Source organism: Pelodiscus sinensis, chromosome 2, assembly GCF_052426305.1.
Source record: "Pelodiscus sinensis isolate ZL-2025 chromosome 2, ASM5242630v1, whole genome shotgun sequence".
NCBI classification, from domain to species: Eukaryota; Metazoa; Chordata; order Testudines; family Trionychidae; genus Pelodiscus; species Pelodiscus sinensis.
The window spans coordinates 76,579,118-76,651,206 of NC_143053.1; the positions used below are offsets into that span (position 1 = coordinate 76,579,118).

General features: G+C 42.2%; 2 long non-coding RNA genes across 2 annotated transcripts; one reads left to right on the forward strand and one right to left on the reverse strand.

Annotated features, from left to right (window-relative positions):
- Positions 1-12,765: 12,765 nt before the first annotated feature.
- On the reverse strand, positions 12,766-49,954 carry LOC142827094 (uncharacterized). Its single transcript, XR_012901504.2, has 3 exons — positions 49,669-49,954; positions 36,923-37,152; positions 12,766-12,998 (listed from the first exon to the last, which is right to left on the reverse strand). It is a non-coding gene; the product is annotated as an uncharacterized LOC142827094 (long non-coding RNA).
- Positions 27,249-29,633, forward strand: LOC142829332 (uncharacterized). Its single transcript, XR_016348783.1, has 2 exons — positions 27,249-29,206; positions 29,397-29,633. It is a non-coding gene; the product is annotated as an uncharacterized LOC142829332 (long non-coding RNA).
- Positions 49,955-72,089: the final 22,135 nt, after the last annotated feature.

Below are 72,089 nucleotides of genomic sequence, written 5' to 3' on the forward strand. Positions count from 1 at the left end.
ATGATTAGGTGTAATGATGGTGTCAGCAGAGTAAATACGTGGACAAAGCTGGCACCAGGGTTTGTTGCAAAGAAAAGTTCCAGGGTTGGTATTAGTGTGGTATGTCCTGTGGTTGTTGGTAAGAATCATCCTGAGGTTAGGTGGTTGTCTATAGGAGACTATGGGTCTGTCTTCCAGAGCCTCTCGGAGTTTAGTATCCTGTTCCAATATAGGTTGTAGTTTATTGATAATGTGTTGGACGGGTTTAAGTTGGGGGCAATAGGTGATGACAAGTGGTGTTCTATTGTTGGTTTTCTTGGGTCTGTCTTGAAGTAGATGGTTTCTGGGTATTCATCTGGCCCTTTCAATTTGTTCTTTTATTTCTCTGGGTGGGTAATTGAGGTTTATAAATGCTTGATAGAGATCCTGAAGTTTCTGGTCTCTGTCAGTGAAATTAGAGCAGATGCAGTAGTATCGAAGGTCTTGGCTATAGACGATGGATCGTATGGTATGTTCAGGATGGGAGCTGGAGGCATGTAGGTAACTGTATGAGTCAGTGGTTTTTCTGTAGAGAGTGGTATCTAATTTACCATTGGTGATTTGTACGCTGGTGTCCAGGAAATGGATCTCTCATGTAAAATGGTCCAGGCTGCGATTGATGGTGGGGTATAGGTTGTTAAAGTCTCTGTGGAATGCATCCATTGTTTCTTGGCCATGGGTCCAGATCATAAAGGTGTCATCGCTGTAGCATAAGTAGAGAAGGGTAAAAGGGGACGGGATCTGAGGAAACATTCTAAGTCAGCCATAAAGATGTTAGCGTGATTCAGTGGATATAATATTCGAGTTACAATATGAACAGAGCCATTTAGAAAGAGACTATTACCTCCTTTCTTTATCATAAGACACCTATGGGGGGTGGGACAGGAGGTTCATGTCTGATCATCAGTACCTGGCCTGAGCCAGAAAAGCTAGTAAGTCTACCAGCAGATCAAATTTAGTGATGAATCCTGGTCCCATGCTACTTGAGATACATTGTGCATATGTTAAGAGGAAAAAGGGAGCAACCAAAGCTTACATTGGCTTTTTCAGTGCCATATCTCATTGCCAGATCAGCTATAATGTTCTGTCTAATGCATATCCCTCTTAAAACGCATTTGTGAATCTATTATTATATGTATGGATTAGGCTGTCTCTCCTACAAGTTTCTTAAGGGCTAATGCTTCTAAGTAGGTATATTGGATCAAATAGACCATATGCAAAAGAGTATTTGAGTTGGAAAAAATACTATTTTTCTTTTCTTTTTTCTTTTCTTTTTATTTTCTGAACCTCTTCATCTATCCCTAGTGCACATCCACCTGAAATTATTCAGCAGTCCCCGTTGCTGAGTTTCTCTCTTTGCCAGTGTAACAACTGCCAAGTTATCAAAAGCTGCTGCTATTGTGTCCCCATAGCAACAAGCTCCCTTGCTTAAGTGACAGTATTTCCATATTGTTGACTGGAAAATGTCCCAAATAACTGTAAAAGCACCTGGAGTTCTTTTTCAATGCAAACATCTTAAAAAAAAACCCTCACATATTAAATGGAGGTTATTTATACTCATTATAATGGATGATATGATGACAGCTGAATGTTTGCAATGTTCTACAAAATTCTGCAAATCTGGCTTTTTGGTGGATTTTATGTTTCATTTGAAACAGCTGTGAATTTTAATGTCATCTTTAAAATAAAATACTGGTAAGTAACACAGCTCTTGACAATTAACAGAGTAAATATGCAGTGTGTTATGTGACATATTTGTTATGCTATTGAAGTTAAAGAGAATGTTCAAAACGTGTAGAAGAACAAGTGAAAATAATTCAAATAGCCATCAGTACTCATGTCTAATAGGTCCAGAAAAAAATATTTTCATTTTAAACTATTTGAGAATCTGACCCTTAGTCACAGACATGAACCTTTCTAAGCTTTAACTATTTCTTTTGTTCAATTCTATTATCCAACTTTGTCCAGTTAACATAGTTAGAGATGAGACTACAACTATACCAAGTTGTGCTGTGCTCTTAGTTGGTCTCACAAGTTAAGCAGGGAATAACTGAATGTCATGAGATGCATCAGTGATTCAATTGTTGTAGGCGCATATCTAATGATCTTGACTGTCTATTAGTCAAATAATATAAATTGAAAATATTTTTTCTGGAAATATTAGACATGAGTATTGATGACCATTTGAATAATTTAATAATACACCAGAAATTCCATTGGGCTTTGGGCACCCCCAAACATACCTACACGTACCTGGGTTAAAACTGCAACAGCCATGTTAGCTCCACTCCCTCACCTCCACTGACTACCTGTGGATTCCTTGCATTCCCATCTCTCCTCCATTCTCAATTCTTTTCATCCATCTCTCCTGTCTCAAAGACCATTACTGAATCATTGAAGTTATAGACACAAAAGAATTTATACTTAATATTCCTTAAATTTAAAAACCATAAAGGTATCTTGTATTTCTTTATAACACACTTTGCTTTATTCCTCTTCTTGTTAGAAATGGGGTTCAAAATAGTATATTAGATTGCAGTTTATAAGGAGAAGTCTACACAAAATCGTATATTTCACTGCAGTGCTATTGTGGTAGGAAAAAAAAGAAAAGGACAAATTAACTTAAAGTAAACTCAATTTTCTCCATTCCTCTCTTTACCCTTGACTACACTAGTGGTTCAGAATTATCCAACCCAAACATCCAACATAAATCTGTCAGTCTGTCTGTCTGTCTACATATCTAAACTGTGAAGTGCCCAATTCATGTGCCAGCTAGATGCCAACAGCATAAATATAATCTGGCAACAAATTTGTTTTCGTGACTATGGTCTAGGTAGACAATGGTTTCTCATTACATAAAGGTGTTTTAACAAAAGGTTTAACGGTGCTGATATATTTAATAGTAGTCACTCATTCTCTGACCCATTAAAGTATCTTTACGTAGATTAGTACACTTGTCTTTGAAACACAAAGGGGGGGAGGTTCTTTTGGGGCATAGGTGGGGAGTCACGATTCCTTGCATCTGTAATTATCTCTTTCCTGTCATGCAGTATGTTCATTTAGAGGATATACTTGTTGGGATAGCTATTTAAGTAATCAAATGTTAAGTTGAGAAAAGTCTGTTCAGCTTCATTTCTTTATTCTCAGGTATGCTTATAAAGTTTCAGTAACTATGAGAAGGTGCTCTTGAGATAAGCCACACCATTTGCTGGAACTGATTATATTCATTATACATCTAGTCTGGCACAGAAACAGCTTGCGAAAGACATTTATAAAGATAACATGTCCAAGTTTAAACTCTCAAGTAAGAGCATTTTCTTCGGATGAAAACTCCTATTGCCTTGCCTAGTACTGACCGTTCTGCTGTGCTAGCTTTATTCCTGCTCTGATGGGGCAAGTTCTTGCCTGTAGGTGAGTGTGAACTTCCAGAATGATTGTGTTATTCTGTGGCTAGTGGAGGAAGTCAGGAGATTTCAAACTGAGGAGTCCAGAGTGCTGTAAAGACTTAATATCTGGAATTAATCATCCTCTTAGACTTTCTCTCTAGACCTAGTTGATCGTCCCTTTTCATATACTGTATTGTGTTTATATGTTAATAGTTTTTTAAAATATCTGTATTAAAGGACTGTATATTAGCTTTATGATGGGTGGTAATGCATGCTTGTTCTTATTGCTCCTGTAAACAAAATGAATGTCAGAGCCATTACCAGGGAATGGCAGCAAGACCAGAGAACTTCAACCACCACATAAGTAAGAGTGTTCTTAAGATGTTCTGATCTATGTTGGCTAGTGACAGCCTCCAAGAGGTTATTATGAGAGGGGATCACTAGAAAACAGCAGTGATCCCACCATGCCCCTTGCCCCTGAACATACCTCTGTGTCACAGTGGCCAGTAGGAGGTAGTGTAGAGCTCTCTACACCAGCACTTTGCCAGATGGTGATTCCCCTATGTTGGGTGAATCCTTTGCTTAGTTAGGTCAACTTTGTGACCTCTTTGCAAAATTGATTGTATGACCATACTCAAAGAGTATAGTTCACCATGGGTGCATCTATACTGCAGGCCTTAACTCGAAAAAAGCTACGCAAATTGAGCTACCTCAATTGCGTAGTTTATTTCAAAATAGCTTATTTTGAAATAGGAAGTGTATACACAGTACTTATTTTGAAATAGAGCACTTTTCCTCCAACTTCCCTTATTCCTCACACAATGAGGGTTACAGGTGTTGGAGTAAGAAGTCCTCCAGCTTGACAGTATTTTGACACTATTCTGAAATAACTGCCTGCTGTGCAGAACTGTTCAGAAATCAACAAGATGTAATTCAAGAAAGAGACGTGCAAAATCCTTTTAGGAAGGAAAAAAAGCAAATGCAAAATGGGGAATAACTGTTCAGACGATAGTACTGGTTCAAAGGAGCTAGGAGTTATAATAGATCATAAGTTGAAAATGAGTTAACTGTGGGATTCAATTGCAAAAAAGATTAATATCATTACAGTTTGCATTAGTAGAAGTGTCCAGTGTAAGACAAGGCGGGTAATTGTCCTGACTGTTCAGAACTAGTCAGGCCCCAGCTGGAGTTTTCTGTCCATTTCTGAAAGAAGTATGTGGGCAAACTGGAGAGAGTCCTGAGGAGAGCCAGAGAAATGATATCTTCTTTCGAAAATAGAACATAGTCTAGATATAGCCTGAAGGTGGGAAAAGAAGTAAAAGGTATCTGCACAAGGGATATTTTGTTTGGAAGTTTTTCCTAATTTCTAAACTAATTTCTAAGGATAATTAAGCATGGGAATAGGCTCCCAAGAGAGGTTGTAGAATCCCCATCACTGAATATTTCTAAGGGTGTATTGAAAAAATACTTGTTAGCAATTGTCTAAGTGTACCGTGTCCCACCTCAGCACAGAGCTGCTGTCTCTCCAAATGGTTCTAAACTAAGTGGCCTCTCAGCACTGTCTTTCTATGACGGTTTTTTGGCACTCCCACAGTGGTGCAAAAGGCCTGTACAAAGACTGAGGAAATGACCAACTGTCTTCAACTACTCCTGAAACATTAGTGCCACCACAAGTCCATTGTGTACACAATTATTCACCCAATTGTGTCACTTTTTAAATTGGTATTCTTACTTTCCCTGGCAACCTGAGATCTCTCTGAGCTTTTGGTTTTGTTTTATTGTTCCATTTTGTACTTGTGTGTTATGACAGGATGAAGGTAAAACAAACCAGTGAATAGGGATCTAATACCTGACTCCTAGTTCATACATCAGTAGATAGATGTGCATCCTTCCCCCTTTTTCTAGCCTCTTGTCTCTTCCTTTGAGGGTACCCATAAGACTTAATAATTTTTCAGACAGATAGCCAGAAAAAAAAACATTGCCTTGCACCAGCCCTGTGATGCAAAGCGGCTATAAATCCAGTTTAACCAGGATCTTAAATCAGCATCAGAGCTGATTTTTCTCACCAGAGCGGAGGAATACAGCTTGAGCATACTCATAAATCTATCCATATCTTTCCTTGCGTAAAGATTCTCTTCCAAAAAAGGAAGAGTTACTATTATAATTCTAGATCCATTGCTAAATAAAGAGTTTAGCTTCTAGGGGCACCAATCTTGTCTGTATCTGCAGCTTTGCCCTAAAACCCTGGATTTGATTTCCAGGCACCTGTATGGAAGGTACTTCTGGTGGTGTAGAACCAACCCAAGGTACACTTTCCCTTTTCCAGGGTCACGGGTTGGAATTTTGGGGAAGGGCTCAGGCCAAAGGGCTCCCCTTAATCCCAGTGATTTTCAGCTACTGTGAAAAAGAAAAACCATTCAGTCTTTGGCCAGTTGATGAAGGGTGCCTCCCTTTTTCTTCAGCTGCAGCAGTCACAGCCTTAGTGTGGCTAAGAATCTAGCCTATTTCCTTTTCTTTCCTTTCTCTCATTGAATTATTCAATGCTTCTATTTAAACAATCTGGCTTTTGGACCATTTGGAGAGGCAGCTTCAGCATGACACTTTGAGCAGATGCAGCAGAAGTAGAAGCACTTGAGTTAAATATGGTGGAGCCACTACTATCTCCAGAAATGGCCAGAGCTAAAATATCACATTCTGAACCAGATGGTGCTGTCAGACAATGTGGAATGACAGCTTTTAAATGATGCATAAAGGCTGATGTTCCTAAGCAAGCATTTTTTAACTTGAGTTACAGATGGTACAGCAAGGACCAGTTCTGGAGAAAAAGCAAGTATACTTCATGGCAGATTTTAACCTTTAAAGAATTGTAAAGTGTTTGTGGGGCTATCAATAAGGAAACTAACACATCAAGACCATTGTTCCTATTGTCTATTTGTAGGCACCATGCACAGCTGCTTGGGAATTTTTTCAGTAACTTTTTGTTTTTGATATTGACGTGAACATTTTTTGTCAGAAAATGTCAGCTTTGGCAAGTTTCTGATTTAAAAATAAAAGTTCTGAAATTTTCAAAACGTCCCATTTTAACATTTTGGAAGCCCAACATTTTAATTTTTGTTTTAAAAAGCATTTCTATTTCAAAATTAAAATTAATGTACAGGCTTTTTTTTTAAAAAAAAAAAAGAAGGTCAAATATTAAACTAAACTTTTTGAAATTATCAAAATGAAATATTTTCATCGGCCTCAACTGATTTTGATTTTCGGTTTAAGAAAATTTTTGAGGTTATAATTTATGTCCTATTTTGGATTGGGGACTTTAAAAATAAACTCACAATTTTTTTCCAGACAAATAAATTACCCATCAATCCTGCTTCATATACAAACCTGAGGCCAGAACAACCTAAAAGCAGAATCTGTTTGTATGCTATTTGTTATTGAATGCTCTTCTAGGATATGTCTACACTACGAGTTTTCTTGGCAAAAAATATGCTAATGAGGGTCTCATTTGCATGAGTCATGATCTCATTTGCATATTTTCTGCCAATCCATTTTTCCTCTAGGAGTTTTTACGCAAAAACAAGGAGTGTGAATGTTTTCTTTTTGTGCGAAACCCCTTTTTCCACAAAATTGGTATACCTTGAGGCATAAGGATCTTGCAGAAAAAGGGGGTTTTGCTCAAAAGAAAACTCATAGGCTATGTCTACGCTGGAAGCTTCTTGCGCAAAAACTCTTTTGTGGAAGAGTTCTTGTGCAAACACTCTTCCACAAGAGAGCATCTACACTACCATGTGCTTTTGCGCAAGAGATGTGCTTTTGCACAAGAGCATCCATGGCAGTGTAGACGCTCTCTTGCGCAAGAAAGCTCTGATGGCCATTTTAACCATAGGGGCTTCTTGCACAAAAAATTCATGTTGCCTGTATACACTGCCCTCTTCTGGAAGAGCTCTTGCTCAAGAGGGCTTATTCCTCGTGGGGAGAGGAATAACTCTTCCAGAAGAAGCCCTGTTTTACAATGCTGTACTGTAAATTTACTTCTGGAAGATGCTTGTGCAGTGTAGACAGCCGGCAAGTTTTTGAGGAAGAACGGCTGTTCTTCCACAAGAAGCTGCCAGTGTAGATGTAGCCTGTAGATGTAGCCCTAGATAGTTTACCTTCATGGCTATTGAGCAATAACCCATTTGATGCAGATAGGAAATTTAATGAATGATCAGATTTATAGCATCAGCAGCATGGCACCTCTATTTTGTCTTAAATTTCAAATCATAGAATCATAGAGTCACACAATCATAGGACTGGAAAGGGCCTCAAAAGGTCATCGAGTCCAGCCCCCCCGCCCTCAAGGCAGGACCAAGCTCCGTCTACACCATCCCTGACAGATGTCTATCTAACCTGTTCTTAAATATCTCCAGAGAGGGAGATTCCACCACCTCCCTTGGCAATTTATTCCAATATTTGACCACCCTAACAGTTAGGAATTTTTTCCTAATGTCCAATCTAAACCTCCCTTGCTGCACTTTAAGCCCATTACTCCTTGTCCTGTCCTCAGAAACCAAGTGGAACAAATTTTCTCCTTCCTCCTTGTGACACCCTTTTAGATATTTGAAAACCGCTATCATGTCCCCCCTTAATCTTCTTTTTTCCAAACTAAACAAGCCCAGTTCATGAAGCCTGGCTTCATAGGTCATGTTCTCTAGACCTTTAATCATTCTTGTCGCTCTTCTCTGTACCCTTTCCAATTTCTCCACATCTTTCTTGAAATGTGGCGCCCAGAACTGGACACAGTACTCCAGCTGAGGCCTAACTAGTGCAGAGTAGAGTGGCAGAATGACTTCACGAGTTTTGCTTACAACACACCTGTTGATACAACCTAGAATCATATTTGCTTTTTTTGCAACAGCATCACACTGTTGACTCATATTCAACTTGTGGTCCACTATGACCCCTAGATTCCTTTCCACCATGCTCCTTCCTAGACAGTCGCTTCCCATCTTGTATGTATGGAACTGATTGTTCCTTCCTAAGTGGAGCACTTTTCATTTCTCTTTATTAAACTTCATCCTGTTTACCTCTGACCATTTCTCTAACTTGCTAAGGTCATTTTGAATTATGTCCATATCCTCCAAAGAAGTTGCAACCCCACCCAGTTTGGTATCATCTGCAAACTTAATAAGCGTACTCTCTATCCCAATATCTACATCATTGATGAAGATATTGAACAGTACGGGTCCCAAAACAGACCCTTGCGGAACTCCACTTGTTATCCCTTTCCAGCAGGATTTAGCACTGTTAACAACAACTCTCTGACTACGGTTATCCAGCCAATTATGCACCCACCTTATCGTGGCCCTATCTAAGTTATATTTGCCTCATTTATCAATAAGAATATCATGCGAGACCGTATCAAATGCCTTACTAAAGTCTAGGTATATGACATCCACCGCTTCTCCCTTATCCACAAGGCTCATTATCCTATCAAAGAAAGCTATCAGATTAGTTTGGCATGACTTGTTCTTCACAAACCCATGCTGGCTATTCCCTATCACTTTATTACCTTCCAAGTGTTTGCATATGATTTCCTTAATTACCTGCTCCATTATCTTCCCTGGGACAGACGTTAAACTGACCGGTCTGTAGTTTCCTGGGATGTTCTTATTCTCCTTTTTATAGATGGGCACAATATTTGCCCTTTTCCAGTCTTCTGGAATCTCCCCTGTCCTCCATGATTTTTCAAAGATCATAGCTAAAGGCTCAGATACCTCCTCTATCAGCTCCTTGAGTATCCTGGGATGCATTTCATCAGGACCTGGTGACTTGCTGACATCTAACTTTCCTAAGTGATTTTTAACTTGTTCTTTGTGTATTCTATTTCTAAACTTACCCTCTCTCTGCTTGTATTCACTACGTTAGGCACACCTCCAGACTTCTCGGTGAAGACCGAAAGAAAGAAGTCATTGAGCATCTCCGCCATTTCCAGGTTTCCTGTTACTGCTTCTCCCTCCTCACTGAGCAGTGGGCCTACCCTGTCCTTGGTCTTCCTCTTGCTTTTAATGTATTTATAAAAGGTCTTCTTGTTTCCCTTTATTCCTGTAGCTAGTTTGATCTCATTTTGTGCCTTTGCCTTTCTAATCTTGCCCCTGCATTCCCGTGTTGCTTGCCTATATTCATCCTTTGTTATTTGTCCTAGTTTCCATTTTTTATATGATTCCTTTTTTATTTTGAGATCATGCAAGATCTCCTTGTTAAGCCAAGCTGGTCTTTTGCCATATTTTCTATTTTTCCTACACAGCGGAATTGTTTGCTTTTGGGCCCTTCACAACGTCCCTTTGAAATACTTCCAACTCTCCTCAGTTGTTTTTCCCTTCAGTCTTGCTTCCCATGGGACCTTACCTACAAGTTCTCTGAGCTTATCAAAATCTGCCTTCCTGAAATCCATTACCTCAATTGTGCTGGTCTCCCTTCTACCTTTCCTTAAGATCATGAACTCTATTATTTCATGATCACTGTCCCCCATACTGTCTTCCACTTTCAAGTTCTCAACTAGTTCCTCCCTATTTGTTAAAATCAAATCCAGAACAGCTTCTCCTCTGGTAGCTTTTTCAACCTTCTGAAACAGAAAGTTGTCTCCAATGCAGTCCAGAAACTTATTGGATAGCCTGTGCCCACTGTGTTAGTTTCCCAACATATGTCTGGATAGTTAAAGTCCCCCATCACCACCAAATCTTGGGCTTTGGATAGTTTTGTTAATTGTTTAAAAAAGGCCTCATCCACCTCTTCCACCTAGCCAGGTGGCCTGTAGTAGACTCCTAGCATGAAATCACCCTCATTTTTTACCTCTTTTAGCTTAACCCAGAGACTCTCTACACAGCTATCTCCTACGTTCATATCCACTTCAGTCCAAGTGTGTACATTTTTAATATACAAGGCAACCCCTCCTCCCTTTTTTCCCTGTCTGTCCTTCCTGAGCAAGCTGTACCCTTCCATACGAACATTCCAATCATGCGTCCTATCCCACCAGGTTTCTGTATTACCGATGATATCATAGTTGTATTTATTTGTTAGCAATTCCAGTTCTTCCTGCTTATTACCCATACTTCTCGCATTTGTATATAGGCATCTAAGGGTATGTCTACACTACCCCCCTAGTTCGAAATAGGAGGGTAATGTAGGCATACCGCACTTGCAAATGAAGCCCGGGATTTGAATTTCCCAGGCTTCATTTGCATAAGCGGGGAGCCACCATTTTTAAAACCCCGCTGGTTCAAACCCCGTGCAGCGCGGCTACACGGGGCACGAACTAGGTAGTTTGAACTAGGCTTCCTAGTTCGAACTACCGTTACTCCTCATTTCACTAGGAAGCCTAGTTCGAACTACCTAGTTCGTGCCCCGTGTAGCCGCGCTGCACGGGGTTTGAACCAGCGGGGTTTTAAAAATGGCGGCTCCCCACTTATGCAAATGAAGCCCGGGAAATTCAAATCCCGGGCTTCATTTGCAAGTACGGTATGCCTACATTACCCCGCTAGTTCGAACTAGCGGGGTAGTATAGACATACCTAAAGATACTGATTTGATCTTGCCTCCCTGTTGTGCCCTGACCCTCCTTTCTCCTTGCCATTATAGGCCGTAGTCCCCCCCCATTTCCAACCCATCTCCCAGTCCCACACATTCAGCACTTACCTGTGGGCTTTGCTCACCTGTCCCCGTCTAACCTAGTTTAAAGCCCTCCTCACAAGGTTAGCCAGTCTGTGTCCAAACAAGGCCTTCCTGCTCCTGGAAAGGTGAACTCCATCTCTGCCAAGCAGTCCTTCCTGGAAGACACCCCGTGGTCAAGGAAGCCGAAGCCCTCCTGGCGACACCATCTTCGCAGCCAGGCATTCACCTCCAGGATGCACCTCTCTCTGCCCGGGCCCCTACCTTTGACAGGAAGGATCGAAGAGAATACCACCTGCGCCCCAAACTCCCTCACCTGTACTCCCAAAGCCCTGTAGTCACGCTTGATCCGCTCAGTGTCACACCTGGCAGTATCATTTGTGCCCACATGGATGAGTAGCATGGGGTAGTAGTCAGAGGGCCGGATAATCCTCGACAATGCCTCCGTAACATCTCGGATACGGGCCCCTGGCAGACAGCATACCTCTCGAGATGAACTGTCAGGGTGACAGATGGGCGCCTCCATTCCCCTCAGAAGAGAGTCTCCAACCACCACTACCCTACGTTTCTTTCTCGCAGTGGTGGCAGGAGACTGCTCAACCTTAGTGGTGCAAGGCCTGGTCTCCTCCACTGTGGGGGGTGACTCCTTGTCTCCTGCAGAAAGTATAGTGTAACGGTTATTTAACAACACAGTGGGAGGGTTAGGAGCAGGGGTGGAACACTGCCTGCTGCCAGAAGTAACCAGCTGCCAGTGCTCTCCCTGCACCACCTCCTCCTCCATAAGTGGCGGGTCAGCAGTCCCACATCCTACGACAGTGACCTCAGTGGACTCCACAGGAATACTGTCCAGAAATTCCTTATGGCCTTGAATGCTCCTCAGCCTGGCCACCTCCTCCTGTAGCTCTCCCACTTACTGCCTGAGAGATTCCACCAGCAGGCACCTTTCACAATGGTTGCCTCCCCCAGCCTGGATATCAGTCAGTGGGAAGCAAGCCACAAATACTGCAACACCACACCAGGACCTGGGTAGAGGCATCCATGCTCAGGTTCTCTGTCTGGATACAGGCACAGGTGAAGGAGACAGGAGAAGTACTGGCACAAGCGCTTCGGGTCTTCATCACCATCAGTCACTCCCTCTGCTCAACTCTCCTGTCTGCTTTGCTCCCCTGTTCGCTCTGCTCTGGAAACTCTAACTATTGTTCTAACTATGACCAACTAAAGATGCACCATCTATTTAGTTTATCTAAGAAACTGTTAAGAGGTGATTTGATTACAGTCTACATCTACATAGGGAGATTTCTGATAGTGAAGGGCTTTTTTAATCTTGCAGAGAAAGGTGTAACTAATTCCACCACTGGAAGCAGAAACCAGACACATTCAGACAAGAAATGTGGAACAAATTGTTTAACAGTGAGGATAATTAACATTTGAAATAATGTACCTGAGGATGTGGCAGATTTCTCTGTCACTTAGTCTTTAAATCAAGATTCAATGTCTTTCTAAATGATTTGCTCTAGTTAAGCTAGTTAAGCTAGTAGTTACGAACGTGATGCAGAAATCAATTGATGACATGGTAGGCATGCAGGAGGATAGATAATCATAAAGTCTCTTCTGGCCTTAAAATCTATAATTCATGAAACTCGCAGAACCTCCTATGGTATTTAATATGGGGAGAGCTGCTTAATTCATGTCCAGTAATATGCAATAGAGCAGTGAATGGATTATTAAATCCAGCATCAGAGCTCATACAACTAAACCAATGAAATGCACCAGTGATATTGGCTTCAGATAAGAGCTATAGAAAACTGTAAATCTGTCAAAACAAATGGGGAGACAGCATGGAATGGAGGGAAAAGCACCTCATTGAGCGTCAGGAAATCAAAAGCTCCAATCCAAGTTCTGGCACCACACTCACGCAGAGTCTTGTGTTGTCATCTCACCACTCTTGAATCTATAAAGCAGAGATAATGACACTTGTGTTCCTAATAGAATGTTCATGGGGATTTATTTAACAACATTTGCACAGAACTTTGAACATATCACAACCTATAGATAATAACTAAATATTGTGTTTTCTCATGGTATTTTTAGGAATGAATATTCCAGATCCCAGAGGGAAAGTCGAGTGATGGATTTATTGGCTCTTGTTTATGACAAAGGAATGCAAACATTTGGTGTGATCTTCATTTAACTTATTTTATTCTATCTGCAAGGTACCTTTGAAACTTTTACCACACGGCTGAATTTGATGAATCATAATGATGTTACAGGGACAGCCATGCCTAATGTATCCTCATTTTAACATGTTATGAAATTCTATTTGGAAGTTCAATTATATTGTATGCAGCATAATGTTCTGTTTGTGTATAAGGGATATAGTGCACAGGTCACTGATAATATGTCATCGTCTCTCCCCCTCTTCTCCCTCCTCCCTGTTTTATTGTCCTTTAAGTCTCCGTTGTTGCTGTTGTTTTTCTTTATGCCCTGCAGATTTTTTCCCTGTGCCGCATTTATTTTTATCACAAACAACCTGCCAAATATTTTGCTACCCATTTGGATTGACTTGTAAAGATTGATTGCCAGAGAAAAACGTTTCATATTGAATAACTTGTTAGATCAAATTGACAGTCCTATCTACAGTATGTTATCATTATTGCCATCATTATTATTTCTTGATGAGCATTGTTTCATCTTTCAGCTACCCATGCTCTCCTCCAGTCAAGGGCACCCTGGAAAAAGACTCTAGTTACTTGGATAATTAATTCCACACTGGCCTGTACAAATCATATCACAATTGGCATGCAACTGTAGGCATTGTAAGAAAAAAGGAAGTTGTCAGTGGGGAACTACATTGTGGCTCAAGGGGCCACACAAACCTGAACTAGCCCAGGAAAACTGGAGACATCCTGGATCAGAGAGGCTGAATTTTCCTGAGCTAGCTTGTCATGCTCAGAAGTACAATATGTCACTCCCTTTACAGAGATCAAGGTACAATGGCCAATTCATCTCTTGGGTGGAACAAATGGCTCTCTGCCCATCCCATCCCTTTCAGGTGAATTGCTCCCAGAGAAGGACCATCTTAGTAACATTTCATGAGCCAAGGCTATAAATCTGGCCAATCCTGATGCTGGGTATGCTAGGAAGCTGGCTCCTCTCCACTACGTGATCATTGTAGGAGGGATCACAGTCTAGTTCTGATAATCTGCAGACAGCCTTTTTAGCTTTTTCTCCCTCTCACTAATTGTAGGCTGCTTTGTTGTCTCTTTATTTAGCATGGACAGGACCTAATTAACTCTCCTGTAAGTCCAGGGCTATTAGATTATGTGAGGTCCCTGTATACAAGTCTTTTTTTTTCTAATTTTCTAATTCAAAAGGATCAAAATTAGTGCATCGAGGCTATTAATGTTTTACTAAACTTGCCTTTTAATAAACATAAAACTGTTCTATTGTTACATTTCCTTCTTAAAATACATAAAATATAGCTAAGTCCATTCAGAATAGCCCATTTTTTACCTTAGAACAGCTGTTATATTAGTTTCTTTCAGGGGACGGGGTTTGGGTGCAGGAGGGGGCTCCTGGCTAGGGAAGAATGATGGGGTGCAGGAGAGGGTTAGGAGTGCAAGTTCTGAGGGGGAGTTTGTTGCAGGAAGGGATTCTGACTTGGGGCAAGAGGTTGGTGTGTAGGAGGTGCAGGCTCAGGCCAGGAGATGCTTACCACAGGCGGCTCCCACATGGCGGTACAGCAGGGCTTATCTAGGCTGCAGCGCCAAAAGCCCCTGCTTTAATCTGGCCCTGAGCATAGTCACAATAACTTACTGTCTATCTCATTCTGCCAATTCGAGCCAATGTAAAGGGGAAAGGATCAGCATCAAGAAATTTGACAGAATCTGGCCTATCAGTGAGTGGCCACCTCTGCACATTCCTTGGTGGCCTCAGGGTAGCAATACTAATGGCCATTCAACTCAGTTGCCCCTACTGCATTGCTTGAGGAACTCCATACACCATTGTGTGGCCACAAACATCCCTCCTTGGTTCTGGGTTTATTAAGATAAAAATTAACTCCAGGTCCAAGAAAAAGGCACAGAAAAGAAAAGTTCCTTTTCACACACACGGGCCTTCCTGTGGTGACCTTTCCTGTTTTGGAAGGCCAGTGTCAAGATTCTCAATCCCAACTCCCAGAGCTCATGGCTGGCACCTGCTCACTACTAGCAGTCGCTGATCCCTTAGCATCACCCAATCCCTTCCTCTCAAATGCTGCCATGAGTAACAGGGAAAGCACCTGATCTCTCTCTTCTTCTTAGGCCATGTCTATGCTTATGGGAATATCAATGCTCCTGAAGTCAATCTTCCGGGTTCGATTTAGCAGATCTAGTCAGAACCTGCTAGATTGACTGCTCGGGGTATCACCATTGACCCCGATATTCCTCAGAGTTGCAAGGAGTAAGGGAAGTTGACGGGAGAGTTCTTTCCATCAACCTCCCTCAGTGGGGCCACCCCACAAATTTGGTGCAAGGTACGTCAACTCCAGCTACACATTTCTCATAGCTGAAGTTGTGTATTTTAAGTCATATTTCTTGTGTAGTGTAGACCTGGCCATAGTAAGCCATCTTGGCTGACCACATGGCTCTGGTCTTTCAGGGACAAGGCAACTTGTTACATGGCCCTTATTATGCACAGCAGCGTTTACAGCACATTGAAGAGGCATCTAATGCATTGAAACTTGTTTTTCAAGTCTGCAGAGCTTAGCTATGAATGTAAAATATGTGACATTTTTCAAATCACAATTCATAGGATTTGCATCGTCCTTATTAAAGTGAAAATCCTTCCCGGTATATAACCGAGCAAGTAACAAATGGGAACGATTGAACGAATGTCTATATATAATGCATCTAAGACACATCTTTCTGTCATGCTGAGACTTGATTACAATGTAAGTGCTGTTAGAAGGGCCATATGTTCCAGTCACAATATGGCTCAGTTCTCTTCAGGAACAGCAGGAGTGGGTTGTGGCTTGGCAATTTGTCCAATGCACTTCATAAATTGACTTAGATAAAGAGATTATGGTCCTGATTCTTTGCTGTCTTTCACCTTGTGCATTCACGTGGGCTACGTCTACACTGGCCCCTTTTCCGGAAGGGGCATGTACATTTCACTAGTCGTCGTAGGGAAATGCGCGGGGGATTTAAATATCCCCCGCGGCATTTAAATAAAAATGTCCGCCGCTTTTTTCCGGCTTTTTTAAAAGCCGGAAAAGCGGCGGACATTTTTATTTAAATGCCGCGGGGGATATTTAAATCCCCCGCGCATTTCCCTACGACGACTAGTGAAATTTACATGCCCCTTCCGGAAAAGGGGCCAGTGTAGACGTAGCCTTAGGGTATGTCTACACTACAGCACTAATTCGAACTAACTTAGTTCGAATTAGTTAATTCGTACTAAGCTAATTCGAACAAACGCATCCAGACTAAAAAACTAGTTCGAATTAGCGTTTTGCTATTTCGAACTAGCATGTCCACACAGAGTGGACCCTGAACCAGGGTTAAGGGTGGCCGGAAGCAGTGCCGGCAGGGCATCAGATTAGGACTTGGAGTGTGGAGCTTCTGTCTCAGGCTAGCTGAGGGCTGTGCTTAAAGGGACCCAACCCCCACCCCGGACAGACAGTTCTCAGGGATTCCCCGCTTGAAAACCAGTCCTGGCTTGGATTGCCCTGAGTGCCCACACTGGGCACATCACAGCACTCGGCCATCAGACCGGCTGCACTTGCTGCAGGCTGCCATCTGAGGAGAGGGGGCAATTGGGGGGCTGCAGGAGAGCTTCCACCCCCAGAAGCCCATAGAGCCAGCCCAGTCCTCTCCATCGGGGGCTCGTACCCCATTCCTCCCTCACCTCCTTCCACTTACCCCTCCCTAGCCCCCCTTCCTGATGTACAAAATAAAGGAAAATTGTGTTCAAAAATAGAATCTCTCTTTATTGAACAAAACTGGGGGAGACTGGGAAAAGGAGGTGGGAGAGGGGAAGAGAGAGGGTGGGAGAGGGGAGGGCAACTACCATGATGAGGGGTTTGGAACAGGTCCCATATGAAGAGAGGCTAAAGAGACTGGGACTTTTCAGTTTAGAAAAGAGGAGACTGAGGGGGGATATGATAGAGGTCTATAAAAGCATGAGTGGGGTGGAGAGGGTGCATACCGAAAAGTTCTTCATTAGTTCCTATAATAGAAGGACTAGAGGACACCAAAGGGAAGGAATGGGTAGCAGGCTTCAAACTAGTAACAGAAAGTTGTTCTTCACAAAGCAAAGAGTCAACCTGTGGAACTCCTTGCTGCAGGAGGCTGTGAAGGCTAGAACTAGAACAGAGTTTAAAGTGAAGTGAGATAAAGTGATGGAGTGGTATTAGCCAGGGGGTAGGAGTGGTGTCCCTGCCCAAAGTTTGTGGAAGGCTGGAGAGGGATGGCATGAGACAATGCTTGGTCACTGTCTTCGGTCCATTCCCTCCAGGGTCCCTAGGGTTGGCCGCTGTCGGCAGACAGGCTACTGGGCTAGATGGACCTTTGGTCTGACCCAGTACGGCCATTGTAAGTTCAGGGCTCAGGGTCTGGGGTTTCAGTGGACCACCTTGATTTTCATGAACACCTGCTCCTTGGTGGCCAGGCTGGCAGCTCTCCTGCCCTAGACGGCTGCTTTCCTGTGCCTAGTGCAGAGGTCGTGGACGAGGTCCACGATGTCTGCACTAGCCCAGGCGGGTGACTGCCTCTTGCGGTCCCGGACAAGCTCCCGGGAGCCGCCAGCCTTGTTCCGGGAAGAGGGGGAGGGCTGGGGGGCATCGGGTGGCTGGTTCATGCTGTGCCAGGTGCAGGGTCTGCTAGCTGGGTGCTGGCAGGCTTGCACCTGGCACGGGCACCGTAGCCAGCCCGTGCCCCTTTAAGGGGTCCGGGGCCGGGAGGGGGGCAATAGAGTTTCCCTGTTGTTGGCCAGAGTGGCCACCATGGCAAGCTGGGGAGGGCTAGCCTCCCACTAGTTCGAATTAAGGGGCTACACACCCCTTAATTCGAACTAGTAAGTTCGAACTAGGCTTAGTCCTCGTGGAATGAGGTTTACCTAGTTCGAACTAAGCGCTCCGCTAGTTCGAATTAAGTTCGAACTAGCAAAGCGCTAGTGTAGCGCCTATCAAAGTTAATTCGAACTAACATCCGTTAGTTCGAATTAACTTTGTAGTGTAGACATACCCTTAGAGGAGTTGAGTGTGGGTGTAAAGTGTTACCTTCCTGACATGGTAGCAGTTTGCGCCCACTTTGTACAGGGGCAAATGACTATAGATGCAGCAGAAAATCACTATCCTTAACTCCTGCCCCATAGGACAGGTTCTTGTAAGTCTTTTATATCTTAACTCAGTTCCAACAGGTATCTGAGAAACAAAGAGCGAGGGAGGAGGACATGGAGTAGTTACCTATATTCAAAGCCCTTTTTCAGGTTTGGAATTTGGTGATCTTGAATAAAAGACCGGAAAGAATCACATTTATATTATATTCCCAATGCACTGCTGGTGAGTTGATGTGTGGAAATTTTACACTAGTGAGGCCCACTCTTTATTTCTTCTCATAATTCAAATCCCTCCTCAAGTCCTACTTGTGACAGAATGCCTGCAAGAAAGCAGCCAGTTTGGAATCACAAATTAAGGAGCTCACCTAGGTATGTCTACACTGCAACACTATTTCGAAATAACGAGCATTATTCTGAAATAACTTAGTCTGCATCTACACAGCAGGCAGTTATTTTGAAATAGTGTTAAAATACTGTCAAGCTGGAGGACTTCTTACTCCAACTCCTGTAACCCTAATTGTGCAAGGAATAAGGGAAGTTGGAGGACGAGTGCTCTATTTCAAAATAAGTGCTGTGTAGACGCTCCCTATTTCGAAATAAGCTATTTTGAAATAAGCTACGCAATTGAGGTAGCTCAATTTGCATATCTTATTTCGAGTTACGCTCTGTGGTGTAGACATATCCCCAGGGATAATTTATGCATAAAAAAATAATAAATAGAACAACCACACAGGAAATATAGCCCATGCAATACATGTGACTTTTCTCAGCCTGATTGCTCTGATTGTATGTGTAAGAACTTGCAGGGCTGGAACTATGGGAGTTCTGGGTTGCTAATACCTCTAAATTGCCTCTGCAGGCACATGCTGAGCTCCCATGGGAAGGGTCTGTGACCCAGCACCTCAGGAAGTACTACTCAGCAAGATCTGAGTGGCAGTCCCTCACAGACCGCTGATTGGCCAGTACTAGTACATAAATAAAAGCTGGGACAAGGAACTGCCTAAGTTACAATAGAGACTATCTGTCCATCTTTGCGCCAGACCCTACTCATAACAGACCCTATACTCTGGCTTCCAATCTTGATTTGTCCTTGATTTTGTTCTTTGATTGTTATCTGTAACCCGGGCCTGATCCTGGGCTCCTGGTGACCTAACACTGCCTGATTTCTGATGACTGATTCTTGGTTTGCCCTATGTCCTGTCTCAGACCCTAAGTAACCTGAACCTACCTGCCTCCCGATGTCTGAACCTGAGACTGACTTCTGTCCTGGCTCAAACCTCTTGTTAGCTGACTCAGTCCAACCCTTGCTCTGACAGCTATGAATGACTGCCCTGGTTCTCATTGTGACCATATGTTTTATGTTTTCTCATCCTCATTGTCTTTCTCCCCATTAGTCTGGGGAGAAACCATGAATATTTTCATGCAATTTCATAAATCTGTCCCAAACAGTCAGGACTGGAAAGTAGTAACAAAACCACAAACCAGAAAATTTTATTTGATTTGGAGTTTCGTTATGAATTTTTTCACACAGCTGGTCCTGTCAAGGTGGGAAAAACACTGTGGTTTGAAACATGTTTTTTTATTATTAACATGAAAAATAGTAAAGTATGAGGTATACTTATGTCTCAGTTTTTTTTAAAAAGTGAGGGGGGGGCAGTGTCAGTCTTTGCTTGATTTGCACTCCCAAAGAAAATGAACATAAACATGCTCTCCTGACTCACAGAGTATGAATCAGAGTCTCACAAGTTCTTGTAGGTAATTGGCACTATTCTTGCTTTTCCAGAAGTACTCAGAAATCAATACAGACAGGACAAAAGGATGAAATTGATATCGGGCTATTGCATTAAGCTCCATTTTAGATAAATGGGCCAGGTTCACTAAAAGTAGCTAACTTAAGTATAAATTATGTCTAGTACCAGGTGAGGGGAGATTGAGTCTGAGATCTTGTCTACACGACAAAGGCATTATGATTAAACTAGCAAAAGCTACAGGACTCTTTTGCCAGTGTAGCTTAGCCGCGCCCCCTCCCAGAGGGAATAAGGTCTTTCTGCAATGCTATGTCCCTTAAGAGGGACCATTGACACACATCCCTCACCAGCACAGCTATGCTTGCAATATTTCTAAGGGTATGTCTACACTAGAGAAAAGATTGAAGCTGCTGCCGTCCATCTTCCAGGGTTCAAATTTGCGGGTCTAATGAAGACATGCTAATTCAAACAGAAAGGGGAACTCTGGTTGATACAGGTAGTCCCACTTCCATGAGGAGTAAGAAAAGTCAAAGGGACTGTTTTCTCCCTTCAACAGCGCTAAAAGTCGAGTGAAGGTACTTAGACTCCAGCTATGCAACTAATGTAGCTGAAGTTTTGTATCTCGATTTGGCCTTATCCCATGATGTAGATATATCCTAAGGCTATGTCTACACTACAAGGTTTTTGTGCAAAACCCGCCATTTTTGCGCAAAAACCAGTGGAGCGTCCACACCTCAAGCGTGTTTTTGCGTAAGTAAATTGGCAGAACAGAGGGCTTTTGCCGGTAGAGTTATTCCTCTCTCATGAGGAATAATTCCTTTTTGCGCTACAGCTCTTGTGCAAAAAGGCAGGTATGGACACTCTGGACAGGGTTTTGAGCAAGAAACCCCTATCGGCAAAAGCACAGATGTTCTGATGGCCATTCTGTGAAGGGCAATCAGAGATTTCTTGTGCAAGAATGTCCATGCAGTGTGGTCGCTCTCTTGCACAAAAGCACATCGCTTTTGCAATGCGCTTTGAGGTTCTTGCGCAAAAGCTCTTCAGTGTAGACTAAGCCTAAGTGTAGTCCAGACCTGCGAGAGGGCAGGTCAAAATTAGTTAAACAATAAAAGTAGGTGTTGGATCACTGAGGTTCTTCAGGATCCCCTGAATGGATGATGCAGCCATGACATGCCTCACAAACTAAGACATGGCCCTGGGCTTTTGACTTTTATCCTATCAGAGCTTTTCATAGTCCTCTCACAGAAGAACTCACAGTTGTGTTCAGAGCCTTAAAAGACTCTGCAGTATTATTTTTTGGGGAAGGGGTAGATTGAGGACTATAGCACAGGAGAGGAAGACAAGCTGCTGTCTTATACTGCTCTTTCTTTCTTTCTTTCTTTCTTTCTTTCTTTCTTTCTTTCTTTCTTTCTTTCTTTCTTTCTTTCTTTCTTTCTTAGTATTTAAGACCTTTATCCTGAAAACACCATATGAGTGTGTTAAATTTACCTATCACTAGTTCGACTGAAATTAGTGTTTTCAGGATTGAAGCATAACTGTTTGAAAGAAATGAAGAGAGCATGGCCAGCACATATTAGCTATGTCTACGCATGCTAATTTTGAACTTGGGAATAGGGAAACCCTACCTGAAAGTAGGAATAAAAGATCCTCCGGAAAAGGGCTTTATTCCGGAGGATCATGCCACTCTAGATGCTTTTTTCCGGCTTTTCCCTAATCCGGAAAAAAAGCGGCGGACATGTTTATTTAAACCCCGTGGGGGATATTTAAATCTCCCGCGGATTTCCCTATTCCCAAGTTCAAAATTAGCATGCCCCTTCCAAAGAAGGGGCCAGTGTAGACGTAGCCATTAGGTTTGGGTTTATTTTGTTGCTTTAGTTTCATAACATCTCTTTAAAACAGACCTGAAATAGCAGAGGATTTTCTTCCCCATATAATTTGGGGTTTCTGTCCAAGTTTTCTACAGACATACTGATCCTGGAGCTAATGCACAAATAGATTCAGATGGTTTGCAATCGATTTTCTAATGTTTCACACAAGGAAGGGTAATTAAACAGAGATTTTTTTACTAGCTATTTGCTCAGTTCAAATATTAACCATAGAATTCTAACTCTTGTGTTGTCTATTTGGCTGTGCTGTGTGCCTGTGCACTCTCTAGCCACTCCCTTATGCTCCTAATTGTAGCTGTATGAGACAGAGTTGGAGTAGGCTCTTTGGGCTGGTAATTTCCTTCATTCCCTCCCCCTACAAGTATGCTTCAGTGATTTTCAAAGGTGTTCTGTGGAAGGATCTATTTTAGAGACCCATTTCTTTTTCTTTCTTTTTTTCTTGGTGGGCTTGTGTACAGAAATGACAAACAAGCTTTGGAAAGGAGCCATGTTCACAGAGCATGGAGCCTTTTCTAAAGCTCCATTGTAAGACTAGGTTTCAAACCTATTCTGTTCAAGTGAGTTAGAAATGTACCCAAATGCATTCTTTCCCTATCACTAATACAGTAGGGTAGAAGGTGAGACAGATCAGGTTAACTGGAAAGGTATTAGCAATCCATTTTCACACTAAAGTGAGACTAGTTTGGTCAGTTATTTATTGTGCTCCCATGAAGAAATGACTGTCCAGTAAATGGTGGGTTTTTCTTTTTAATTAAGTGTTTGAAGTGAAACTTCAGAAGTGCTGGAAGTATGGCTGAGAAATGCCAGTCTCCTTTTTAAAAAAAATGATTTTAAAAGATGGATGTCTTAAATGTAACTTACAAATGCAGAGAGGAAAATATTACCAGAATCCAGGACCTGTACATACATGCTTACCTAATCCTTGGTTACTCAACATTGACTCCTAAGGGCTACGTCTACACTGGCAGCTTCTTGCGCAAGAATTCTTTTGCGGAAGAGTTCTTGTGCAAAATCTCTTCCAGAAGAGAGCATCTACACTGGCATATGCTTTTGCGCAAGAGCATCCATGCCAGTGTAGACGCTCTCTTGCGCAAGAAAGCTCTGATGGACATTTTAACCATAGGGCTTTCTTGTGCAAGAAATTCATGTTGCCTGTCTACACTGGCCTCTTGCGCACGAACAGTTGCACAAGAGGGCTTATTCCTGAGCAGGAGCATCATAATTCTTGCGCAAGAAGCCCTGATTTTATACAGTAGAATATCAGTTTACTTGCACAAGAACACACGGCCAGGCTGTGTCTACACTGGCACCCTTTTACGTAAAAGGAATGCTAATGAGACACTTCGGAATTGCAAATACCACGGGGGATTTAAATATCCCCCGCGGCATTTGCATGAACATGGCTGCCGCTTTTTTCCGGCTCGGGGTTTTGCCAGAGAAAAGCGCCAGTCTAGATGGGATCTTGCGGAAAATAAGCCCTTTTCCGGAAGATCCCTTATTCCTACTTTCAAGGGATCTTGCGGAAAAGGGCTTATTTTCCGCAAGATCCCGTCTAGACTGGCGCTTTTCTCCGGCAAAACCCCAAGCCGGAAAAAAGCGGCAGCCATGTTCATGCAAATGCCACAGGGGATATTTAAATCCCCCACGGCATTTGCAATTCCGAAGTGTCTCATTAGCATCCCTTTTACGGAAAAGGGTGTCAATGTAGACATAGTCCCTGTGTAGACAGGCAGCAAGTTTTTGTGCAAGAGCAGCTGCTTTGGCGCAAGATCGCGCCAGTGTAGACACAGCCCTAGGGTTTAAGGGCTGCAAGGGGCCATAAAGTTTATCTAGTTTGACCTCTTGCACATCACCGACCACAGAACCTCATTTCCCCACCCCTGTAAGAGGCCCATAACCTGTGACTGAGTTATCTGAAGTCCTCAAAACTTTAATTGAAGACCAAGTTACAGAAAATCCATATAAATGGGTTGTAACTTAATATATTAATGGAGCCAATTTCATATTGATTTCTGCTGTTTCTGAGTCAATTGAATATTTCTAATAAAATATAACTTACATTTTTTTATACAACATTCACATTTTAGGAATTTTAGCATTATTCCCTACATTGTTGTCTTAAGTTTTTGGTTTATTCTAATTTTAAATGACTCAAACACTAGGATGTCCACCATCTTCCTCAGGAGAATATTTCATATTCTGATATCCTAATGGATGCAACTATTAAGAATATAGTGATAACCTGTATGCCCATGACCTTAGACTATCAAACCAATATCTTTAGTTCACACAATAATATTTTCTTTCCAGTATCAAACTCCACTTGAAAGTTCTTCACAAGTCTAGTCCTCCCTAGGTATTCACTCTTGTTTCAAATGAGATTGCAAGCAGTCCCCTGTGTGCTTGTGTCGCCATTTAGGACAGATTCAAATGCCAGCCAGCTGATTAGCAGAACACAGACAGCTAGGGATTTTTTGTTTGTTTCTACTATTGGTGCACATGTGCACATACCTCGGTGCACATACAAATTATTCCACACCCAATGGAAAAAAGTGCACATGGATGGAAAAGATTAGAAAGAATATTACCGTGTATGCTTACTTGTCAACTTTTCTTTTCTGTACCTTTTTCTGCACTGTCCCTTCAATTCTTTAAAGCTCTCTTGAAGACATACCTTTGTTGTGATGCCTATAAGAAACCAACTAGTTTGATGATGACTAAATTGAGGGACAGATGGGGCACTCTGGTACACATTATAAATAGAGTAACAAAGCAAAAAATAGCAAATGTTTATGGGTATGAATTAGCTATATCTTTCTCCCTTCACTTAGACTCTAAGCTTCAGTCCTGCTATTGACAGTACATGGGCCAATAGCAGCATCTGCACACAACCCAGCTGAAGTAAATTGTAGCTATTTGGGGCACATACATATGAGATTGTGTAATGCCTCGTTCAAAGGGCCTCAATCCTGGCTGAGGCTTCTAAGTGCCATCGTAATATAATTATTGAATAGTAATAAATAGTTAATGTGAGCAGTTTGAGCAGGCAACATGTGTTCCAAATATTTTAAAATGCACAGATTAAATAAACAAACAGACTCTGTTCATGGACAATCAACATGCATAGAAAGAAGAAAAAATCATGATTTTTTTGTTCGTTTGTTTTTGCTCTAAACAGTTCATCCAGTTCTACTGATTGCTCTAGGGTTCATTTGATAGGCATCGTATCTGCATAAAAGCTGTGGAATTGGGTCAACAAAGTTGAGGGTGAAAAGTATATTATTCCTCTCAATAGCTATGCCTGATGATAGTTCTGCATTAACCCAGTCACAGGATATAAATGGTGAATGGCCAAAATAGTTGTGCCCTTCTCTCTGTGACTTTAAAATTTCCACAGGAAGAAAAACCGAGCAAAGAGAATTCTATAAAAACTAAAGAGCCCCAGAAAAATTCTTTAGCATTCCTTTAAAAAAGAACCCTGAGCAAATTTTGAAAACCAAGCACTGGAACAAAAAAACCGACAACATATTTATATAAAAAAGCAATTTATTTGAGTAGCAATGTTCTTTATTCCCCCTGCTTTTATTAAAGATGGTAGTGCTTGTTTGAAGAGCTTTTTCCCTCACAATCCGGCTTATTTTTTATTTGTGTGTTTCTGTTTAGGGAATTTATATGTCTAAGATATATCATGCTGTTTCTACAGAAACAATTGTAACACAATTGGTACAGAAGAGGTGGGGAAAACAAAGAACTTTTAATATACTAAACATTCATACTAAATGTGAAGGTCATATTTTCAAATAGATGTATTCCATCTTCTAATTTTATACAATCAAAATCACGTGCCTACCTTTACAAGTGCATAATTTTGAACATGTTTGTTTCTGAACCTCAAATGTCTGTGGATGCAAACTGGATGGGGAGATCATGATAATAAACATGATTAACACGGGAACTAGGGGTCACCAGGGCTGTGTCTAGACTGCAAAGAAAAGTCAGAAAAAGATATGCAAATTGCATTTCCAAAATGTAATAGAAACATTAACAAATGTGTCCTTACAAACTCTGTGCAAGGTAAGTAAATGTTACATTATCCTTAGTTTATAGGCGAGGAAAATGAGACAGAGAGGATTTAAGGGTGAAATTTGTTCCTCCACAAGGTCAATGCACCACTTAAGTCCCATTTAAGCCTTATTTTGCAGATGTAAATATTACCATGAAGCAATGCAGATGTTATTAATTTAAGCAAAGTAGGGACCTTTTGCTGGCTATGCACAAGGCTGAAATTCACACTAAGGACTAAATTGGGCCTTTAGGCTCAGCATTTACTGTTGTATAGTGCATAGCTACAATGCCCCAAAAAGAGCTCTAAGAAGAAACTGTGTCTCTGTAAGACTTACTCATAGACTCATAGACTTTAAGGTCAGAAGGGACCATTATGATCATCTAGTCTGACCCCTGAACAATGCTGGCCACAGAATCTCACCCACTCACTACTCACCTATATCTCAGATATTGAAGTCCTCAAACAATGGTTGAAAGACCCCAAGATGCAGAGAATCCTCCCGCAAGTGACCCGTGCACCATGCTACAGAGGAAGGTGAAAAACCTCCAGGGCCTCTGCCAATCTACCCTGGAGGAAAATTCTTTTCCGACCCCAAATATGGCAATCAGCTGAACCCTGAGCATGTGAGCAAGACTCACCAACCAGACACCCAGAAAAAAGTTCTCTATAGTAACTCCTATCTTCCTACCATTGGCCTATTTACCACTAGTGATGGGGCGCCGATCCCAGCCGTGCCGGAACCGACGGCACCCCGCACTCCTGAGCCCGCAGGGGGCAAAGGGGAGGCTGGCGAGGCTGCGGGAGCACCACCTGCGGCGTCTGGTCGCCCCGGAAACTGCGAGCACGGACGCTCATGGATGGCACCCCGGCTCACGTGCCCCGTCTGTACGGGGATAGCCAGGGACGCAGTCGGCACCCGGAGGAGATTCCCCTCCCCGGGTGATGTCATCACTCCACGCCTAGACGAGGGGGGCGGAGCTAACGGAGGCGGGCATTTTAAAAGATGCCTGGGGAGAGGAAACATGGGGGGGAGGACGCTCCAGCCGGGAGAGAGGGAAACCAGATGCGGAGGGAGTGAGGAGCGGGTTCCGCTGGCCCAGGGGAGACCTTCACCAAGGCGGATCAGACAGCGAGAAGGAGGAAGTGACCCAGGACGGGGACGGCAAGCGGCGTCAGCGCCTGTGGCCAGACAGCCTGCCTCCATATTATCCATCTTATTTGCCTCTCTGAAGCACAGGGCAGAGAAGGAGCAATAATATCAGCATAGTCTATGCTGGCTCATCTGATCCTGAGAAGCTGAAACACAGATATGTGGATAGAGAGTAGCTAAGTCAATAAGCTGGCCTCGAGGCTGCGGCTGGCACCTATGTTGATTCGAACACACACAGTCCCAGGAAGAGGAATTTCCCACTGAGAAAACAATGTCCTGTACTTCAAAATTTAATCATCTCAAATCTCTCTTACAAGTGTAAATTAAGTTCACAACTCCCTTGTAAGAACTGGTCTCACAGCAGACAGACCAGCATCAATTGGCAATTAAGATAAGAAAGAGAAATACGTGACCCCATGATTATAAAAGTTGGGCCCAGCACACACTCACTTTGAGTGTCATTCTACCCTCTACCTGCTGGTCGGGTTAGGTGTTTGACCTCCCGAGGTTCTATGGGGACGCCCACCTCGTATTTTCGTCTTTCCTAGGAATTGAGGGACCGGCCCTGGCCTGACATGCTGGAGTCGAGAGGCACAGAAGGGGGTAAAAATGGTACCTGGATGTGGTCCTCTGTCTTAAGTGTACACATAGAAAGAGTAAGCTGTTACTTGGTACCATTATTTCTATTTTTCTATCTTTATCTTCTTTGTAACCATTTTTAAGATCTATATTTTGCTAATAGTTAAGAAATAGAGCAATAGCCATTGCAACCATATGATTTATAAGCTTCCTCAATAAACCTGTAACTGTTTAAGCTTTAACCTGACTCCTTCAGTTGCTGTAACAGAACCAAGCACAATTTAAAAGAACTTCAGCCGGTCTAAAGGGACAGTTATAGGAAGAGCTTGGGCGTTTGGATCTGTGTCACTCCCAGGTGACAGGACCCACTGGGGCATCTTTCAGTCTTTCCTCAAGGCTGCCCGCTGCGAAGGAATTATGAAATTCTAGCAGCTGAAATCTAAGATGTAATAAGCTCTTCCTATATAACGGGGCGTCTGTTGGCCTGCTGGCCACCCTCTGCGATGGGACCCCGGTCCTAGCAGTAAAGGCACGGACGTTAAACCTTTTCTCGGAAACATACACACACACACTGCCCTGACCGTCGGCTGACAGAATTGGCGTAGTCGGCAGGATTGTGCTACTGGTTCACATACAGCAACATGAAGCCTGTCATGATAGACATGGATTTTAGTGGTATAGAGAAAGGGTTTGCCCAGGAAGGTTGGGGCAACCCAAAATTGGATAGAGAAATGTTAGAAAAGGATTGGGGAAATCCTGAGGAGTTGTGGGTGCAGTTCTGTAAGTATAGAACTGCCTGCAAGCTAAAGAATGGGACAAAGCCTGAGTCTGTGGAAAGGAGCCACTTTCCATTTAGCAAGGAAAACAGGATCAGGCCCAGACAAGCAGGCAGAAAGGAAAACAGGATCAGGCCCAGGCAAGCAGGCAGAAAAGGAAAACAGGATCAGGCCCAGACAAGCAGGCAGGTAACAGATAAGATTGAAAGCCTTGTGGTAGAACTGAGAAAAAGGCAGTAACTACTGGGAATCTAAACCCTTAAAACATACTTACAAGAGTAATATCTGAAACAAAGCCAGTTTTATTTCAGAGATAAGAAAGTGTTTTAAGGAAAGAAGAAACACAGAGAATTTAAACTCTGCAGAGAATGGAGAGCAAATGCAGTTGTGCAAATGCTAAAATGGTGTAGATAGAAAACTGTGGTTTCTTTACAGTCATTCTGAAGGAAAAATGGGCCCTTTTTCCAAAGGAATGTCTGTAAATAATCCAGGCAAATTTGATTCAAATCTGTACATTTGATTAGAGAGACTGCTAAAAGAACTCTAAAGAGAGGGGGTTCTATTGGAACTGAACTACCCCAATGAATAAAAAGGGAATGTAATTGTTGTACAGCTATGTAGAAATAGTGTAAGAAAGGTTCAGAGAGAATGTATGTGTATCTGTGTGTAGATATATATATATATAGTGTAAGTAATAAATGAAGTTTTCAAGGTCCAGTAATCTTGTTTGTAGGTTTAAAACAGATTGGTTTGGTTTACTTTCAGTAAGACCATTTTAGTCCAAGTTGTTTAATGAAGGTACAGGAAAACTGTAAGCATAAAGAAAGAGTTACACTATATGCAAAGTTTAATGTGGCTAAGTAGTGTTGTAGACAAAGATTGCACATTTTCCTGTAAACTATAGAATGAGTAAAAACTGCAAACAGACTAAAATGCTGTGAAAGCTCCAGGAGCCACACCAGGTTGTGATTTTCCTTTGTGGTGCAAATGCCCTAGCTGGCAGCACAAAGAAGCTTTGCAGGTAATAGCTAAGTTTGATTAGCAAACTACCTGAGACCAGAAAGTTCAAATTGTAGCCCTCCAGAAAGAAAAAGGAGGTATTGGTATTGCTATTTTAATCCCAATAGGAGGTTGGGAATACTAGGAAAAGTCTAAATATAAGCAGTCTTTTAAGAAGGCAGAGAGAAGACTGAGACAATTGGCATTTGTAAAAGATGTTACCCCGTTTGAACAAAATCTTGCAAAGATTCGGGCATAGCCCTTGGTCTGATCAAGTGTTAATTGCTGTCCATACAATTTCAGACCTAGAAGACAAATTGACTAACTTACTTGTGTATATGTAAACCCTCAACTTCAAAGGAGAGGGAAACAGCTGCAGCTTTTGTCTTCTGTGGAAAACCTGTAAAGAGGTGTTCTTCAAAATTGGCTGATACCTCTGCTGCAGACATAGAGAGGTAGAAATGCATGTCCCTCAGTACCCAGACGAGCTAGATTCCCTTAAGGATGGGTGCTGAGAGTTAAAGAAACTCTCAGATTTATTTTTTTTTCTTCCCTCAGGAATATGTTTAAGAAAAGGACCAAGAGGTATGAGGTTTAGTAAACAAGCTCACCCTCCTTACCAAATTAATAGTAGACAAACCTGTCTCATTGGGAAAAGTCATTTAGCAGGAATAAGGAAAGTAGAGCAAACATTGGAAAGTTACTAGGAATAAGAAACATTTTCCTTTGAAAGGACAAAGCAAGTGATTTGAGGGAATGTGAAGATAAAAGGTGGACTCCATGGGAGAATGGAAGGAATTTAAGTGATGGTTGTAATATGTAAAGGGAAATCTTGTTTTAAAAATGACACCTTGTTTCTTTGCAGCCTCTTCCTTAAGCACTGTGCAAACGATCTATGCAAAGAAACAATCAAATGTAATTGTTTTGTCTATGAACACCTTTGTTAAATCTGCAAAGGAAAAATTAGGGATTCTACTGAAACTTAAGTGGTTAACTGCATAAAGAATGAGCTCTATATTATAACTCTATTTTGTAGGTTTCAAATGAACTAGTTTTATTTTGTTTTGGATAATGTCTGCTTGCTTAAAATTGCAAACAGACAAGGCACAAATTGGTTAGTGCTTGTGTTGGGCACTCAAAGGACATTTAACTTTCTAGAAACCAAATTATTAGTTTAGAAACTCAAGCTTTGAAACTTAACTGTCTCTTTCAAGGCTGAGTTGATAACACTTTTGGCTTGCTTTTAAATTCAACATTATATGTGAATAAAGGCTGCCTGGCTATTTCAAAGGAAAGTGGACAGGGAAGGCTGTTGCTGTCTCAGCAGACATATCCACCGCACCCCTGACCACAAACATAGAAGGAACAGCTCAACTTGCAGAGCTGGCAGCAATCAATTAGCTTGTGAGGCAAGGGCCAGTACCATAGATTGGAATATTGGAAATGGATATACCAGCATGCAACCCCACATGCCTTAAGCATAAGTCATGTGTCCAAAAGAATAATACTCTAGCTGCACAAGCTAAATAACCTAGCAGATGCAGCAGTACAAATTTTTGCTGCCCAGGTGGATTGGGAACACCTGTACATTTGGCTACATGAAACCTTGGGACACACAGAAAGCGATTGAGCTGGTGCGGCAGTCACATGCCAGGGGGTGGCCTATCACCCACAAACAAGCCAAAGATCTGGTACAAGCTTGCACCCTATGTGCTGAACTTAGGAAACATATAACAGAAGGGCAATGGTTTGCCAGACTAAGAGATGGAAAAGCACTATGGGCAACCTGGCAAGTAGATTATATTGGTACACTACCCACCAGTAAGCAAGGGTGGAAGTATGTTTTAACTGAAGTGGAAATTGTTTCAGGAATTGGTTTTACTTACTCAACCCCAGTGGCAACAGGGTTGTTTACAGTCATGGGACTAAACGGCTTAATAGCCCTGTCCCAACACCCCAGTTTGGGAACACAAACCCATTTACTGCACTCCTACAAGGGAAAAGGAGTCTGAACCACTGCAGACGCTGGGCTAACACCAATAACCATTACTGAGGCTTGGATTATATCCAAGACCGGCAAACCTTATGTTTTATCACAGGAAACTGAGGCAATATCCCTGAACAGCGCTCCAGTGGGATGGATCCCTCCCAATGCTGGTGTGGATCCGGGAAACCACCATGAACTTTTATATCTATATATCGCTTGCTGTTGTAGCGCTTGCAACCACTGTTGTTAGTTACAGACTATTGAAATGAGACATGGCACTCCAACTCGCCATGGTCTTCTTCCTCATCCCAACTGCTACTGCTGTACCAGAACACCTTACTTGACTCCTCCACTGGACTGGGAATCGAGTTTGTCCCTCTCAGCCCAAATGACTGGTGAAACAAGAGTGACATCTTCAGATGGGGACCGGTATGGTTCGATGACAGCAACTACCGCAGTCCTCAAAATAACTTTGGGGGGAGGCAAGGGAAGTGGCAATGAACGGAATGGGATAAGACATGCTGTAACTAAGAATGTAAATAACTCATGGCTAAATTGGTTAGCCCAACAGCTAGAACTTTCCTTAACTCCTTTCCTACACTCTATTATGACCACTGTTTTAATTGTTTTGATTGTTGTACTCCTTTTCTGCATAACCCTATGTATTGTGCAATGCCTAGTTAATGTAGCTATCTCTTGTGTGCACATTCAATACACATAACCAGGAAAGATCCCTAGTCAATTCCTAGATCCTAAACCCTCTAATCAGGCCATTGGGTACTTTTAAATTCCTCCAAGGTGGGCAAGAGGCACTGGCAAGCCACCATCTTGCATTCCTGGGATGTGGTGTGTCGTATCAGGGGGTGGAATGTGGCCAGACAGCCTGCCTCCATATTATCCATCTTATTTGCCTCTCTGAAGCACAGGGCAGAGAAGGAGCAATAATATCAGCATAGTCTATGCTGGCTCATCTGATCCTGAGAAGCTGAAACACAGATATGTGGATAGAGAGTAGCTAAGTCAATAAGCTGGCCTCGAGGCTGCGGCTGGCACCTATGTTGATTCGAACACACACAGTCCCAGGAAGAGGAATTTCCCACTGAGAAAACAATGTCCTGTACTTCAAAATTTAATCATCTCAAATCTCTCTTACAAGTGTAAATTAAGTTCACAACTCCCTTGTAAGAACTGGTCTCACAGCAGACAGACCAGCATCAATTGGCAATTAAGATAAGAAAGAGAAATACGTGACCCCATGATTATAAAAGTTGGGCCCAGCACACACTCACTTTGAGTGTCATTCTACCCTCTACCTGCTGGTCGGGTTAGGTGTTTGACCTCCCGAGGTTCTATGGGGACGCCCACCTCGTATTTTCGTCTTTCCTAGGAATTGAGGGACCGGCCCTGGCCTGACATGCTGGAGTCGAGAGGCACAGAAGGGGGTAAAAATGGTACCTGGATGTGGTCCTCTGTCTTAAGTGTACACATAGAAAGAGTAAGCTGTTACTTGGTACCATTATTTCTATTTTTCTATCTTTATCTTCTTTGTAACCATTTTTAAGATCTATATTTTGCTAATAGTTAAGAAATAGAGCAATAGCCATTGCAACCATATGATTTATAAGCTTCCTCAATAAACCTGTAACTGTTTAAGCTTTAACCTGACTCCTTCAGTTGCTGTAACAGAACCAAGCACAATTTAAAAGAACTTCAGCCGGTCTAAAGGGACAGTTATAGGAAGAGCTTGGGCGTTTGGATCTGTGTCACTCCCAGGTGACAGGACCCACTGGGGCATCTTTCAGTCTTTCCTCAAGGCTGCCCGCTGCGAAGGAATTATGAAATTCTAGCAGCTGAAATCTAAGATGTAATAAGCTCTTCCTATATAACGGGGCGTCTGTTGGCCTGCTGGCCACCCTCTGCGATGGGACCCCGGTCCTAGCAGTAAAGGCACGGACGTTAAACCTTTTCTCGGAAACATACACACACACACTGCCCTGACCGTCGGCTGACAGCGCCTCGACCCTACCTGGGCGGTTGGTGAGTTACGGGGGAGTCCCCACCAACCGGGCAGTGACCGAGCGCCGCTGCCTTTAGGGGCCTGGGTCGGGACCTGGAGTGAGGGTGGGCCCAGGTCCCCCTCCTTCCTTACGGGCGTTCCACAGCGTCCCGGGAGACCGAGACTATAGGAGCCCCTGAACAAGCTCTGGACCTTGTTTAGTGACACAGGACAGTGGGGATTTGGGGTAAAAGGACACGGGTGAAGGGAAGGGGCGGGCAGGCATGCCCCGATGATGACAGGGCTGTAAGCCTGAGGGGCGGCCTGACCCATGACACCACTGATAGTGAAAGGTCAATTAATTGTGAAGATCATGTTATCTCATCAAACCATCCCCTTCATAAACCCATCTAGCTTTATCTTGAAGCCAGATAGGTCTTTTGCCCCCACTACTTCCCTTGGAAAGCTATTTCCCCTTGTGGTGGAAAAGCGGGATAAATTTGTCTCACCCTAGTTGGAGGCCACACGCAAGTGAGAAGCAAAATAAAAGATATTCACCTCACTACCCTCAAGCTCCACCCCAACAGTTTAGGGGGACCACGCTAGTAGATTCTGCCAAAAAAGAGGGGTTCAGAGTATGGGAAGGTGGCTGCTGTGGAGTGGGCTGTGGATGTGGGGCTGGGCAGCAGGCAGGCTGCAGGAGCAGGTGAAGAGTGAGGATTTGAGGTCCGGGCAGGATGTAGGGTGCAGGAGAGGGGTCTAGAAGAGAGGGAGGGTGCAGGAGCTGGCTGGGTGCGGGCGACAACCTGGTGCAACTCAGGTGGGATCATGTGGCTTCACATGGCTCTGTGCACTGCAGGGCACTACACCAGTCGTTCCCTTTAGCTCAGTCACATCAGACGGGGGGGCTTCTGTGTAGCATGCATATCTACTTGCCCCCTGCCAGGCAGAGCCTGCAAGCAGAATCTGGCTTTGGCATGCCTGGAGTGGGCCTGTGAGGCTTGGGACCCTCCTCCTTTCCCCCCCCACACCCACTGGTGCTCCAGCCATGGTGCTCCCCATGAGGCTGGAGCACTAGTGCCAGTTCATGCACCTGCAGGGGAGGGGTGGAGCCCCAAGTCTTGCCAGCTGGATCAGAGCAAGCCACAAACTGGATCCAGCCCATGGGCTGTCAGTCGCCCCCCCCCCCCCCCCGCTATAGCACAACAATATCTGTACTACCTAAATGCTGGGTCTGGGGGTTATCCAAGTGATTGGTTAGTCGTATTTGCTACATAGTCCTCATTTGGACAGACAGTCTGATCCCCCTGCTCCCAATTTAACTGGAACTAGTATTTTTCCCCGTTTCAATAAACTCCCAGCATATCCAATCACCTGCAGTGCTGTCTGGTGGCTGTCAGCATCCTTAAAATAATGCTGTTCTGCTGCAAATACAGCAATGTCTCCTCTAATCACTGCCAGACAGCTGGTACTCCCAACACAACCGCCAACACTAAACTGATCAGCCATTTGGATACAGAAAGAGAATGGCATGCTGGGCCCTTTAATTTCCATGGCTAGTACTTCCACATTAAAAGGGGGATGTTCCACAATCTAGTCCATGTTAAACAAGCCTGAGGTGACCTTAGGTTTTAGACCTCATTTGAGCCAAGGCTGGGGTTGTGTGTTTTATTGCATTTCTGTTTTGATCACTCATGTTTTTTATTTTCTTCGCTACATTCTAAAGAAAAAAAGTAGATTTTATCTCTTATATCAGATTCCAAGATTTTTCTGGTTCATTATGATATCACTGGAACTGTTTTATGTATTTATTGCATGTTTATTTAACTGTTTATTTTACACTACATTTTACAGGCTCCTTTAGAGTCAAGCTTTTGTAGTTTAGTGTTTTAAATGAGCTGCTTAATCTTATCAATTAAAAGCCGTTAAGCCAATCAATTTCAAAATTCATTTTAAAAATAACAACTCCCACGCAGGCTGAAAACTTCTGTGGCACTATAATCCCAAAGCTAATTTGTACGGCTGAAACTAAATAAAGGGCTCAGAGTTAACTTCAGATATACTTTGTGCATTTAGAATTCAAATTATCCTCAATGAATTAAATGTACTGAGTACCTAAAATTTTCACAACAGTGAAAGCTACTTAGCAAACATAATGCACTGAGAAGACTACGCACAAAGCTTTATAGGCATCAATTATCTATAGACCTGAAAAAAAAACACATGGACTTTTAAAGAAATGTATACTGCCCTAAAGTCCCTTGTAGTTTATATCATAGGGGTCGTTCTACAGGGACTGGAGTGGAATAGCCCTTCAAGGGAAGTGGAGTCAGCCCCCACCTGTGACTGCTGTAATTAGCTCCATCAGATATAATGTGTCTGAGACCAGGAATTGGCTGATGGGATCTGGTTTATCTATTTTGATTTTGGTTAATTTTGGTTTTGACAAATAAGCCCATCCTTCAGAGATGGCACAGGTGAGGACTTACCCCATAAATTTGCCTTATCCCCTCTCTCTCAATGCCACATGGTAGCTGCCACCACTCTCTGGCTGCCCAGCTCTGAAGACAGGGTGAAGAATGTGGTGGCTGCTGGCCAGGTGCCCTATTCTGAAGGCAGTGGGCCACCACCAGCAGCACAGTCAGAAGCCTGGTGGAGAGACACAGAGTCTGGCAGAATTCCCTGGCCTATAGCCCTGCTTGTTGGGGCATGTCACCCAGATAGGGTTACCACCTTTTCAACATGCAAAAATGGGACATGTACAGAATCCCCACTCCCTTCCATGTCCCCAGACCCTCCTGCCCCTCTTCCCCCTGAAGTCCTGTCCCTGGGTCAAGCTGGAGAGCCAGGCAGTGGCAAAACTGTCTAGGGAGCCCAAGCCACTGGGGAGACCCCAACCATCCACCTCCCAAGACTAGGTGCCAGGATGCCCAAGAGTAGCCACTGGCCCCTCAGCGGGGGCCACACCATCCAGAGCAGGTGCAGTGTCCAGGAATCCTCACAGTAGCCTGAGCTCTTTGGCTGGCTCTTGTTATGGCCCAGCTGCAGCTTCTGGCTTGGTCTAGGAGCAGGGCCTTGGGAGGAAGAGGAGGATCAGTGGGCAAGGCCTCATGGTAAGGAGGTCTAAGGGCCACCTCAGCTCCCTCCATTGTGAAAAAAACTGTTAAAACCTCTGAGCCTCAGGCAGAGGCAGAACAGGGTGTCATTCCACTTGTGACCAGGACTCGAAATGTACAGTCCAATTAGGGATGCATGGTCACCCAACACCCAGGGAAGTGAAGGATCCGGGGCTCCCAGCAGAGGCCCAGACTGATCCAGTCCAGACCAGGCTCCCCAAGGGATCTACCAGCTCCTTGGCTGGATTCACTCACCCAGGCAGTTGTTAGTGATTGTGAGCAGTCAAAGAACACCAGGGAGCTGAGGAGCAGCTGCAGCCTGGGACCCAGGGCACCAGCAGCAGCAGGAGTGGGAGACTGGAGAGCACTCCAGCCACATGCACCATGGCATCAGCCACTTCAGTGTCCAGATCTGTCTTCCGGCATCTGACCTGGCCAGGATTGAACCCTCACGGGAGAGACGAGGAGGCAGAACTGCCATTAACCTGAGGAGAAGAAAGAGGTGGGACTTTATGGTGAGGGGGAAATAGGTCCCCCAATTTTCTGTCTAGTCCTCCTCAGCCCCCTGCCACCAGCAAGAGACTGGTACTGCCCCTGCCATCCTTTGAGAAAGGGATCACAATTCCGCTGCAGCTGGGCGCTTTATCTGACGTACTGACGTACTGAAGGTTACCGTCACCTTTTTAGTTCAGATGAAACCAAACACTCATTTTTCTGGATGCAAACCATTGTGAATGTAAAACCGTGAGAGCGAAAATTGAAGGTCAGTTTAGAAAATCCAGTTTCAATGTGAACAGAATAGTAGATGACATACAACGCTATCCTAGCTAGTGGGAATGATCCAATAGGCCTGGGGAAATAGTAAAATGGCTTTCTCATGACACAAGACCATCTGAAGCAATTTTGTGTGTGTTATATGTATTTCGTCAGACCCAGGATTTATTTTCTCTCTCAGCAAGATCAAGATTTGGAGTCAGTAAAAAGCCAAAATTCCGATTTTTCTTAATCCTACCTGTAGGGCACAAAAACAACATTTACAAAGTAAAGATCCAACCAACCTCTTGAGATATAGTTACTGCTGTCTTATGTTTGTGGACAATTGTTATGGTTAATCCACCTTTAAAATCTTTGAGCAACTCAGAGGCTCTCTTTGCTATCAATTAGGAAGCTGTTTTGCTTTTTGCTCTTTCCCCAAGGCACCCAGCAAAACTGAGTAGTATAAATTCCTGGAAGATAGGTCCATCAATGGCTAGTAGCCAGGTTTGTCAGGGATGGTGTCCTAACCCTCGGCTTGTCAGATGCTGGGAATGGGGGATGGCCTGTAAAAATTAAAGATCCTTTCTTAACATTTATTATGCTGTTATTCTTATTCATCATTAATAATTCATTAAATTGGCCAGAAAACTTAAATACAGTAAAAAAGTTTAAATGCTAACTGAAGCTTCTTTAAGAAAATGAATAAATTTCCAAACTTTAACAATGCTAAAGTGACCAAAACCTCTCAGTGAAACGATCTAATGGGGAAAAATTAAATTGTCAGGAAAGTTCTTCAACTGTTAACATTAGTATTTCAAATGTCTTTGTTAAGAAAAAAATGAAAGTATGTTAAAATGTAGGTAGATAAAAGCACAGAATTTTCCACGCTTCATTTGCATAATTGCATCCGGCCACTATTTCGAAATACCCTATTTCGAGATAAAATACGCCATGTAGATGCAGTTATTTTGAAAGAAACCCCTTCTTTCGAAATAACCATTCAACCTCATTTTTTAAGGAGTAAGGGTTATTTCAAAAGAAGGGGTTTCTTTCAAAAGAACTGCATCTACACGGCGTTTTTTATCTCAAAATAAGGTATTTCGAAATAGCAGCCAGATGCGATTATGCAAATGAAGCACGGAAAATTCATATCCGCTCTTCATTTGCAATTTTGCTCGTCTGAATCTGCATTCCTCTCTCGAAAGAGGAATGCAGTGTAGACATACCAGGAATGTCTGGGGTCTCTGTTCAATTCCCCCACTGCCTTGCTGAATGATTTTTCAGTAAGACATTTCACTGTTCATTGCCTTATTTTTTTGATTTGTAATATGTGGATAGTAAGAACATAAGAACTTAAAAGTGGCCATACTGGGTTAGGCCAAAGGTCTATCTACCACAGTTTTGTGTCTTCCAACAGTGACCAATACCAGGTACCCCAGAAGGAATGAACAGAACAGTCAATCCACCCTCTTTTGTCCATTCCCAGCTTCTGACAGAGGCTAGGGACACTATCCCTGGCCATCCTGGCTAATAGTCGTTGAGGGACCTATCCTCCATGAATTTATCTAGCTCTTTTTTTAACCCTGTTAAAGTCCTGGTCTTCATGATATACTCTAGCAAGGAGTTCCACAGGTTGTCTATGTGCTATGTGAAGAAATACTTTCTTTTGTTTGTTTTAAACCTGATAACTATTAATTTCATCTGGTGACCCCGAGTTCTTGTGTTATGGGAACAAGTACATGATTTTTCTCTACACCAGTCATGATTTTATAGACCTCTACCATAACCCCCTTAATCTTTTCTTTTTTAAACTGAAAAGTGCCAGTCTTCTTAATCTCTCCTCATATGGCAACCATTCCACATCCTTAAGATTTTTTTTTTTTTTTTTTGCCCTTACATTACATGCTTACATACATCCAAAGTTGAGTGTGGCTTGTAAATCCATTCATTTGTTATTCACAGATAGTACCTGGAATACTAATGTAAAGTAGTGGTAGTAATAGTTTTAGCGTAATGGAAATATTTATAGGATTGAACTCTGCCTCTCTTTTGGAATATAGTGATTTTCGTTGATGTTTATTCTTATATCCTCTTCCTTCTGCATTTGAAATCCTTTCCCCTCTTCACAAATGCTGGAATGATGATCTAGAAACTAGGGCTGGGCTTTTTAGAATAACTCATTTTTCAATTAACTCTGTTCCTATCAAAGTCAAAGTCTTATAAGTGACTAAAATGTCCGAATTTTTGAAAATTCCATCCCAAACTCTATGTTTATTCACAGAAGAAGAAATTACACTAAGTTAGTGCACCATTTAAGATCAGCTCTGAAGGCTAAATTGAGACTGATAGTTCTTTGGATTTGTGCTGGGCCTTCTGTATAGAGGTAACTCACTTAGTCCAGGAAGATGGAAGAAATATTATTTTTTTTACAGGAATCCTCACTGATGTTCCTCAACTCTGATCTGGAGTGACCATCACTAGTCGTGAAAAATTGATTCACTCTTCTCGCTCCTTTAGCCCAGGAACTGTACTGAGACAGTCATAAAGAATGCCATTTAGTGCCAGCTATTGTGAAAAAATGTGCGTGAGAGCTAGGGGGGAGAACAACCCAAACCCCATATTTGCATCTAACAAATTGTTTATGGTTGTATAGTAGCAGGGATTTCTTATTGATCCCTACAGAAAAATCACATGATGCCCTGCAACATGATGTTTGATCACCTATAATTTGTTATGTCTGCATATTTACAGATGTGAATTTATCTAACCCACTTACATCAGTTACTTCCAGCTGCATTGAATAGAGAATATTTCAGCTAAAATGTTTGTCAGAAAATGCAGATTTGTGAGGAAGGCTTTTTACAAAGACCAAGAAAGGCTCAAAACTAGAGAAAGCAACAACAAGCTATAGCTAATAGTTTGTGGTTAGGGCCCTCACCTGGAATACAGGTTCCAGTCTGTGGCAGTTCTTTGTGTGTGTCTCTCTGACTTTTCTGCAAGGCCTCACTGTCATCCACATGGAAAACTAGAACAGAAAAGATTCACTAACGGCGGGTGGCCTAGTTTAGAGCAGTCCTACAGTGGTTCTAAGCATTGACAGGGTCATGGCAGGCCCTCAGACTCCGGGAGCTATAATGGATCCTTACTGCCCATCCCATCCCTCTCCTTCTCCTGCATTGATTAGAGCTGCATTGATCAAGCCCATTGTGTGTGGAGCGGAGGGGCAGTGTTTTGAATATGCCTTTCTGATGGGACATTTCATCAGGAGTTCAATGAGTTCAATGGGGATGGTTTGATGAAATAACATGATGTTGGTAACTAATTGACCATTCATTATCAGTGGGAAATAGGTCAATGGAGGGATGATAGGAATTACTAGAGAACTTTCTGGGTGCCTGGCTGGTGAGTCTTGCCCACATGCTCAGGGTTTAGCTGATCGCCATATTTGGGGTCGGGAAGGAATTTTCCTCCAAGGTAGATTGGCAGAGGCCCTGGAGGTTTTTCGCCTTCCTCTGTAGCATGGGGTACAGATCACAGCTGGAGGATTCTCTGCATCTTGTGGTCTTAAAAGTATTTGAAGGCTTCAATATCTGAGATATAGGTGAGAGGATTATTCTAGGAGGGGTGGGTGAGATTCTGTTGCCTGTACTGTGCAGGGGGTCAGACTAGATGATCATAATGGTCCCTTCTGACCTTAAAGTCTATGAGTCTATGAGTTTTCAGCAAAAAGAGTCTTGTTTAATATGTTTTAATTTTTAACCCTAAAGCATTTAACTGATCCCTGTCCAATGAAATTGCTTTAAGTGTCAGTGTGGAGATGACATCGGTAGCTGTCTTTAAAGCTGGTCTTGAAAGTCTCAAAATGGGAGTAAAATCAGTACCTCCTCCAGTCTCCAGTGCACATTGATTTTCAGGACACTTTTATTAATCATAAATACAAATGTTTTATATTGATTACAAGGTTTCTCTGTGCCTGGCTCAGCCCGAGCAGCATTATCTGTCTCAGAGCTGTGTACCAGAAATGGCCCACGAGTGCTTTGGGAAAGCAAGTCTCACAGAAACTACTGGCTATATGATTGAGTTCTACCACTTAAAAGCTGAAACCCCAGATTTCATAAGAGGAGGAGGGTTATTACTTCAGTACATCAAAACATCAAAAGGAAAGAAAAAGAAAAAAGGAAATGCCAAGTCATAAAGGTAAAGGTTGGAAAAATTATAGTTTCTAGATGCATTTCCATTTACTTGTCCCCGCTCATACTTTTGCAGCATGGAGTGTAGGTCATTTTCTGGAATTATCTGGGTATGTCTCAATTAATTCCCTGTCACTGTGGGAATCTCAAGCACCACAGTCTATCCTGTCCTTTGCTTGTGGCACATACTAGTTTAGTCTCCTATGGGCTGTAATGCTTTGGTCTAATTTTGTTTGTTGGGTTTAGTGTGTGGCAGTGGCATAGTCAGAAGGGGACACTTGAGTGGGCCCCAGCTTCAGATGGGTGAATAATGATGGGAGGCAGGAGTAGGAGAGAGAAGAGACTGGAGGGCCTCCCACCAACTAGCTTTGGAGACGGTGGGATGGAAGGGAGTCCCTGGAGTGGTGTTCGGGTGTTTGCCCCACTGTGCCAGCCTAGTGCCACTGCTGCGGAGCATGGGGTTGGTCCGTGGTGGCTTGTCCCACTCTACCTGCCCAGTGTTGCTGCTGAGGAGCACAGAATTGGGGGTTTACAAGTCCCATGCACCAATGCCACCCTCTAGCAAGCATGCTGTACAAGGGGAGCAAGACACGTCCCCGACTTGACTCCATGGTTGGAACACCGGAAGGGAAGAGTGGGGAAGGCCCCATGCCCTGACCTCAGACTTTAGCAAGGGTGCCAGGTAGACAGAGCGGAGCAAGGGCAAAGCTGAGATGGGGGTGGGTGGGCCTGGATAATAAGTGGATGGGGCACAGCCCACTCAGGCTTACCTGTGACTACACTATGGATGTGGGTGCATGCTGGTGATATGCAGGAGGTGAGAAAAGATTACCAGAGGGTGCCTTCGGGCCTTAGACTCAGACTCTTGAAGCTTTGTATTTATGTTTGTCTGGACAGTCAGATGAATTGATAGGCAGTAGCCCCAAAAGAGGTTTAGAATAAGTACTACCTCTCTCTATCACAATATCTGTATTTCAGTACAAATGTCTGAATTCAGTTGGAAAAGGTGCAAAATGAGGTAGGAAAACCTGATTTCCTGCTTACCCAGAAGCATACTTAGAAGGAGCATCCCAAAGGAATGAATCCAGGTTGCAGATACAAAATGCCATGATGACATCATCTGCCCATTCATACATGTTCCTTGTCTCCTCTTTTGCAGAGCATAAGTAGAGATTCTATTACGAACACAGGAAGGGGGTCACGCTTAAAGACGGTCATTCTTCTCCTTCCCCAGGGCAGATTTTAACTCACAGGCGCCCTACGCACATATGCAAAAGTCCCACTGAGGTTAATAGAATTTTTGTACACACAAAAGAGCAAATATGGAAGAAAGCCCCTGCACAAGGACATGAAAGAAATGTTTTTTGCCATAAGGGACTAAAATTCTTCCTGGATTTTATGCTGGCTGTGCAAAGGAAAGTAGAAGATTCTGACCGTCTGCCCACTGCTGCACACATCTCAGTAGAGCAAGCAAAATCTGAAACACATTCACTTTTTACATAGTAATGGTATGTACTGTAAATAAAACAGGACAATAAATGAAAATGCTGTGTGACAGAGCCTGAGCTGTTGTGAAATACCCACAGTTCCAGGACTGGATCATATCATGGTCCCTTCAGGCCTTAAAACCCCAAACTCTTTAACTGTATGACTGCAGTGTAGTGATGCTGATTTACACAAGCTGTGGATCTATCCCGTCATTTTATCCCACAGACTGGATGTTTTAATAATGAATGAATGTATAGTTAGGTCTTATTGCCCTTGCACTGTAGCAGAATCAAAATGACTGAAATACTTAGTTGTCAATGGGTTTGTTTAGTTTGGAAAAGAGAAGACTGAGAGAAGACACGGTAGCAGTATTCAAGTATCTAAAAGGGTGTTATAAGGAGGAGGGAGAAAAATTATTCTCCTTGGCCTCTGAGGATAAAACAAGAAGCAATGGGCTTAAACTGCAGCAAGGGACATGTAGGTTGGACATTAGGAAAAAGTTTCTAACTGTCAGGGTGGTTGAACTCTGGAATAAATTGCCCAGGGAGGTTGTGGAATGTCCATAACTAGAGACATTTAAGAGCAGGTTAGCCTCTGTCAGGGATGATTTAGACAGTGCTTGGTCCAGCCTTGAGGGAAGGGGACTGGACTCGATGACCTCTAGAGCTCCCTTCCAGTTCTAGAATTCTGTGATTCTATGAACAACCTGAAGAACAAATTGTAATCCCATCACTTGACATTTCTGATGGTGAGAAATACAGAGTAAAGTAAAAATCTTTCCTATTTCTTCTTTCTCAACAAACAAATCACTCCCATTCTTTTCTGTGACTCTTTTAGCATCATCCAGCAGGGTATTTAATTGGGAAATAGCTGAATGATTTTACCAGGAGCTGGGAAATCTAAATAGTTTAGTTTTGCATTGAGTTGTTAATGTAAATTCAACCAGTGAACAGTGCTTTCAGAAATGCTCACATAAGAAAACCCTCTCCCTTTACTCCTTGCTCAAAGCAAAAGGTAAAAAGCAAAAGCCTGGGGAATCCTCTGTGAGAACTAACTAAAAGAAAAATGGAAACGAGTCCATTGATTCGGAATCAAAGAAGCTTGGATGTATTTGACTCACAAACAACATTCATTGTATCTTTGGATCACATTCCATCCCAAGAAATATACAATCTATACTAATAACTATTTTAGACAAAGTATAGACACCTGGAAAATCCTACTGCTATCAACTCATATTTGTCAAGTAACTACACAGGTTGCACTTCCCAAAACCAGAATTCTCTAGTCCAGCAACATCTGTGGCCTGGCAGGTCCCCGGATGTTCCTGGATCAAAGAGCCCTGGTAGCCTCCAATCCAGGAGAGGCCAGGCTGAAGCAGTGGGAGAGGGCACAGGGGCTGGAGCCAACATCAGCCCCTACCAGTCCCCAACTGCCTACGGCACTGGGACCAGGTCAGGGCAGCCCCTAGTAGCACAGGATCGAGCCAGCGATAGCCCATGGCAGCACTAGCTGAGGCCAGAGCCTTGGGCAGCCCACAGAAGTGAGGCCAGAGCCTCTAGGCTGCCATGGAGCAGGAGCCCAAGCCCTTGGCAGCCCAGAGCAACATGTGGCCAGCGCACCGGACAGCCCAAAGAAGCAAGGCCAGAGCCCGCAGGTGACCATTGGGCTAGGACCGGAGCCCAGGACTTCGGCAGCCCCTGGCAACCCTATAGGGCCAGAGCCAGGCCCAGCAGCCCAGGCCAGTGTGGGGCAGGGCCTCTGACAGACAGCCTATGGCAGTGCGGGCTACTAGGGCACAGCAGGCAATCTGGCCAGGTCAGAGGCAGTAGGGCCAGCAATCCATCAGGAAGCCCAGCAGGAGCTGGAGGTAATCCTCCCACTTCTCCTCTCCCCCACCTGGAGCTGGCAGAGTCAGCAACTGGAGGCTGTGGCAGGGAACCTTCTCTAGTCCAGCAAATTCCCTGGTTCAGGGCCAGTCATGTCCCGAGTGTGTCGGGTAAGAGATGTCCAACCTGTATTATATATTAAATATTGATCAGACAATATTGTCTTTAGATTTGTGTTTTTTAAATCCTAACATTTGCTAAGTGGGTCCCACATTTTTCATTTATTTATATGCTGGGATGGTTTCAGTTTGCTTATAGATTTCAGCTTTTGCAGACTTCTATGGCTTAGAGATGGGTGAACTCAGTTTTCCCTATTTCTGAATACATTCACACATTATAGACTTAAACTTGAACATTATTGGGTTTGTGATGGGGTTAGGAGAGAGCGAAGAAGGAAGCAGAGAGTAAACAGAGAAAACCTGAAGCTCTTTGGGTTATGGTCTGGCATGTGGCTATATGCTTGTTTAACTCCTAGCACAATGGAGCCCTGTTCCATGACTGAGGCCTCCGTCTAGATGCTACCGCAATACAAATAAATCAACATAATCATCTTCCTCATGAGCAGAGGCAGTAAAATTTTCAAAACCACCTAAGTGACTTAAAAGGCTAAATCTCAGTCTCTTGATTGTTTAGGAGCATCAACCCCATTTGCTTGTGATGATCTTAAGTTCCTGAGTGACTTAGATACTTTTGATATTTTTATCTAAACAAAAAAAAAGATCAGAGAGTGAGCAGAGTGAAAAACAAATGCTGAGACCTGTGAATAACTGTGAGAGAGAGATAAGAAACAGAGGAGGGCAGAGAAAATACCAATTAAAAATAGTTAATAAATATATAGCCTGCCTTCACATAGCACAAAATTCCCATTAGCTAGAAATACTTTTGATTTAGTTGAATCATGACCCTGAAGGAGAAATTGACTTAAATTACAAGAAAAAATGTTTGTGGGCTAAGACTGATGTTGTGACCCCATACAAAGCAGTTTGTGAAGTCTGCCAAACTTCAATCCACAGAAGGTTCTCCAGTCCCTACAGTATGTCTCAGGGAAAAAACTCATACAATCCAGAATGCCTGTTTACAAGACTTCCCACTTCCCCTTGCTGTGTTGCCTCAGGATTTGTATTCCCTGATGATAACATATGATACACAACACATCTACTGCTGGGACCAACAGAGCAAGTTCAGGAATGTTACAGGGTGAAGTGGGAAAGTCATAGAAGCTGTCTGAAACAGTCGCAGAGAGTCATAGAAGACTTATTAAAATTTTCACTTTGAAATGTAATGCAATGATTTGGAAATGACAAAGTAGGAAATGGATGACTCAGGAGCCTGATGTTAAGCTATTCAACCTCTCACTTTTGGATCACCAGCAGGAAACATCTTTTCCATCCAATGTCTTGTTTTAGGACTGTGTGAAACAACACAATTTCATTTTGCAGAGAGCAAAGTGAACAGATTTCATTTTGAGTATGTGTATGAGTGTCCACAATTTGGACTTCCTTTGTGAACCCACCCTGAAAAAATACAGCTCAGTCAAAACCACTAAGATTCATTTCTTCCTTGTCAAAACTATTGTTAGCCAACATATACATTGTGGCTACGTCTAGACTGGCATGATTTTCCAGAAATGCTTTTAATGGGAAAGTTTTTCCGTTAGAAGCATTTGCGGAAAAGCGTCCATGCCAATCTAGATGCGGTTTTGTGCAAGAAAGCTTCGATCGCCATTTTCGCGATCGGGGCTTTTTTGTGCAAAACAATACCGCGTTGTCTACACTGGCCCTCTTGCACAAAGTCATTTGCACAAGAGGGCTTTTGCCCGAACGGGAGCAGCATAGTATTTCCGCAAGAACACTGACAATCTTACATAAGATCGTCAGTGTTCTTGCGGAAATTCAAGCGGCCGTGTAGACAGTTGGCAAGTTTTTCCGCAAAAGCAGGTGCTTTTGCAGAAAAACTTGCCAGTCTAGACGCAGACTGTATGTATTAGATGCTATATGACTATATATGTTACATTGTTATAGACATTATATAATATATGAATGTTAGCACAAATCTATGCTAAATAGTGTTAATTTCACTCTTTAGGAAATAGATATTCCACAATACCTTATTTGGCTATCATAATATCCTACAAGGCTAAATGCAGCACTTGGCACTAGCAAATATAAATCCTGTCAAAATCAAGACATATGTGAGTTTTACCCTGGTACAAGGTAGGGTCTTCATGGCCCAACTGTTTTGGAATGCTATGCTCAAAAACAAGAGATAAGGAATATATCCTGTTACCAGAAAAACAAGGTAAAAATAATTGATCAGTGAATCACAATCTTGGGTGAGTGTTTTAAACTTATAAACAGGCAGGGGAGTGTTTGGTGGGAGCACAACTTCTGAGTAAGGTGAATAGAACAGCACTGTGACAAACTGTTTCCCCAAGAGATTGGTTCATATTAACACTTTCTTTACTATACTATACCAATATTGATTTTTAATCAATAACTTGCCAAGTTACTTGGTCTCTTAAATACTCTTCATAATGAACCACAAGTCCTAAATGTCTACCTCAATTTGATACCATTCCACACTGGGAATTATTAGTTAAATTGGGGAAGATGGAGGTTAATATGAAAATTGGAAGGTAGGTAACGAACCGGGGAAAGGGGAGACTACAGTGAGTGATGCTGAAAAGTGAACTTCTAGCTGGAGGTAGGTTACTAGTAAAGTTCCTCAGGGATTGGTCTTGGGCCCAATTTATTTAACATTCTCATTAATGAACTTGGCAAAAAAAATGAAAGTGTAATAATTAAATATGCAGATGATTTAAAGCTGGAATATTTTGGCAGTCGTAGAAGATGTGTATTCCTTTAAAAACTAAAGTTCTCAGTAGAAACGGGAAGAAGTTTAATAGTACTAAATGTAAGTTCGTGCACTTTGGGACTTTTCTTCTATCAAATACCAATTTGAAGCAACAGAGGGGGAGAAAGACTTAGGTTATGATGGTCAATCACAGGATGACTATTAACAGTCAATGTAATGAAGCGATGAATAAGGCAAATGCAATCCTACGCTGCATCAGGTGAGATATTTCTAATAGAGACAGAAAGTTGTTATTACCATTATAGAAGGCACTGATAAGACCTCATCTCAAATATTACAGGGACACAACCAGATCCTTGGTTACATTTGGATTTGAAAGTGACTCTGGTGGCCAGAAGTGCCTTTTTCATCTGTGATCAGTATTAAAGCTGCATTGAGTTTCCTCAGATATGGGCCTTGCCACAGTTATCTATTACATTAACCTATAGGATGGACCATTATAATCTGTTCTGCTTAAATTGACCATTGACAAAGAAGTCTTGCCTTGTGCAGAATGTGATCACAGACACCACTGTCTGTGATCACATTCTGCACTAGGCAAGTCTTCTGTCTACAGAAGACTGTCCACAGGCACGAACTAGGCTGTTGCCTAGGGCCGTTGAGGGGTTTGGAGGTGGGGGCGCCGATAGTGCGCCGATCGCGCATTTCGCCTAGGGCGCCAGTTGCTGGCAGCTCGTCTAGGGCCGCTCCTGATCACAGATCACAGATGAAAAAGGCACTTCTGGCCACCAGAGTCATTTTCAACTCCAAGAGAAAACAAGGAACTAGTCAACTTGATCAGCAGAATAAGCCACCAGGAATTTGTTATACCAGTGATCCAAAACAGGATCCTGTTTACACGTTTGATTCATGTGACTGATCTTTAAAGCCCTTAGTGAACTGGATCCCGTGTATCCAAGAAGCCAAATCTCCCTCCCCTCCTCCCCATTCAGTAATATGATAGCTAGGTTCTTGCTAACTGTTGGGATGTGTCTACATTGGCAAGATTTTGCACAAAAGCAGCCACTTTTGCGCAAAATCTTGCCACCTGTCTACACTGGCCGTGAGTACTTGCGCAAGAATGCTGACGTTCTAATATAGGAAATCAGTGCTTCTTGCACAAATACTCTGATACTCCCTTTCAGGATAAGCCCTCTTGCGCAACTAGTCTTGCGCAAGAGGCCAGTGTAGACAGGCAACATTAATTTCTTGGGCAAGAAAGCCCGATGGCTAAAATGGCCATTGGAGCTTTCTTGCGCAAGAGAGCGTCTACACTGGCACGGATGCTTTTGCACAAAAGCACATCTCTTGCGCAAAGGCACATGCCAGTGTAGATGCTCTCTTATGCAAATACTTTAATGCAAAAACTCTTGCGTTAAAAGTATTTGTTCAAAATCATGCCAGTGTAGACGTAGCCTTGTAGTTGAAACATCTAGGGACTGAGACCAGATCTTTTTCAGTGGCGGGCCTTCAACTCTTTCCAATTTTCTCTGGTAGAGCCTGAATGCATTAACCCTGAAGGATGGACTAGTTTATCTATTTACCTAGGCTTTGGCTGAAGGAAGGTGTATTTATGATAACCAGAGCCTTTTTTAGCTGCCAGTTGCTTCCTTATTCCATATTACATCGAGACCACAAAGACAATTGTGATAAGAGTATTTTAAAAATTAGCAAATAAATAAAATAAAACAACAAACTCCTCACAACTCTTCTGTTTGGGGGTATATACAACTTCCCATGATTGAGACATCTAAACCCATAACCTACTGGATAAGTGTCCCATTCACAAACAAACAAACAAACAAACAAACAAACAACATATTACCATTATCTCAGGCCACAACTGCAATCTATTTTGGCTTCCTCAGCAAACAGGACAAGGTCAACCTATTACTCCTCCAGTTTGATACTCCTTGAGGTAATGATACAGGTTAGATCATTGGCTGGCAGTTACCCTGGTCATGTGTGCTCTGGAAAGGAGTGGGCTTCATTTCTTGAAACTCTCAGCAAAATCACAAGATATATTTTAAAGTAATGAAAATAAAACAGAGAGGCTGAATGTGAGAGGCTGTCTTCTGGTAAAATTACATTACAAATAAAATAGTTTTCTGGGTTTTGTCAGTTGTGTTTAGTTCCAGCTGAGTCCTGATTCACAGGTACAAAGGTTAATCCCAGCTGTGTGAATAAATTAAACAAGATGGGCAGATGCCAATCCACTCTTCCGAATCAAAAGGAAGTTTCACTATTAACCCCTTGGGTGCCATAATCCTTCTGGGTCTATGACCTTGTCCACTATCTCTATAACTCGGGCTTTAATTTACACTGTGATTTCACTTCTTCCTCCTTTTTTACACAGCCAAAAACACTCCCACACACCCCGGTTGCTGTTGTTAATTTTCATTATGGTAGAGCCAGAGAACCTGATAAATGATCCATTATACTGGGCACTGTATAGACATGTAACAAACAAAACAGTCCCTGCCCCCCAGGAGTCACAGTCTTGTGTGACAAACAGCATACAAGCACTGAAAAAAACTGATGAACAATATGGAGGTGAGTTGTGAAGGCGAAGGAACAATGTAAAAAACCAGAATCTCCCGTAAAAGCAGACGTCACAGTTAACAACATGCCTAAGTTAGTATTTATGTTTCTCCTGCATATGCTTTCACTTGCCTAGATGCCGAACTTCGCGCTTGATCTTTTCATTGTTGTGTTTGTAAGTCATGCCTTGCCTTGTTACATGGTTGCAAGATGCTGTGCCTACCTAACATACTAAGTAAATACTAATACATATGCAATAAACATTTCAAATATTAATTAAATCCATATATTGATTCAACACAATATTCATTAACTAATAAGAAAGATTGTTACTGAATCATAATATTTTGTGTTTGTATGTCATGTTCAGATTTTGTACCTGCATCTCAGGTAGTGGACGTGTGCATCTGCTAAGGTATTTCAAATCAGGACTTAATTAATAAAGCCATTGTGTATTAAACATCATCATCAAATTTTACGTAGAGTGACTGGGGCATGGAATAGCTAAATGGGTTCTCTAGGTTTACACAAAGAGGTGAAAATAGAATAGAATGAAATTAACGAGTGTTTAGGCTCCTAAATATTTTTAATCTCTGTCCCTTAACCATAATGCCTCCAAAGAGAAACAAGTCTAAGCTGGAAAGTCGGTGGATCTTGGGCTCCAAAGCCATTTAGTTTTTTGGAGAATTTTAATTTATAAACAAACAAAAGGGGATTTCTAAGAGGTCCTCTGGTTGATGTGATGGGGTGAAATACATCATGATCTGGAAATAGGTTCATAGTTATGACATAGGTGCAGTAGAAGTGCCTAATTAATTGCTTTGCAACCATAGGGGTGACATTGTGTGATAATTGAATGAACACCTAGGGCCTATAAAAGTTCAGTCTCAACGAAGAATCCACAGGGAATAACAAGGAAGGCTAGTCCTGTAAAGGGTGGACGTGCCAGAGTCTCTTAGACTCTAGAAGCCCCAGGAAGACTTCAGCGGAGCCAGGAGTGCTTGATACCAGAGTTGGGGAGCAGAAGTGGAACCCCAAGAAAGGGACTGAGCACCAGATCCAGAAGAGTCGTTGATTCTTTGTAACTTTCCACCCTACCTGGGAGGAATTTGGACTATCTGCTTCTCAGCTGGAGGACTGACTGGTGCACCGAGACAGCCTGCAGGGAGTGCTGAAAATGAAAATCCCTGTACCATCGTACACTGACAAGGGGGCCCATTGCCAAAGAGTACGGTACATGAGTCAGATCTATACAGATGTTCTGGTGGGAAATCGTGACTGACAGTTTCCGTTTCTAGAGATTTTAAACTTTTTCATCAAAACTTTTCAAACTGAAAATTGAAATGCAAGTAAGGTCTATGGTCACGTGTTATAATTCACATTAGCATCATGAGAGTCTATATTACTGATTTATTCTTGATTATAACACCATGATAAGCCAACTCATTCATATTATCTACTTATCTATGTCAGTCTATCTTATTTATGCCTATTTGCCAGAAACTGGGAATAGGCTACAGGAATGGATCACTTAATGATTGCCTGTTCTATTCATTCCCTCTAGGACACCTGGCATTGGCCACTGTTGGAAGATATGATACTGGGCTAGATGGATCTTCAGTCGGACCAGTAAAATCATTTTTATGTTCTTATGGTCTCCAGAGGAAAGTGATAGCTAATCAAACTTGAAAATGCTTTCTGAGAAGAAAATGAGCATATTGTGTTGGATAATTGGAAGAGTAGATGTCTGCCTAATTTTAATGCAGTTATTCCCTAAGAAATTAGATTATTCAAAAATGTTGTAAATACTGATCCCTCCTTGTTAGTTTATTTTATGTATTTTCAGATCGTTTTTTTGAGAGCTTCTGTTTTTGTTTCCAGAAATGAAACTAAATACTTATTATGGGCATTTAGGTATACTTTTTGATCTGAACCTTAGAGATTCTTAAAGAACTTAATCCAAAAACTTTTTTCAGGATTGAAAATGCAAGCGGGGAGAGGAGGAAGCAAAGTACTGATAGTAAATTACTCTTTCTTGTTTAGCAAAAGAGTTATCGCTATCTTCAGCTACATTCAAATATCACTGATCAAACAGAACCTTCCTACATTTTCTGTCATGCTTGCTAATTGTGAATAACGGCACACGATTTGGAATTTATGACCAGCAACACTTTGGGCAATGTTTTTGCTTTATAAGAACTGGGGAGAAGGGAGCTAAATGGGAGAGTAGAGAATGTGGCCATCACAAATTCTAGTCACAGGTTTCATAACATGCCAACTTTTTTCCCCATGACTACTACATTGGCTGGTTTTTTTTTCTAAAGAATTATAGATATTCTTTGCTAGTTCTTCTAGACACCCAAGGCACTTCTTTGTCTGCCATTCCCAGGGAAGAGCTCTTTTGCACTGTATTCATCTCCAAGTGGGGACTGCCAATTATAGCTCCACCTGGGCTCAGGAATAAAAGATGTCAAGCTGTAGCCTTTGTCCTTTTTTGACTGCTTTATACCGCTATTACATTGATTGCTGTTTGTCTCCCTGTAAATGGAGCCCTACCATTTCAATCCACCTCCTTCCTTCCCTCCAACCAAAATCCTTACTCACTGCTTTTTTTCCCAACTATTCATTATCAAAAGATGCAGAATTTCAATGAGACTGGTTAACTCAGCTCTCAACCAGATCTTTATTAGATTTCAAACCACAGTTACAGGCAACCAAAGGTAATTCAGCAATGAGATCGTTGCTGGCAGCTTCTTTATCAGGGAGTAGTTACACCTTTGTTGTAATTTACACTCCTGTCTTTACAAATACATTCAATATCATTTTCTGTGCAGCTGAGAGACCTATTCTGCTGAATTAGAACTGAATCCCTGCCCCTTTGTGGCCTGTTCCCAACTGCCCTGAAAGCAGAGAAGGAAAGCCGCAGCCAACAATGTCAATAGAACCCTATAAAGATTAATGGGGTACCTGAAAAGCAACAAGGACTTTGAGTGATTTCAAGGATTCCAAAGGCTCAAGAAATCGATTTCACTGAAAATATCCTTGCTAATTTAGTACCTGATGGTATTTGACATCCCTCTGCTCTAGTGTGCACAGCAAACATGCGGATGAGGAGGAGAGAGATTGTGTATTTTTCACATACACACAATGCAAATGAAAATGAAGACTATCTAAATCAGACAGGACAACCACTTCTAATATGCCAACATTCCAAAAAATATTAAAGTTTCCTCTATCATTATCCTATTGATAAAATTAAATCAGCGCTAATGGAAATAAAATTATTGAGCATGTCTGTCTAAGCATGGAATATTGCTTTACATGAGTTTATTGTATATTGCATCAGATCTGCCCCTAAACTTCCTTAATGCTGAAGAACTCTCTGAAAAAGGCTGATATAAAACAACTTTTGACGCCAAGACGTGATTGTGTCATTGCTTCATTTTACATTAACAAAGCTACCAACTCATGCTTGAGGCTCAAAATAGGATAAAAGCAATCCATAAAATAAAATCTCTCTTATGATGATGTCTGTGATATTAAAATTCTGTTTATAGTGAAGATTTTTACATGTCCTAATTACATATTGGAAATAACTATTGTCACTTCTGCCACACTGAAAGACCCTTAATGATGACATTATTGTTTGAATAGAATTTTTAAGCAGATCTAATGTAAAAAGAGAAGCAATTAAGAGAATTTTAAGTGTAATTGATCCAAGCACATAGGTTTAATATTCCTTTCCCCAATATTTATGGAAATTTTGCAATGTGAACAAAATCTGTAGTTATCAACTTTTAAAAACAAAACAGCAAAATGAATTATTGTAGTATATTACAATAGCACCCAGAGATTTTGTCTGGGTCACAGATCCACTATCCTAACCATTGTTGAGACAGAAAGTAAATGACAGTCTGTACACCAAAGAGCTTACAGTCTAAAACTCAAGATATAACAGCAGTTGAAGCAAACAATTAGGTGAAGGAGGAAAGTAGGATGGGGTAACCTAATGAGATGCTTTATTAGAGAGTAAATTTGTGCAGAATACTTCATCAGTGGTAGCAACCATGCTTTTCATGGCACAAAGAAAGAAATATACCATATTTATCTTTTCTTCCCTCTTCCTTAATAAAAAAAATGTGATGTGCAAGCCCCTTGTATTTCAGTGCAATTTGTTACAGAAGAACAGTCTAGATAGACCATCTTCACAAGCCAAATACATAGGGAAGGACTGGAATCTCACTTCATCCACAAATTCAATTCAATTCAGATGCTAATGGACTCAATCGAGATATGGGCTGGCTGAATACTACCTACTTCATAACCACTGAAGGTGCTAACAGCTCCGTGAGTGTTATCCTTCCTGTCTTAGCATCTATCTATTTACATTGATTTGTTTAGGTTTAAGTACCTAATCTCCAGATACTTAATGATGCCCTGTTTTATAGCCCCCTTCCTTTTTCCTTTTTTTCTCCCTCCCCTCCCCTCTCCCCCACCCCGCTTCTCCTCTCATATTTATTTCAAGTTTTCATATCCCCTACTCATAACTCGGGTCATATGAAGAAGTGGGCTGTGCCCACAAAGCTCATGATACCATCTACATGTTTTGTTAGTCTATAAAGTGCTACCAGACTTTTTTTTTTTTTGTAACAGGCTAACTCAGCTGTCCCCTGAAGCTCCTAGATAGTATGGATATTTGTGTATACATATTGTATAGGAGCATATTTATGTACACTTACATGCACAATACACATCTATATACACACACATATGGCTAAACCAACATGCTTTCTTATTATTTAAATTACATAAGAAAATTACACAGTGAAAAGCAGATTGTCAATTTATGAACATCAAAGTATTGAGCTCAGGTGAAGTCCTAACTAAATGTTCCCTGTTTTAATGTTAGCTATGTATAGCACAAGTTAACATGATGGGGCTTAAATGTTTCAGTCTCATCCCTTGTGTAAGTAATGCAGTTAAACAGCATATGCATGTGTGTAGATAGTACAGATAGAACCTGACAAACCCCCAGTCTCTCTCTCTTCCTTGGTAGCGATGTTGCTCCCTTGCACTGAATTTCCTGGCTTCACATCAGAGCATTTGCACCCTATTTAGGTAAAACATGCCTAATGAGCAAGCCCCACACATTTCTTTTAAACTTGCCAGGTTCACAGGCCTTGGCTGTGCTGATGAAAGCCAATGAAAAAAAATTGTTAAAGGAAAAAGAAAACAGAAAAACAGGGCAGCCAGAATTAACAGCTGCTGTGCTGCTGAGAAGGATACCAGCAGCTGTACTTAAAATAAAATTTAAAACTAAAGCACACTGAAAAATGTCTCAAATAAATATAACAGAAGCAAGGGGAAATCAAGTGGCTCCCACACCTGCATCTGTGCTGTTAAAATAATCTCAATATTAAAATGTTGTTATTGTCAGAGAAGAGGCAGTTTAGGCAAAATCATCTGGTTCTCGAGTCTTCTGAGAAATATCTCCTCAGTATGCAGAGGAAACATGACTAAAGCGGGGGTGTGGGAATGAGGATTTCTGGTCTCCATTGTTGGCTGTGACAAACTTCAAGTGTGACCTTGTGTGAGTCACTTAACAGCACTATGCTACAGTTTCCCCATCAGAAAAAAAAAATCAGAGGGGAGCTCCATAGAGCCCTCTGAAGTCTGTAGGAGTCTTTCTGTTTAGTAGATCAGGCTTAATAATACCTAACAACCTGGCAGAACTGTAGGCATTAATTTTTGTGAAGCGCTCTGCAATTGTCTAGATTGCTAGACACGGAGAAAGCATCATTCTAAATGCATGTTTTCGCCACTGTCATTGCTGCCAAGTCATTACATTGGTTGAAGAGCAGGTTGCATATTATTCTGCCTCTTGAATCATCAACAAAATGACCACACATTTTAATTTCGCTCTTTGGAGAGATACACTTTCCTCTGCAGAATAGTCCTAAAAGTTTTAGCTTGCACTGTTTCTCTCATTATTATTGCATCAGAGCAGGAGTTGGGATTGGCCAACCCATGAAAAATGCCAACGATTCATCTCCTTGGTTGCCTGCCATCTGGTTTTATTTTAGCAGATCTACTAGAGGCAGGAGACATCTACGTGGAGACCCCTAGCCTCCATAATTTCCTGCAGCACAGCTCCTGCAGACACCAAGGCTATGTCTACACTGGCCACAATTTCCGGAAAAGAGATGCAAATCAGGTAAGTCAGGATAGGGAAATCCGTGGGGGATTTAAATATCCCCCGTGGATTTAAATAAACATGTCCGCCGCTTTTTTTCCGGCTTGGGGAAAAGCCGGAAAAAAAGCATCTAGACTGGCGCGATTATTTAAATCCCCGCTTCTTTGACTATGTGGAGTAAACTATTTTACATGGCTCTGTCGACGGAGCCATGTAGGCTAGACATACCCCAAGATATCAGGTTGCTTGGGCTCCAATAACAATTGCTGGCCCAAGAGAGATCCCTTTAGGGTTGGTCACATAGGAGAAGTATGTCAGTACATAAGAGTCACTATGGAGATTCAGTCTCTGGGGTTGTGCCTCTTTGCCCTGGAACAGACTGTAGAGAATGGCTGATTCTCAGCTCTGACCCATCACTCCCAAACTCATCATCTCTACATCCCCAAAGTACCTATACAGATGTTTCCCTGAGGTGTAGGAAATGAAAAAAAAAAACAATCTTGGGAACCGATATTCACCCTTCTGTATCTCCTCTGCTTCCTTCCAATTCTCCTCTTTATTGGGCCTCTTGATTATTGGTGCATAAAGCACAAAGAAGCCAGCTTTATGTTCCAGACACTACAATGAACCTGGTTGTTAAAAAGAGTATGTCCCAACTGAGATAATTAGTAAAGGATGTCATTGCCACAATCCCTGTTATGACTCTGATCATACTTCAAATGCAAATAAGCCAGCCAGCTGATAGGACATTTGATCTACTCTGACTGTTACACGCTGCCAGAAGACATGTGTCTGTTATTTTAAAGCCAATCAGAATTAGATTTCTGAAATGGTTAATGAACTATTGTTACTCCCATTAAGCTCAGTGAAAGTTTGGGCCAAAAATTGAATGTGCCCACAGAGAGTATCACAATTATGGCCACCCCCCATACCTCTGTCCCTGTTCTGGTCTCAGAGAGCACTCCCTCAGGCATCAGCCTCAGGAAGGCAGATTCCATAAATTTTTCACTGCTAGGCAGGACTCAGGGCTATTGCGTTCTGTGTATTGACCTTCCTTACCTTGCAGGCCCAAGTGAGTTCAGGCACCAGCAGTTCTTCCCTTAGGAGTCTGTGATCAGTGACGTATATAATACCCAGTCAGCCTTCTTAAATCTAACGTATTGTTTATTTTACCAGTAGGAATGAAGCATATCGGGGAAAAAAGATTTTAGAACAAGATATACTCATCCCTCTGACTTAGTCCTCTCATGCCCTAATCTAGTCAGGCCTAACCTCTTCAGGCATCCTCAGGGGCACTGTGTCTTATTCTGCTTCCTACAAATTACTCCTGGTTTTCTCCTTAGAGAGGGTCCCTTTCAGTGCTCCCAAAGTCCTTTTCTTCTTCTGTGTTCCTAGGTTTTTTACCTTTCTGGTGTCCAGACCAGTTCTGTAGGCTCAGCAGGAGATCAGAGTCTTCAGAGTGATGGCTCATAATAATTCTGTAAAGTATTTACTCAAGGTGGCCAGCCTTGAGCCAGTCTATCCATCCTGACTACTTCCCCAGACAGAGGTCTGTTGAGTCCGACAAGTGGAGTCATACAACAATCACAATAACCAGGCTGGCACTCAGTATTCATACAACACACAGTGGTAATAAATTATTACTGAAGAGTACCAAATCCATTACAGAGGGTAACAATCACAAGTTTTTTTAAAGCATTTGTCATTGATTTACTTGACCCTTCATCAAGTCTGTGGAAAATAAAAAGTGTCAGAAAAAAAAAACATTCTCAGCATCAACATTACTTATTTCTAAATTGAACAGAAGTGGCACATTGATCTCATTGCTGTGGCGCTCTTTGCTGTAACTGCATTTCTGACTTTACTCGTGGCTTTCTCAGCTTACAGTGCTTCTCAGGGCAGAGGCCAGCTAGCTAACAGAAAGTATGATTAGAAAGCAAGCACAATGGAGATGGACCCCTAGGGAAATGAGATAATAGACGCCACAACTGGACAAGAGGGACATATGTTAGAGTAGGAGGGAAAACTGCCCTTTCAGCAGCCTCTTTCTTGGCCTTGTGCAAACCTATTCCTATAAGGTTTTGTTTTTCATAAGAATAATTGCTTTTCTCTTCATCCTTCTCTCTCTCTCACACCTGAATTGTGGATCCAATTGTGGGAACTACTATTTTGGGTAGCAATTTCAACTAGTGAGAAGTTTGTATGTTTTACACAGATCTGAAGCCAAGATTCTCAAATATGAATGACTAATGTTAGAACAGTAATAGAAATGTGGCCGTGTTAGTCTGGTGTAGCTGAAACAAAATACAGGACTATATAGCACTTTAAAGACTAACAAGATGGTTTATTAGATGAATGTTGGAACTGGCCCTGGTGTCCCACTAGCGCCTGGAGCACCACGGAGCAGTAGCCCTTCTGGTTTATGAACCGGGCTGCTCGGTGCTCTGGCGCCTGGCTGGGGATGTGGGTCCCGTCTACGGCTCCCCCACAGTTCAGGAACCCGAGGCTGGCGAAGCCGGCAATGGTGGTGTTCACGTCACGGGGGCGGATCACCCTCTGGAGCAGCACTTCATTGATGGCATGGACGACCTGCAGAGGGGCACGTGGAAACACGGGGGATGCATGGAATCAGACACAGTGCATACATGGGCCCCTGGGGTGTGCTCACCCTTCCTTTGATGGCCTCTTCCCCTCCGCAGGCCAGGGCCCTCGGTCCCCCGAGATTTCCTGCCCTCCCACCAGTGGGGCTGTGTGCAGGAAGGACAGAGTGACCCCCTGGGTGCAGGGCTTCCCCCTGCCCCTACAGCCTCCCCCCCCCCGCCCGGTCTGGTCCCTTCCCTCCCCCAGGACAAGCCCGTGGTCCACAGAGGGCCTTACCTGCCAGATGACCGCACCATCGGTGGACCTGCGCACCCCGAACTGGTTCCCCATGGAGCAGTAGCTGTCTGGGGTGGCCAGTTTGCATACGGCAATTGCGACCCTCTTCTCCACGGGGATGGCGGGGCACAGGCGGGTGTCCTGCCTTCGGAGCGCAGGGGTGAGCCAGATGCAGAGCTCATGGAATGTCCCCCTGCGCATCCAGAAGTTTTGCACCCATTGTTGGTCGCCCCATTGTCCCAGCACCAGGCGCTCCCACCAGTCCCCACTGGTGTCATAGCTCCAGAGGCGCCTGTCAGTGATGGGGTGCGGGTGCCTGAGCCCAGCTGCAGCCGTGGCGCGCTCCTGTACATGCTGCCCAGTCTTCAGCTCCTGCTGGAGCAATGTGGCTCTCTGGTGGAGGAGCTCCACAGCCTCTATAATGGCCATGAGGGGACATTTGTGGCTGGGGTCCTCCTCTGGCTCCATGTCTGTGAAGGTGGCTATGAGGGTAACTACGGGCACTTGCCAGGAACAGAGGTGACAGGCGCTGTTGTGGCTCTTGGTCTCTCAAAAAGGGTGCCTGAACATGCAGCCACAGGGAAACGGCCATCCAGGAGTCCCTTTAAGTACATTTCCCAGTTGGGGTCCGGCACATGCCCACAGACACTGCTGGTGACCTCTTGACATGGCCGAATTTCTTCCAGAGACACGTCCTTGCGCAAGAGCTTCCTGGCAGTGTGGACACTTTCTTGCGCAAGAGCTCAGCGTTCTCATGATGCAGTTCTGGCCAGTGTGGACATTTGCTTGTGCAAGAACCTGCCAAGTGTAGACATAGCCCCAGTGTTCACAACATCCGTTGGCAAGGAGTTCCATTGGTTGACTGTGCGCTGTGTGAAGAAAAACTTCCTTTTGTTGCTGCCTGCACAGCTTTGACTATATTGGTGTACTGGTACAGTTAAAGTGCTACAATCCCTTTAATGTGGATACGGCTATAGTAGTTATAAAGTTGAGCATGAAGGAATAAACACTTTTATACTAAAATTACTGCATCCATGATAGGGATGTTGTGATACATACACTATACTTGGATCGTACTGTTATAAATATTTAATTTAAAAACCCTACAACCCCGATCAAACAGTTAGACAATGTTTATGCTACACTGCTTTTAGTGACAAGGCTGTGTCTGTCATTAAAAGTTGGTGTGTGTGAATGCTGTTTGTGAGCACTTTTGCTGACAAAATACTTCCAGCCCCCATTAGTGGCTTTTGTTTTGTCATCAGGAGCCCATTCACACTTGCACTTGCTATGGCAAAACTTTTGTCATTTGGGCTGTGTCCAGACTCAGGGGTTTTTTCGGGAAAAGTAGCCTTTCCCGAAAAAACTTCCCCTGCGTCCAGACTCAAGCCGCGTTCTTTCGAAATAATTTCGAAAGAACGCGGCTTTTCTTTCGATGGCGGTAAACCTCGTTTCACGAGGAAGAACGCCTTCTTTCGAAAGTTCTTCTTTCGAAAGAAGGCGTTCTTCAATGTAAATAGAGCTTCCTCGAAAGAGAGCATCCAGACTCGCTGGGTGCTCTCTTTCGAAAAAGCGGATTGCTCTTTCGAAAGATCCGCCTGCAGTCTAGACGCAATCTTTCGAAAGAGGCTCTTTCGAAAGATGCTTTCGAAAGAGCCTCTTTCGAAAGAAGCCTGCAGTCTAGACATAGCCTTGGTGGGGGGAGAGAGGAAGGAATGAGAAAATTTTGACCATCAGTTGCAAGTGTAGATAAAGTCTGATATTGGTATAAAACCTGTGCAGATCAGGTCTTAGACACCTACAGCCAGTATCTTAGTTGAAATGCATCTATATATTTCCACTGATGTCAATAGTTATGGCAGTTTACAACTAAGTACATGGTGCTAATTAAAGATCTTGATTTTAAAAAGTAATGAGCCCCCAGCAGTTCTTTTTGATATCTGCAGAATCCTTGATCTATAGAGAATCGTATGCTATTCGAAAGCCCTCCAAGTTTTGCAAAAGGCACTTGTCACCATGTGCAAAGTTGCTTTTAGCACACTTCCCTACTCAGCAAGACTCATATGATTTGTGTGAAATATCTAATGTAGTCTGTGTGCCTGGATTAGTGCCACCTCTAGCAGCCATCTGATCACAATGATAGGTCAATCAAAGAGAAGCATTTGCTAGCCAGATACATGGTGACACTTGACAAAGGCCAGCATCATCAGCACTCATTGGGTTTGGAGCATTAACAAAGGGTTGCAAGGCAGCACAAAGTCTCCCCATAGGAACTTGTATGTAAATACAGGCCTGCTGAAGGGGAGGGCAAAGGGAACAATTTAGAATTGCCACCGGAGCACCGCACCATGCATTCCATGCCTCTCCGAGGGCTGGCGGAGGGGCACCATGCCATCCACCCAGTGGTGGGGGCAGGGTGCCCCAGCAAAACCCCTATCACCCGAGGCCCCACTCCTTCTAGAACTGTGGAGTCGGACCCCTCCCCACCTTACTTAGGGGCCCGGTGATCCTTTCAGCTCCCCCTATGTAGATGATAGAAACAGGTTTGTGTCCTCCTGAATTTGGATGGGGTGGATAACAAATTTTGTGTTGCTGTATGTCACTTATACAGCCATGATAGTGAATGGAAATCCACAACAACATCCAGTGACCAAGAGGACCATTCTTGGAGTTTGGATATTGATGGCACCTAAGTCTCACCTGTTCTCTGCCAGGGGCACACAATAGTTAGTTACCAGACTTGGACTAAAATACTATCGTCTAACCAAGATCTTCGGTCACAGTAACTGTGACACTGGTACAGGATGGCAGACTAGATGACTAATGATCTTTTCTTGACATAATTTCTATAAAACTGTGAAAGAAATCTGCTCTTAGAGATTATTAAGAACATATGAGCTGAATTTGACCGCGGAGCTCAGCACAGAATTTATGGACACCTTGACCACATTTTCATTGCTCTTCAGACCAAAGCAGATAATATTCAGAAAACTGTCATCATGCTCCATCTTCTTCCCTTTTTGGCAATTGTCTGACACTCCAGGGGATTGTGCAAACCCCCCACCACCTGAAGTTTACAGAACAGTTCCATGAGGTTTACATTCCTTTATTTGGGTTATTCCTGAATGGAAAAGAATTAATTTCAGTGGGAGCTTTGCCTGAATGAAGATTGTGTTACAACTAGGTAAGAATTTCAGGGTTTGGTTGCATTCCAGAGTGATATTTGTAATTAAGGCTCTGACACAGATTTCTTTCCATACTGAAGGATTCAGTAGCCATGAGCCGATCCATATTTAGGAAAAGTTAAGCTTATTCCTAACACAGCAAACATGGATCTGACACACAGAATGCCAGCAGGAGGCTGACTTTTATTTTCTGGTCCAGTCACATGACCTGACTCAGGGTTCCAAAGGTTACATATATTACAGAAGTGAGTAGCCAATGATTTACTAGCCCATAATCTGTCAAACTCAGACACTGAAAAATAGTTAAAGCCATTCGTTAGTGTTCCATATATAGTGAGGAATTAACGCTGCTGCCCTCTTGACATTAAACGTTAAGCACCACACACAAATCTGTATCTCCAAATATGTCCCTTTCATGAATTGAAAGCTTTCAAAGTGGGTCATTTGACTTGCTAGACGAGTCATTATTCTGAATATTTGCTAATTAGTTCACTGTCACTGACATTAATACGCATGGCTGTATGTCTAGCACAGGCCAATAATGTGCACATAAAATGGAAGGAATGCAGATAAAAAACTAGGGTAACTTTAAAAAAATTAAAAACAAGCTCCAAATATGGAAAAATAAGAGACCTGAAATTATAAAACCACACATTAAATATCAAATGTAAATCTTCTTTACTGAAGGATTAAATGCTCACTATGGACGATAAGGGAATATATTTCTAATGGTGAATTTATATCAGTCCACAGGGAACCCTATCAAGGTCCAGCTGACTAATGACTATCATTTTCAGTTGATTTCATTAGTATTTAAGTTATAGTGTGAAGTACATTCCCTTTGGTGCACTGAAAGTCAGTGATTTACATACATTCATGGTGAAGGTTGTGCTTTGGCTAATATAAAAGTGATTTGCTAGCAAAGACCAGATTTTTCTTATGCCTACCTAGGTCCACCTATTCAAAAATAAATATTAACTTTTAACATAATATGTTCTAGCACAATATAGTATCACATTAAAATAAAATAAAAGCAGTGTTGTCTGCCCCCAAGTTATTTTATCTGTATAATGCAGTCCTCTTTGCTAGGCATGTTGCAGAGTAGTTTGCAATTTTGTATTTACTGCAGAATTCATATGTGCAATATATCATTTTTACTATTGTGTCCTTAATGCACAACATCACCAAACACTATCCAGTGAGTTTACTGCATGTAGACAAGCCAACAGGGCACTGTGCAATTTATCAACTAGTTTTTCTACATTCATTCAATGTAGTTTCATTCTATAAAAGCCCAAGTAGAACATGCATTACACTAAAAGTAAATTGTTGCTAGTGTATTTCCTTCTATTATCTCTTCCCTGAAACTCCACCGAATTAAAACTCCACATTCTCACTTCCAAATTTCCCCCTTTTTCATGTCCACTCACATCTGATAACACTGCTCTACAGCCAAAATGCTTCTGAAATAAATGTAGTCAAACTTTACTAATTCTGGGTCACTGAGAATGAAAATGATGCTTAAAATTGTTGATTGGCTCTAGTTTTCAAGATATGCTACTGGGTCAGTATATACGACCTGTGACTTGCAAATGGCGGAGGATAAGTGAGTTATAAAGGGAAGGGATCTCAATTTAAACCAGAAATGACTAAAATACATCTTTGATTGGATCTATGAATAAATCTATGACTGGGTTTGGACAGTACTTGCTTTTTAGGCAAAACAATGAATGATGCAATCTGAAGCTGGTATTGCATCATATATGATATGAATTGCATCATGTTATTCCTAGAAGTCATGGATGATGCAATCATAACGAAGCTTACATCACTCTGCTGAACAAATTGCCCTATATCAGCTCTAGAAATCATACAGTGTCGTGCTCTCTTATTTGTCAGTGTTTGATTTTGCAAAGGGACACATTTCTGTTTAGCCAAAGTGAGCAGAGATGCCTCATACTTGTGTGAACAGTGCAGATAACTTCTGCTATATTTGTGGTGAAGTGACTTTTGCCTCACAAAAGCGAAGTATAACCACTATGGTTAAGAAAGCCTATCACCTTTATTTTGGCTGAAAAATTGGAGATCAAGACAAGAGGTGGGCCCCACACATATGCTGCAACACTTGTGCAACAAATCTTTGCCAGTGGTTGAACAGGAAAAGGAAAACTATGCCTTTTGCAGTGCCAATGATTTGGAGAGAGCCAACAGATTATACCAGCAATTGTTACTTCTGCATGGTGCCTCCAGTTGGGAAAGGTGTGTCAAAGAAGAAAAAGTGGACTGTGCATTATCCAAACATTCCATCAGCTATACGCCCAGTACCCCACGGAGAAGGACTGCCGGTTCCTGATGCACCAGAATCATTCTCACTTGAGTGAGACGAGGAAGAGGAAGAGGATGAAACTTCTGGTCCTGAACCATCAATGTCACAGGACCCACATTTTCTCCCATCCTCCTCCTCTGAACCACACCTCATAACACAAGGTGAACTGAATGACCTTGTCAGGGATTTGGAACTACCCAAGAGTAAGGCAGAGCTGTTGGGCTCCAGACTACAGCAGTGGAATCTCCTGGCAGGTGATGTTAGGGTTTCCATGTTCCGTGACCGTCAAAAGGGTCTTGTCCCATTCTTCTTCATGGAAGGTGATCTTGTAGCCTGCAACAACATCGATGGTGTGATGGCAGCCCTCAACATCATTCATGATCCAGATGAGTGGAGACTGTTCATTGATTCATCGAAGATGAGTTTTAAAGCTGTTTTGCTGCATAATGGCAATGTTTTGCCATCAATTCGAGTTTGGTCATGCAGTCCATATGAAGAAAACCTATGACAACATGAAACAACTTTTGAGGTGCATAAACTATGACCAACATCAGTGGCAGCTTTGTGGTGATTTGAAGGTTGTTGCTCTCTTGCTTGGTCTGCAGACTGGATACACAAAGTACTGCTGTTTTCTCTGCAAATGGGATAGTCGTACAAGAGATTCCCACTACATCAAGATAGATTGGCCACTCTGACAGTCATTGGAGCCTGGGAGGAAAAGTGTTCATCATCTACCACTTGTTGAATCAAGGAAGATTTTGTTACCACCCTTACACATCAAGCTGGGTCTGATGAAGAACTTTGTCAAGGCCATGGATAAAACACAAGCAGCTTTCAAGTACCTCCGTGGAAAATTTCCAAGGTTAAGTGAAGCTAAGATAAAGGAAGTTGTTGGTCCTCAGATTCGTGAACTTCTTCGAGATGATGCATTTGACCATGCACTGCGTGGCAAGGAAAAGACGGCATGGAAAGCCTTCCAGTTAGTGGCAATAAATTTTCTCGGAAACAACAAGGCAGACAACTACAAGTTGTTGGTGGAAAACCTCCTCAAGGCATACCAAAGCCTTGGTTGCAACATGTCACTAAAGATACATTTTTTGCACTCTCATCTATATTTTTTTCCACCGAACTGCGGAGCAGTGAGCAACGAGCATGGTGAGCAATTTCACAGGACATTGCAACAATGGAGAAATGCTATCAGGGCAAATGAAGCCCATTAATGCTTGCAGACTAATGCTGGACAGTGACAAGAGATGCTCCATTTAATGAAGACAAGAGACAAGCCAAGAAGCGCCGAGTAGACACTGAATAGGACTAAACTATGTACATAATAGTTTTTTGCCTTTTGTTTCATAATACATTTTATTTATATAACCCTTATGCTGATTTTTAAAGTGTTACATAAACAGGACAGGTGAAATATTATCATGTAAAGCAACCATAAACACATGAAAAGACCTAGGTTTACAATTTATGATTAAAACTCTGCTATCTACACAATATACATAGACGTAAAATGTAAAAACTTAAATATCTTGGAAACAGTAGCCAATCAGTTGTTTTAATTGTCATATTTAAATTCAGCACATCAAAATACATAATAAATAGCACATTTTATCTCTGAAGCAGACGACTTCTAAAAAATTGTAGACCAGTGTAATATGCTAATTCTCTAGCCCTTTGTAGGCTTATCCATACCAGTGTTCTGTTTCTCTCCTGTTGTTCCACTCCTCCATTCCAACAGAACTATGAGGAACTGTGGGGGTTTTTCACAAAATGCCTTCCATTCTAGTATATAATAAAACCTTAAACATTTCAAAGTTCCCTATAAATCAAAAGTAAAAAAATAAAATAAAATAAAATAAAATAAAAAATCCTTTGGATTACTCCAAATATTCACTTCAAAACAGCTGATACATTTTGTTCTGACTTTGATTTGTTTTTCTTTCATATAATATGGTATAAAATGTAAGGCCTTGTCTACACTGGTGTATTTTATTGCTAAAACCAGCCTTTTGGTGACAAAACAGTGAGAGTGTTTATACTACAATGTGACTTTTGTTGGGGAAAACACCCTGTTTTGGCAACAAAACACTTCCAACCCATAATAGACTTTGTCTTTTCCCTCCCTTTATTGTCGACAAAGAGCCAGTGTGGATTTTTTGTTGTTTGTTTTGTTGAGAGAACTGGCTTCCACGCCATCCCACACTGCCTGCCCTGATGACTGTGCTCAGTGTTTTGTGATCTCTGCCACCCTGCGGGCATTCACCCCCTCCCCTCTCAAAGCACTGGGAAGTGTCTGACATCTGAGGGCACCGCTCCATTTGGGGAATAAAGAGGAAATCATTGGCATGCTCCTTCCTGTTCTGCCCTGCTAGGAACACAGCAGCAGGCAGACCGCTGCTGCAGTGGGAGAGCTGGAGAGGTTGGTGTAGTGCTTTGACATTACTTAGCACAGAGATCTCACAGAGCTGCAAGGCAATCCCAAGAAGCACAGAGATCAACTCTGCCTTCCCACAACAACACTGCACTGTTTGGCTGTGTTTTGATAGAGGGATGTAAATTAGACACTTCGAAATTGCAAATGAAGTGGGGATTTAAACATCCCATGCTTCATGTGCATAATCATGTCATGGCGCTCTTTTGAAAAAGTGCCATTTCTAAAGTAAAACCATGGTCTAGACGCAGTTCTGTCTAAAATAGCAGGCTTTTTTGAAAGATCCTGTACTCCTCAAAAAATGAGGTTTTCAGGATCTTTTGAAAAAGCCTGCCATTTTCAAAAGAACTGCATCTAGACTGCGGTTTTACTTTCGAAATAGCCCTTTTTTGAAAAAGCGCCATGACGCGATTATGCAACTGAAGTGCAGGATATTTAAATCCCCATTTCATTTGCAATTTCCAAGTGTCTAATTTACATCCCTGTCAAAAGAGGGATGTAGTCTAGACACAGCCTTTAATGCTTACCAACAGGCTTTGTCTACATTGCTGGTTTTGCCAGCAATTAGTATGCAAATGAGGCATGGATTAGCATATCATCATGCCTCATTTGCTTAATTTATGCACACTATTTTTGCACACAGGTTTTGTGCAGAAAAAAAAGTAGTGTGGATGTTTTGGTTTTGTGCAAAACCCCCATTTTCCACAAGAGGCATAAGGCTCTTGCAGAAAATGGGGTTTTTGTGCAAAAAAACCCATTTACACTTCTTTTTTTCTGCATAAACCCTTTGAGCAAAAATGGTGTGCATAAATTATGCAATTATCCACACCTCATTTGCATACTCACTGCCTGCAAAACTGGCAGTGTAGACGAAGCCACATTGTTTTTCTCTATCTGTGGACAGAGAGCTAGCAACTTGGCCATAAAATGCTAACAATAGGAGGCAGAAAAACTGGTTTGACCTGTTTTTACTTTTGGCAACTTTAGTATGTCCACAGCATTTTGTCACTAAACCTGCCCAGTGTAGAGAGAGCCATGGTTTGAAATTTAAAATAATTTTGAAATGGAATATTGAACTGTTCTTTTCTGGTCAAACTGGAATATTTCAACCTCACGTGTTTTTAATTTTTCTTTCAAAATGAATTTTCAGGGAAGGTAATGTATTTGCTCAATACATTTCCCTTTCAACAAGTCTTCATTTTCCAATGTAAAAATGTTCCATTAGAAAATGTCTAATCTCCAGTTCCACTCTCAACCTTCAGTCCTTTGCACAAAACCCCTGGCATCCATGAATGCAACCCATATACAAGCACCCTTATTTTGTGTAGACTTTGCTTTTTTCTTCTTCCTCATTGTCCAGTGTCATCTGTCCTTGCATTATATAATGTCATTTTTTTATTATGGCATGGACCTGTACTAAATCTCCTTGTTCTGTACATATTCTGCAAAATAATAATACGAATGAATAATTATTGTAATACACATGCACTGATTGGATGGTACAATGTGATTTACAAGGAATTCTTATTATTTTCAAATGAGTACTAACCTAAGAGTTGAGATATATGCAGCTTGTATCTGTTATTATTTATTTCATATATGTTGTTCTTCTAAATGTACCTTTCTTTAGAGTTGGGTGAACTTTTTTGACTCAGAAAACATTTTTCCAGACCAGCAAAACAAAAGCCTCCGTGTGTGTCATTATAAACATTAGCTTCACTAAACTCCACACTTATGACTCATTCTATTGCTATAAAATGAAAATCATGAATAGTTGTGAATCAAATCCACAGGGTAAAGAGATCTCCCTTAAAAAAGTCCAAAATACTTAAATATTACCCCAGAATTCAAATGAGATAAGTCTGGAAATCTTTCAAGTCTCTGGATCTCTGTTTTCCAGGAGCCTGACTCATCTCTCGCACAGGGGCAAATAAGGAGTAACTCCACTGAAATCAGTGGTGCTACCCCAAGGTAAAATCACTGTAAGGCTATGTCTAGACTACACCTCTCTGTCAACAGAGAGAGGTAGATTAGGCACATCAAAATTGCTAATTAAGTAGGGATTTAAATATCCCGTGCTTCATTAGCATAAACATGGCCACCACTTTTTTTCCGAAACAGAGCTTTTTTGAAAAAAAAAGGCAGTCTAGATGCGGATCTGGCAAAAATTAACCCTTTTTGACAGATCCTGTAAACCTAATTTTTTGAGGAATACAGGATCTGCCGGAAAAGGGATTATTTTCACCAGATCCACATCTAGACTGCCATTTTTTTCAAAAAAAACTCCGTTTCGAAAAATGTGGTGGCCATGTTTATGCTAATGAAGCACGGGATATTTAAATTCCTGCTTCATTAGCAATTTTGATGTGCCTAATCTACATCTCTCTGTCGACAGAGAGGTGTAGTCTAGACATAGCCGTCGTGACAGAGGGTCCAAAATCAGTAGTCAGAAGAGACTCACATAACAATAGGAGACTGAATGGATGTACTGATAGTTGATATTTTTTACTGCCACAGCCAAATAGAGCTAGATGAGAAACAATTTTCTCCAGAAAAAGTTTTCAAGGTTTAAAAAAGAAGTTCCTATCTCTGCTTGGGATTAAATATCAGGTTCTAAAATGTTCATGCATGGAAAGTCAAAAATGAAAATTGGTTAATCAAAATGTTTGCTTTATTTTTTGTAAATTGCAGCTAGCTTACATTTCAAAACAAAAAAAAAGCTATTTCATATGGAAACTGGAGTTTTCATTTAGAAAATATCATCATAAGACATTTTAACAATCTCAAAACTTTTTTCCCAAAAAAGTTTTAAAGAAATTCACTGGAGTCAACCTTTTCCCATGAGAAGTTTTAACAGAGCAGCATATTTTGATAAATGTTTTGTTGCTAAATTCCTAACGAGCTCTACTTACAAATGAGCTAAGGTGCAAACAAATCACACCAGAATGTTTTACGTTCCCTCTGCATGGGATGCCAGTAACTCAGCCCAATATTTGGGAAGGGGGACAAAAGTGGCAAGTGCCCTAAGGTCCTGTGATTTAAAAGGGACTGGGCTCTTGGCTGCCACTACTGCATCAGAAGCCACACCCAGATCCCCAAGTCTTTTATATTACTGCTGGAGCACTGCACAGCATGCTCCAAGCATTGCTGAGGTCTGGACAGGACATTCTGTCATCCAGGCAGTGCTGTGGGCTGGCTGCCTCTGGCCCCAACCCTTTCACCTGAAATCCCACCCCTTCCAGGAGTGCAGAGTCGGGGTCCCTACTCACCTTGTCCAGGGGCCTGGCAAGGCTGTCAGCTCCCCTGAAGTCACTACATAAGAAGCAAGACTGTGGAGGATCAGGCCCTCTGTGCATAATGATGTTGGTCCTATCCCATGTTTGCAGTTATACAGAAAACTACAAGGGGACCAAATTTTAAAAAAAAGTCTAATCTAAAAGGAGTCTTTTAATAACATACTAAAAATTAGCCTCATTAGCTGTTTTATATCTACAAAGTTCTGTAGAAAGGAGGGATTCAAACATTAGATTCCTGATTCCATTTAGATTGGGTCACCAATTTCTATCATGAATTCAGGGCATGATATGAAAGATCCATAAAAAGCATCCCTTGTGTATTATTTACTAGATTTATCCAGAGCTGTTTGGGTCCCTAACTCACATAAGTTTTAGGTTTTTTTGTTGTTGTTGTTTTCATTTAAATCATTGTTCTGGGTGGCGCAGCACCAGGGGAAGAGGACACCTGCAGTCTTCTCTCACTGCAGCAGGTTGGGTCAAGGTGAGATGTACCTGTTCATGGCTTCTGCAGCTCCAGTGGGCACAGCCAGGGGAGAGATGCATGTTCCCTGGCTGGGTGATAGATGGACAAACAAGTCTGAAATGTATAGTAGATAGCTGTCCCTTTCTCTACCCTTTCTCTACTTACTGGCCCAATGGTATAACAGCGGTCCCAGTTCCCATCTCTCATCCCTTGCTGCCCCTTGTGGTCATTCTGCAATATAACACTCTCCTGCCAGACTCCTCCCTTTCCATTTCATGAGAAACAATAATATTCCAGGCACATCCCATTATCCTGTCACAGCCAAACTCTGACCTTGCTTTAAGTTATGATAAGCAGAAGCTGCATACTAAATTTAGTGGTCCTACCTCGTATTGCTTAGGAGGTGTTCTTGAACAAACAGACTCATAGATGGACAGACAAACAGATGCCCATTTCTAAAATATATAGTAAGATATGTAGCATTCAGAGGCCCCAATCAAAATCAGGATCCCATCGTGCTGAGTGACGTTTATAGAGATAGTAGATAATCCTTTTCCAAAGATCTTACACTCAGAGAAGAGACAAAAAATGGGTGGGAGAAATGAAACAATATTATTCCTATTTTACGGAGCAGAATAAAGACCTAGAGTCCCATCCCATTGCCTCAACCACAAAGTCACCTTTCCTTGGTTTATCCACCAGCATCTCAAATCTTGTGTTTTCTTTGACCTGTGAAACTTCTTTAAGTTAAACTATTCAAGTAATGGAGCATGGATCAGAACCATGTAGGACAAAGGGTTTACTTGATTTTTTAGTAAAAGTGCATCAAGTTGAAACAAGCCTTTTTCCAGCTCAATAGCTGCATCTTGCTATTCCATGTAACACCCCGCCGCTTGGATGCTCTTGATAGAAAATTGCCACTTCAGCA